Here is a 72,089-nt window from a genome sequence, read left to right as displayed (position 1 = left end):
CCTCTCGGCCAAGGAAGAATTCACCCAAGTGAATCCCTGCCGACCGAGAGTGCAATAAAAACCTCTCGACCAAGAGGGTTCAAGATAAACCTCTCGGCCAAGGAAGAATTCACCCAAGTGAATCCCTGCCGAGAGTGCAACAACATACCTCTCGGCCAAGAGAGTTCAAGATAAACCTCTCGGCCAAGGAAGAATTCACCCAAGTGAATCCCTGCCGACCGAGAGTGCAATAAAAACCTCTCGGCCAAGGAAGAATTCACCCAAGTGAATCCCTGCCGAGAGTGCAACAACATACCTCTCGGCCAAGAGAGTTCAAGATAAACCTCTCGGCCAAGGAAGAATTCACCCAAGTGAATCCCTGCCGAGAGTACAAGAAAAACCTCTCGGTCAAGGAAGAATTCACCCAAGTGAATCCCTGCCGACCGAGAGTGCAATAAAAACCTCTCGGCCAAGGAAGAATTCACCCAAGTGAATCCCTGCCGAGAGTGCAACAACATACCTCTCGGCCAAGAGAGTTCAAGATAAACCTCTCGGCCAAGGAAGAATTCACCCAAGTGAATCCCTGCCGACCGAGAGTGCAATAAAAACCTCTCGGCCAAGAGAGTTCAAAAGAAAAACCTCTCGGCCAAGGAAGAATTCACTGTGAATCCCTGCCGACCGAGAGCGCAATAAAAACCTCTCGGCCAAGGAAGAATTCACCCAAGTGAATCCCTGCCGACCGAGAGTGCAATAAAAACCTCTCGGCCAAGGAAGAATTCACCCAAGTGAATCCCTGTCGACCGAGAGTGCAATAAAAACCTCTCGGCCAAGAGAGTTCAAAAGAAAAACCTCTCGGCCAAGGAAGAATTCACTCAAGTGAATCCCTGCCGACCGAGAGCGCAATAAAAACCTCTCGACCAAGAGGGTTTAAGATAAACCTCTCGGCCAAGGAAGAATTCACCCAAGTGAATCCCTGCCGACCGAGAGTGCAATAAAAACCTCTCGGCCAAGGAAGAATTCACCCAAGTGAATCCCTGCCGAGAGTACAAGAAAAACCTCTCGGCCAAGAGAGTCTCAAAGAAACAATCAACCGTACAACAATAAACGCGTATACAAGTAAGCGAAAGACGACATTCCAATTAAAAACAACTCATTCATTATATTCAAAAGAAACCGGCTACGCCGTATCGGTTACACAAAAAGAAGGGGGCCACGACTTTACAAAAAATAACAATTAAACGCGACCCATGCATGGAGAAGCAACCTAGCTATCGGACTCTAGGTGTTCGACCTCAAGAGCTGTCGGGGGAGCTAGAACTTGAGTTGAGCTTGGAATTTGGTCTATCGGCATGAGTTGGCCTTCGTAGAAATCCTTGTCGACATCGAATTTCCCTTCATCCAAGGGAACATTATAGAAGAAGGCCGCTTGCCGAAGGGCTTTCTTAAAGCCAAGTTCATGTTCCTCCATGACGCTATCTTCGGCCACCTCTAGTTCCTTCAGCAACTTCCCTATCTTCTCTTCGGCTCGGTGGTTGGTAAGGGCCATGTCCGAGAGGCTTTCCTTTAAGCCCTTCACTTCGTTGTCAGCCTTCTCGACAACCTCTCTACCAGCCCTCTCGGCCAGTTCGAACTTCTCTTTCCACCTCACCGCCTCGGCCTCTAGGGCTTCCTTCTGAGCCACAAGTGTAGCATTTTCGGTCAGCTTTGTTTTCAAGCTGGCCGACGACTCGTTCAGCTTAGCCCGGAGTCCCTCCACCTCGGCTGCATTTTTGTCCCTCTTCATCAAATCGGATGCCATCCGTTTGCCGAGTACCAAGGTCCTAGAGCACAACTCCATGAAGGCGTCATGAACTTGAGAAGGGCGTGCCGACAAATACGCATCTTGCTGGTAAGGATTCAGCATGATGTTCACCTTCTCGGCCACATTAAGATCGTGCCCGAGAAAGTCAGGCCCGCTCGAACCCGGTCCCCCGGGCAATCGGCCCCTCTTAGGAGACTTTCCAGATGAAGAGCGCTCCCCGTGGCGCCGAGAAGACTTGCCACGATCCTTGCCATGGTCTTCTTTCCGTTTCCTTGGGTTGGTCGGACGATCGGATTCGACAGCCGGCACTATGGTAATGGGGATAGCAGCCTCGACATCCGGTGTACCCGATCCTCCCGGCGTATCCCCCCTCGCGGCCATCTGTGCTTGTCGCTTCAGGCGAAGCTCTCGGAAATAGTCTTTCTTTCCACCTGGCGGCACCAAACTTGCCATTATACCTGAAGGACGAAAGCAAAATTAGTCATGGTAAAGCGCACAATAAGACAAGTAAAGACACATACCGTCAACATCAACACATCTATCAGGGGACAAGTAGGCACGGACGAGGGACCGGGTTGGAATCTTGCGAGGAAGGTGGTCCAACACCGATAACACTTCCAAGTCGTCATCGGTCATCAGGGACCTCGGCCATAAATTGAAACGTGCCGGATCCTTCGTCCAATAAAAAGGAAATTTAGGTGTCTCACCATCAAAGAAAAATTGCCGTCCTCCCTCCTCAATGACAACCTTAAAGAAACCTGTCTTAAAGTTCTTGTAGGATGTCGTATAAGGAGCGAAAAGGCTATTTTTTGTTTGGCCGACAAGGGATAACCAACATATTCGGTCACCCGGCCTAGTGCCAAAGACATGCAAAAAAGACCTAGCTGTCGGCCTAAGACTCAACACGTCGCAAAGCAACCGAAAAGCCTGGATTGCGGCCCAGCTATTCGGATGCAGTTGCGTGGGGGCTACATTTAAAACACGCAGCACTTCCATGGTGAAACTATCAAGAGGAAGACGGATGTGCATATCCGAAAACAAACAAGAATAGAAATAGAAAAAATCCTTTCGCCCTCCCCCCCTGCCCAAACAAACAGTCTCAAACTCTCGACACTTGCGAAGAGCGAAAGCACCACTAGGCACACCATCTAACACAATATCTACGCTATCTACAAAATCCTGGAGCAACGAAACTTTGGTAAAGACAGAGAAGAACTCAAGAACACTACTATGTACCCATCTATACTCGGCCTCTCGGGTTTCCTCCCCTGCGTACCCACTCAATGACAACGACTCTGCGGGTTGTTCACTTTCCCGACTCAAAGGGCCGACAGCCCGAGAAGAGCCTTCGGCATTCTCGGCATCTATGACAGGGATATCATCAACCAATGGCCTCTCCCTATCAGACCCCCTAGACACAGAAGGACATGAGGCAGCAGTCGAAAGAAAAGACATTGTTACCTCCAGGAAACTCTTCAACCAATACACAAGGAACGCAGGAATATCACTCGGCTGTCGGACTCTCGGAGCTAGTTCATGAATCACGTGAAGAAATCGGAGCCCACTGCCACTCCTATTTATAGGTGAGAAAAACGAGAAGGCGAAGCGTCACAACGAATGCCCACCGTTGGATCCACATGCAATGAACGCGTGAGATCCCACCCAGCGGTCACATCCCACAGTACCACGCGCACGCGCCTCGAGTACAAGCCAATGTACTCAACCAAAACAAACTGAAGGCTCACGGCAATTCGACTCTACGTTACATTTTAGCCAACTCACTTGAGCCTAGGGGGCATATGTACTACCAGATGGCCGTAAGGCCGACTAGACCGGATAGACGACAAAACCGACTAGACGACAACAGGCGAAGCTAAACGCGTAATTAAGCATAAACAACCCAACTTAAATGATAAGCACGGTTAAGGCTCAATTGGGCCTTCGTTTGGACCCTAAAGCAGGCCCACAACGGCCATAGCCCACCTAGAGCAGTATAAATAGCAGAAGAGGCACATCACCCAAGGTAACTATTTACTCCCCACTCTTCTGGTACTTAGCTCTCGGTCTGACTTGATCGTCGGAGTGTCTTCGCAGGTACTCCCCCCATCGTGTCCAAGCCGAAGATCCAGCTGGAGGAAGACCAACCGGAAGACCGACAAGACGAGAAGAACAACACAAGACATCATCAGAAGAAGTGTTCTGCAGGGTCAGATCTTGTAGGAACAGTTCTTAAAACTCCTTCAAAATAAAAAATAAAGAAGGTCTTAGTGTATTTTGGTAAGGTTTTACTTACGTGAAATGCATATTCATGATAAATATATAACCAGAAGTCATTCTGAATAATTTTTATTTTTCATAATTAAAATTTTCATATGCAATTAGTTTTAATTCCTTATATCCGGGATCCACGCTTTTTTATTCTTATACTGAACCAAAACACATTATATACACTTAAAAAAATATTAGAATTTTTATACACGAATCTCTATTACCTACTAACTATTACTTACAAATATTTATTACTTATTAACTATTATCCATCTTTATTACCTACCAATTATTATCTACGAATTTCTAGTACCCACCAACTATTATAATAATAATTACATACACAATATTAAAAATATTATTATAATATAAATAATTATAAAATTATAACTAATATTCATAAATAATGATAATAAATAATTATAAAATTAATAATATGAATAATATTAAATATATGAATAATATTAATAATGTTTATATTATTAATTATATTAGTATTGATAATCATACTATGTATAATAATAATCATAACATAAGAACAAAATTTCACTGGTGTAATAGTTTCGTTGATATTTTTACAAGAAATTTGACGTTGAGTCGTATAGTACAATTTATTTCTAACTTTAATAATAATTATCAATAATAATCATAAATAATTAAGTTTTTTTAGTGATATTTTATTTTATTTTTTGAAATATTGAGATAAAAAAATACTTATTTTAATACATCTAATATAATTTCACATTAATTAAAAGTTAACGTTAAAAATAATTTATATTCTTTTTTTCTTCCTTCAATCCACAAAACACATTTCAAAGGAAAATCCTAAAAAAGATCCACCTAAAAAAAATAATCAGTAAGTATACTTCCAAAAAGAGATAGTCATGATTCCTCTAAATAGTTTAGCTGATTACATATTTATTGAAGAAAAATCTAATTAGTTTTAAACAACTCATACCAACTAATCTACACATTTCACATTGAACGACAATAAATATTTTAATAGTTCAAGAAATGGTTAAACTATTAATATTGTGTTTGAATTTCACTTCTAAATAAATGAAGTCATAACTATGAGTGAAGTTTCAAAAAAAAAAAACTTTTTGTTCAAATGATGATATATGGGTCATTATTACATAGTAACTTGTCAAATACATCAGTGGATTATTGGGCAATACATTCTGCATGCTCCTTGTACAAATAAAAGAAGGAATTGATTCATTCGAGATTCATACTAACTTTTAATAGCATTGTTGAAAATTAGTTGAGAGAATCATTAAAAGTTATAAACTCGAAACATGGCTATAACTTTTTCCTTGTTACCTTATCTGCTTCTGGGAGTTGCTTTTTTCTTTTTATTCCTGTTAGCTCTGTATAAAACCTTCCCTTCACACTTACCCTTTTTCCCTCTGCAACACAAGATTATTCAGCTAACAATAGTTTAACCTAATTTTAAATTCACAATTGTTAAATTTGTAAATGTAAAATACGAGTTTTTTTAAACATGGAATATAAGAATCTTTTTTCCTTTTTTTTTAAGAAAAAACTATATTTGAGAATTACGAGATTTATTAGAGAACATGGAAAAACGTTGTTAATTAGCTAGAGAAATAAGCTAGAAAATATTTCAATGCGCTATGATATTTTTTAATTAGCTTTTGTAATATAGGTTAAGGACACATATAACATTAGTAAAAACTACCAGATAAGGATAAAGAACTAAAAATTGAAAACATTAAAAATAAGTAAATAAAAATTATAATATAAAGGTCTTAAGATTCCATTATAACACGCATAGAGGAAAGTTCATAGCTTTTATTCTATAAATAACTAATAATACAAACAAAAAATATCATATTAGTAAAAAATATAACATAAGAAAATAGAAAGAAATATTAACAAAAATAAATAAAAATATTTTAAAATCCCATCATTGTTGAACCATTCTCATTTTATTTGCAGCGTGATCTGTTTGTTATTTTCTTTCATTTGTACATACTTTTGAAAAGAAAAGTATTCTAGCTATTCTTTCTAGTTTCTGTCTCTTCAACCACAAATAAAATAAATAAATAACCTCTCGTTTCTTCTATTTTAGGTTTTGATTTCTAAATTATTTTCGTCCGTTTAAAAAGAATAAAATTTAAAACAGAGCATCACATTTTTTAGAAATTCAGTACATTAAATTACTATAATATAAAAAAGTCACTTTCAGAATCAATTATTAATCAGCATTGAAACTGAACCGTGTTAAAATATACAAAATAATGAATACGAACAATGGGTTAAAAAGTTGGCATGAAATAATTTTAGTCGTAATTGATGATTGCATACTTTAATTTTTGAAATTGATAGCATGATGTGGATAATGTCATTTATAGTAATTTATGACCAACTTTTTCAATTCGGTCCTCTTAATTCTTTCTTCACTCACCTAATAAATAATAATAACACACTGCTCCCTTACTTTTTTTTAAATCATGCTTTTAGTGGAACCTTATATGGACTTTATCATAATTAGCAGAAATATAGTACTTTTTAGAATCAAGTTCACATATTTTTTAGAATATATATGTCATTTTATTTATTATATAAAAATAAGATAATTAAATATACTTTATTAAAATTATGTTATGACATCAAGTTTAATTATATAAAATTAAACATTTTAAGAATGAACTTTTTTGAAATTTATGAGTTATTTTTTATTATTTATTATTTTCTTTACTGTTTTCATTTCTTTACATCTATGTTTATATTGTCAGTTTTATATTATGACTTAAAAATATTATTAAACATAACATAAGAAAATCAATTATATATTAAAAATGAATTTTTTCCATTATATATTATTATGTTATAATAGTTTGATAAAGGATGAGATTATTTACTTAAAAAATAAAATAAAAATTGTTAGAAGTTGTATCCTTTTATATAATTATATTTATTTTACTAAGAAGTATTTTAATTGTTTAAAATACTGTAACTTCTTCTCATTTTTTCTTCTTCAAAAGTTCAAAATTTAGTGTTCAATTTATTGGTAGTTGGTTGCTTACTTGGTACAATAACCTATTTTAATATTCTTGTACGTTTCTTCTTAACAAGACAAAGAAAACTAACTAATTCATAATGATCAACCAAACTGTTTTTTTAAAACATTTAATTTGTTCGAATGGGGCTATTTTAGTCTTTATAAAATATTTGTTAAGTTTAAAATTATTAACATTTTCTAGAAGTTTTTTTATTCTTAATTATTAACTATTGTTAGTTTAACATTAAAAATAAATTATTAATTAATATAATTAAAACAGTAAATAATTTTCAAATTAAAATAATTAAAACTGAAAAATGTCGTAAATTTAAAGTAATAAGAATATTTACATAGATTAAAACAAAAAGATAGAAACTTAAAATACATTTATGTTAATTATTTTATATTAGTTTTAAATTGTAAAAAAAAAATAGTATTGAATATATACATATTATTTTTTATATATTAAAAATGTTAATTATTTTATAAACAGAAGAGATCAAATAATTGAAATCTCTCCCTTTTTATGGATGGAAGAAAGAACATGTTGATGAAATCGAGATTCATATCTGCTTTTAGCAGTATTTGTTGAAAATCAATTCTCCAAATCATTCACTCAAACTGGGAAACATAAACTATATGCTGCAATTCATAGTCTATTTATTACCTTTAACTGTTAACTTGTTTTATGGAAGTTACTTTTTTTTCTTTGTTATAGGGAATTTGAAATCTTCTTCGATTGACTTTTCTCATAGCCGTTTCTAGGGCCACTTCAACAATAACATTATTCATTCCATGATGTCTTCAAAATAATATTTGTTTACAAATTATTATCTCAGCCAAGAGATTCTTATCAAAACTCATAGTTGATGAGTATTTTCACAGGTGGTAAAATACGAGTTGTTTTTATACTAAACAGAATTAAAATAAAATATATAAGAATTTTCTATAATTGTAGGAATGAATTGAGTAATTAAATGTTACATGTCATAGTATATTCAAATTACACTTCACCATTGTGAAGTGATTTGCATTTGTTATTTTGGTCTCATTTGTACACATAATTCTGACAAAGACAGGTTTTGGTATCATAGCTATTCATTATAGTTTCTGCCTCTTCAACAATAAATACTAAATACCCCAAATAAAAGAATTCAATGACAGACAAACTGGTACAGAGAAGGCAGAAAATCACAGTAATATCACTGCATCATTTTTTAATTCAAGAAAAAAATACAATGTTGTTGCTTACAGATATTTTCAAAAGTATTATTAAAAATATAAATAACCATATATTTCTTAAAGTATGATTTTAGCCTATAATTTTGTGAGAACACTAAAAAGTATAATCGTTTCATACTACATATTTTGAAACCAATCTCAACTATTGACAAAAACCATGATTACTTGATTCATGATGGAAATAATTTTTTACTTATAAATTTGGGCAACACTGCATGTGATGGCCACTTAGTTTTTATCTGACAGAAACCCTACTTACTTCTTTTATTGGATGAAAAAGGTTACAAGTTGTGACTTTAGGTCCCACGTGATGTTAGGTACACTTGCCCATTTTCTGTAATAGCTTTGCTCAATTACTCACTCTACTTCACAGAAATTAGTCCCACCCCATTTAAAATATAGAAAAAGAGTATTTCAGAAGTTATATAATTTGATCAGGGAAGAAGAAAACATAGAAGTTTTTGGAGCAGTTTAAGAAAAAGGAACTTGGTTTCAAATATAAGGAAAGCTGAGAACAATGTTAAGGAATCAAACTTAGATACAGTTACTTCAGTCCTCAAAGTAAAATTAATTTAACTACCCTATTCCATGACCAGTTCCCACAACTGGATTAAAAGTCAACATTATTTAACTAGCATAATCAGAACCCCCAAAAATATATTCAAACTAATAACCAACCAGTAATTTAGCCCCTTTTCCTAGTCTCACACTTCCAAACACATTCTCATGACATTCTTTACATAAAGCAAAATCAGGAATATGCATATTCTCATGCTGGAATATGTCAGTCCTCTTCAGCTTTTTAGTATCCAGTAGGGAACTCACAGTTACCATACCCTGCACAAAAAATAACCATGCTTCATTATTTTATTCGCAAATCCATAAATTAAATTCAAAATAAAAACACCTGTAACTTACCATCATAAAAAGCCCCAAGCCAAAACATTACATTTTTCAAAGGTCTCAGTAGAATCCAATGTTGTTTGACTAATTGACCACCTTTAGAGGTACAAAATTTCATCTAGTTGGAGCCCATTACCCTTGTCCCTTCGGGAATAGGGTTCACCAAAATAGTGAGAAAAAGGTAGACCAAGTAACACAACACTGTAGCACAGTAATTATAATGCACACTCTACCCAATAAAGTTACGCCACGTCGTTATCACAAAAGATTCCCCTTGTTAACCCTATATCACGTGCCCGTTTTATGTCTACTGGCCTATCGTGTGCACCATTTCTCACCCGCTCATGTTAGTGACCCTACGGAACACTATTCTAAACTACACATAAAAATAAAAACGAGTAAAATAATGTAAAAGTAAAAAAAGGGAACTTTAGAATACTCACTAGGCTCCTGCGTGACCACGTAGGACGTACCCCCGAAATAGCAGCTACCGCCCTTGCGCGCTTGCTTCTGGTAATAACTATTGAACGCAAACGAAGCGTGGGCCACAATCGTGTTGGGATCGTAGCACGTGGCACCATGCTGAATCGGAGCGCAGTCAGCACCTCCTTCGCCGCAAGCAAAATCTAGAGCGGCCTGCAGCTTAACTTTATCCGCGTCCGGGTTCGCAACGCACCACGTGTTTCCGGTGGTGCTCTTGGACACGCCGCCGCTCACATTGGGTGCAGGCGCCTGGGTGGTCTGATTATGACTGCCACCTTTCACCGGCGAGTCGTGGTAGTCCTTGAGCTCCTCCGCCGTAAACGGAACATTGTAGACCCTTTTCTCGTCAGGGTAAAAAAGCCCGAAGTTTCTCTCGGAAGTGGGCCCGGACTTCTGATTCTCATTAAAAAGCGCGAACAGATAGACGGTGAGATCGGCTTTGGGTCGAAGAGGGGTCCCACCACCGGTTAAGATCTTACGGACGAGATTACCGTTGAACGCAGCGGCGTTCTCTACGCTCGCACCCACCTCATTATTATCCCCCTTAGAAGGCCACCCTGTTTCGGTCACTACAATCTTAACGTCGTCGTATTTCAAAGCACTTAAAGCGGAGAAAACGGCGTCGATTTGGGCGTCAAATAGGTTATAGTATCTCAACCCGTTACCCGGATCCGTCACGCCCGGGTTGTCTCGGAAAAGCGCATAATCTAAAGAGATGACGTCAGCGTTGGACTCGTACGCGAAGAACGGGTACACGTTTACCATTAAGTAGGACCCGGATTCGCGGAGGAAGTCCAGCATGGGTTTGAAAACGGGTTCAACGAGATCGGGTCGGAAAGATCCGGATGAGGATGGGTAAGAGTTCGCCAACGCAGAGAGGGCAATGGGGGAGGAAACCTTAATGTCGGAGTCGAGGTTGTGTTTCACAAGCGCTTTGTGAATGTTTTTCATGGCGGGTACAAGGAACTTGGTTGTGTTGTGTGTGTCTACGAAAACCTCGTTTCCAACCGCAATGGCTTCGATTTGAGTGTGAGGGTAGTAAGCGACGACGTTTCTTTCGACCCAGGAGGACGCAAAGGAGGGTGCTTTGGCTGCTGCAAAGAGTTGCATGTTTGGAAGATCAACCGTCACTTTGATTCCGGATCCGGATAAGGCCCGAAGCACTGCCGGGTCGGTGTCGTAGACCTTGACCCGGTTCAGCCCCTGGGACTTGAGGAGCTGAACGACCTTCACGGCGGAGGGAAGGTTGTTTGCTATGCGACCGTAGTTAACTCCAATGGAACCTCCATCTGAAACGAACAATGTAAGCTTAGTTAGTGACATTACAGAAAGAGAGTAAAGAAAAGAGAGAAAAAGGTGAGAGCATTGCCTGCGAGGGTGAGAAGTGTTAGGGAGAGGAGAACGGTGGAGACGGTGAGGCGGTGCATTCTCTGCTTCTGTGAGGAGAAACAGAGAGAGAAGGTTTGTTTTTGTGTTGTGTTTGTTTTGGGTGTCTTTGACGATGTTTGTTTGTGAAGTGGTGCAGAGAGTGTGTTTCTGCGGTGCAAGTGGGGTGACGTGAGAAAGAGTGGTGTTTGTTAGTATATCTATGAAAGAAAAATTGAGGGAAACGAGGTGGTGGTGGAAAGAGTAAGAGGTAAGTGGGTCCCGCTTGATGCTGGTGACAGTAACAAATGGACGAGTAATTATAGGACCACCATCCATCATTCATGGCCAGTTGGCCTTCATGCTGCTGACGAACTTCAAGAACTCGACCAAACAGGGCCTTAGAGATCGGGATTTCCAAGTTTTTATTATTATATTCATACATATTTTTTAATTATGTACACTGTGTGCATGAATCATTATTTTCCATTTGTTAGCTTCTTTTTAATAAAGAAACAGGCAAATTTAAGAATAAGAATGAAAATTGAGAGTGGCATTTTGTTCATTACTGTATTAAAGTTCTGGAGCTGAAAAGGGTAGTGTTTTGGAGGAGCTGCTATCATCCAAGAATGAGAAAGATGAACAAAAAACACGGTGATATTAATTTGATGCATTCTTTCAAACAGATGGTAAGCATCCAATTTTACATCATTGTCTTGCCAGATCTTCCCTTACAGTTACACCAAAATTGAGTGTGTTGCAGATGGTGTAGCCTCTGCACCTAATCTCTGAAACTAATTCATCTAAACTCACCCAATCATAATCGAATGCGTAACACACTATCCTTTCTCCAACTTCTTCATCAATTATTCTTCTTCTAAAGTATGCTTATGAGTAAAGAGTAATGACTCATTCATATCATCATTTATATCAATCCAAATACTATACTTCATTATTGTTTTAAATTTAACACTTTTAAATAAAAATAACTTGCTCGGAGACAAAAAAAAACACTGTTCACAAAGTACTTGTGACTTTTAATCATATAATGTTATTATTGTTTTAATTAATTATCCATCAAATAGGTTTTTTTTATTAGTTTTTAATTTAATAATTGAATTGGTCTTGTTAAAATTAACCATCATAAAGCATTTTTAAATTATCGTCAAATATTTCTTCACTAATTAAATTAATTATAAGATTTTCGAAATTTAAATATTTAATATTTTTATTTTTATGACTAAAACGTATTCTCTCAATTTCAAAATTGTTTATTTTAGTCCAAACAAAACTGCATAAGTCAGATAATATAACTTTTTTTAGTTGTTAAAGAATATTTCCAAATACTGTTCAAACGGTAAAGAGAGAATGTTTCCATAACTGACATGTCATTATGAATTTTATTTAAATAAATTTTAAGTAAATTTCTAACGTTCAGATAGAAAAAGTTATGTAATTAGATCACTCATCAATAATATGTTTAATTAATTTGTTTGGTTTTATTACAGTAAATATAAAACATATTTATTTTTAGTATAATAAGAAAAAAAATTACAATAACTTTATTTTATTAGTTCTGTTTTAACTTTATTAATAGTTAATATAATTAAGTATTCATTTGATATTTAATAATGGTCACATCTATTTAATTATAAAAAAATTAAAATTAAAAGATCTAATATTTATATGTTTGTGACTAAAACATATATTCTCTCAATTCCACAATTTTTAATTTTAGTCCTAAACAAAATTGCATAAATTAATTCGCAAAGTGATATAACTTTTTTTAGTTGTTAAAGAATATTCCCTATTATTGTTCATGTGGTAAAGAGAGAACGTTTCCATAACTCACATGTGATAAATTGTGAGAAATGAATTTTATTTATATAAATATTAATTAAATCTCTAACGTTTACATAGAGAAAAGATGTGTAACTAAATATCTCATCAATGGTGTTTTTTATTTTATTTTATTAATAAATATAAACATTTTTTTGTTCTTTATTACAATAAAAAGAACTATACTATTAGTGTAACAACTTTATAGTTTTTTTTCCAATTGTATTAATGAATATATAATTAAGTACTTGTTTGACTTTTAGTAACTGTCACATATATTTAATCAAAGATAAAAACATTAATATGTAATTAACATAAAATCTTTAATTTTACTGTAGTTTTTTTTTATTTTGTATTGTGTTATAAACGGTGTCAAAATTTGTTCTAGTTGTAAAATATGAGAAATTTTTTTATGACTTATTAACATATAATGTAGAAAAAAAATGTGTATGGTAAGTCATTGAAGTTTATTATGACATGAGTGGGTAATATTCTTTATTTAGTGTTGAAGAGAATGATAATCTGATAAGTGTAAAATTTTCAAAATATAAATTCAAAGAATGTGTGTCTTTCAAAATTTGTCTAATGTTTAATTTTATGAACTTAACAAGATGTAAGTATAATTGTTTGTGCACATAGATATAATAGACATTTGAGTTGATTATAAATGAATTAACATGTTATTAGTATGGATGTAATAAGTGAATATGAAGTGTGCATGTTTGAAAATGCAACTTGTTATCATTTTTAATTATTAGATTACCTTTTTCAGTGATTATAATGTGATTTGATTGTGATGATTATATTCTTATAAAGAAGCAAGACATGTGACAAGCAAGACTTTGTATGGATAAACAAGAATATTTTATGTTATATATCTTAATTTAAGTTTTGGTAATGTATGTAAGTTCCTAGGACTAGGACAATGGAATTGAATTATTAAAATTTGGAGAATATATATATATTAGATAAAGTATGCAACTTTTTAAAAATATAATTACCTCTTGAAAAAAATTTAATCTTATAAATTACATTAGTTAGTATTAAAACTTATGTGATATGTATAACATGTACTGGTATTATCTCTTTCAACTTTTCCACAAATTTGTGTGATCTCTCATTTATTATTTCCACTCCTTCATCCCCATAAACAATGTTGTCACCCTCTCCTTTCCTTACAATCTCACATTTCATATTTTCATGAATACCTCTCCTTCCATTAGTAATGTTGTTATTCTTCCCTTTACCTTCCATTCACAACGTCTCTTCTTCTACTTGACCCTCTTATCATTTTACCTTTATTTTCAAAATACGAGTTTTGAAAGAGTTGTTGTTATTGATTCCATTATTCTCCAACCATAGTGTTTGAACAAATAATTTTATCATTTGAGTTTGTGTGAGCGGGTTGATGAGAAAATTCATTGTATTTGACATTTCCTAATACGAAGATAATTTTTTTTTAAACTTTGTACTTCACTTTTGCACCTCACTCGTTCTATTTTGTTTTGTAACTTTCAAAAAAATGGAATAAAATAAGCGAACAAAAACACAGTAACTACGGGCAAAAATACCACAAAACATACCTCAATCACCAATGTTCACCACTAACTACCACAAGCAACCACCACCACTTGAAAATGGAGAAGAAAACATCACACTTTTCACCATACTCATAAGAGTATTGTTGATTTTTTTTTAAAAATGATATGAAAATGCAGGAAGAAGGTATGGAGGTACAAAAAGAATTTGCCTATTTGAAAACATATCAAAAACCCACCCAAACAGGCCTTTCTTTATGTATTTCGAACAACTGCTTAATAGTTTTTACTTCCTGCACCTCCATAAGGAGTAAAAGTTCTGTTTAATTTAGGTAAATTCTCCTTATACCCAACCTTTTTAACCTGCACCATACGTATTTTTAAATTTCCAAAAATTCACTTTATTCCGAAAATGAAAATTCATAATTGAAAATAATACTTTATAGAAAAGCAGATCTAGAAAAGATTATTGTGTTATGGAAATAAAAATTCAGAATAAATTCAAAAATAAAATTCTCACTTCGAGAAAACAATTATGGAACACAAAAAATACGATTCAGAAAAAAATAATCTAAAAACATATTCCAGAAAAGGAATCAAAATGTATTTTTATGTGTACTCCATTTATTTAAATTTGATATGCTGCAGTGAGTAATTGCCTTAATTTAGACAGAAGTTATAAAAAAGTTGTATTGGCCCAAAATTACTCGAAGCCACTTAATTAGAATTTGGGCTATTGCATTATGCACCCCATTGGAATGCTGAAATATCTAATCTACCCTTACCCCTTCTCTTCGACTTCTCTCATCTCACACTACAAAAAAATCATGAAATAGAAACCAATTTTTAGAGACCAAAATAATTAGTTATAATAGAAACTAAAATAGAGACCATTTTAAAAACTAAAAAAAAAACTGGTTTCTAAATTAGTTTCTATTATTTTTTATTATTGTTAAATAGCTTCTAAATTGGTATTTAATTAGCAACTAAGGTTTTAACTACCAATTATTTAGTTTTTAAATTTGGTAGCAAAAATCTTGGTTGCTAATTAGATACTAATTTAAAAACTATTTAACAATAATATAAAATAATAGAAACTAATTTAGAAACCAAATTTCTTTTTAGTTTTTAAAATGGTTTCTAATTTAGTTACTATTGTAGCTAATTATTTTAGTTTCTACAGATCTATCGATTCAAGTAGGGTTTTTTTTATTCAGTTCCGTGAGAGTATTGGAAAAAATTAAAATATTAATATTTTAAATTTTTTGGATTATAAAATTTTAGAAACATCGTTGTTGGAGGGTTGCCTTGCAATAAAAATACCTTTATAGTGTTTTCATTGGTTCTGCCTTTATATTTAAGAAAATGGATCTTACAAAGTTTGTCACCAATGTCAAAGAGTACCCACATTCCTATCTATAATGAAAGAGAGACTGCACATTTGTATTTTGAATTGTTTAATTTAAAATATATTTTATTTTATATTTCAAATTATAAAATTTATATTTTAATGATGCAATCCTAAATATATTTATTTATTATTTTAGATTACACAATCTAAAATATAAAAATATAAATAATCCAAAACAAAATTGGATTACACAACTAAAAATGAACATCCTAAATTAGAAAATAAATTTAATGATTTAAAATCTATAGGGTACATTTTGAAATAACAGGAGTGTAGATCCATTAACCTAGAATTGGAAGTTGTAAGTTGGATCCGTTGTAAGTAATCGATCATGGGCCTATCTAATCAACCCATTACTTTTTTGGTTCAACTAACAATATAAAGTGAAAGTATTTTTTACAAATTTTCTTTTATTCTTACAGCATTTTGGTGTTGTTTATGAAAATTGGTGAATAAATTGTTACTTTTATTTCAATAAATGTAAATAAAAGATCATATATTTGAACTAGTAATGATAATAGGAATATAGTAAAATGACTTCAAATATAATTGATGGACTTCTAGATGAAGAGCTGAATGCGTTAGTAGTATCTCTCTTATTAATTTAATATTTATGCAAAATCTTAAATGGCTATGTAGAAGTGATGCAAGTTGCATGATCTGTGGTGAAGAGAAGACAATATGTGGTTAACTTGTCTTCCTTCTCCTCACCATAAGGCTTCTGTTGGAGTTTGATGTCGTCATTGAGTTAGTCACTATCATTGTCTATTTACTCCTTGTTACTATCAAGGTTATCATTTTCATTTAAAGTTACACCCTAAATTCCTATGCTTATTATCTCAACACCTCCTAAGATCCAAAACTAAACCAAAATAAACAAACTTATTTCGGACAAATTCTCCCTCCACCATATCATTTATAACCTCCAACCTCCTACAAATAAAGTGTGTAGGGATATCGTGTGCGGAAACATAATAATTTCAACTAAAGATTATGAGAAATTAAAGTAACAAGTAAAGTGAGAATGATACCAGAATTTTTAGGTGGAAAATCCCTTTAACTAGAGGTAAAAAACTACCGGCAAGAGAGCAAAAAACTTCCACTATAATGGTACTGGGAGTACAATGAATTCCTCTCAGGCTAATAGATAAATAGACCCAAAACAAAATTCTCTCTATATGGGTTAAACACTTACACCCAAGAGCAGAATTAGAGAGTATGTGAAAAGAGAGAGGAAGCAAGTGTGTGTTGTTGTTTGTTGTGTCTTACATTGCTGGAAGGAAGCCACTATATATAGTGGTTCTAGGAGACAACAATAATAAATACAATTAATGATAATTAACCTCCCTTTGATGACAATTAATTGTAGTAAGAAACCTCCATTTGATTGCAATTAATGTGGCAAGTAACCTCTCAATTATGTCAAGAAAACAGAAAGGTGAGTCATAACCCACAAATCTCCACCTTGACTTGCCTTTGACTGGAACACTCTCTCGCCACGAAGCCTTGATTAAGTATGGATAATACCAGCTAAGTTCAGGCAGTGATCGAACTTAGCCAATGGAAGTGGCTTGGTCAACATGTCTGCAGGATTTTCGGCCGTATGAATTTTTTCAACAATTATATCTCCTGTATCAACAATGTCTCGGATAAAATGGTGTTTAATTTCAATGTGCTTGGTCATTGAGTGATACTTACTGTTCCTGGTTAAGTGGACAACACTCTGACTATCACAAAATATAACAAGAACATCTTGTTGAAGACCAAGTTCACTTACCAAGCCTCGAAGCCATATAGCCTCTTTCACACCTTCTGTAACAACAATATATTCTGCTTCAGTGGTGGACAAAACCGCAATGGCTTGAAGTGAATAATGCCAACTGATAGCAGACCCACATAGGGTAAAAATGTAGGCTGAAAGTGACCTTCTCCGATCTAAATCACCACCATAGTCAGCATAAACATAGCCAACTACTCCTCCGGGATCGGCTCTATGTTGATCAAATACCAAACCAAGATCTGGAGACCCTTTCAGATAACAAAGTATCCATTTAATGGCTTCCTAGTGTGCCTTGCCTGGATTATGCATGAACCTGCTAACAACATAAGCTAAATCAGGTCTAGTACATACCATAACATACATGCGACTTCCAATTGCATTTGAATACGGGACATGTGACATGCGCCTTTTGTCCTCGTCTGATTTTGGACACTGATCTGATGACAACTTGAAGTGGGCGGCAATTGGAGTATTAACAGGTTTGCAATCTCGCATTCCAAATTTGTCAAGCATCTTAAGAACATACTTTTTTTGTGATAGAAAAAGTTTTCCAGCTTGACGATCTCTGTTGATCTCCATTCCTAAAATTTTCTTGGCAGGACCTAAGTCCTTCATATCAAATTCACTGCTAAGCTGAGCCTTTAACTTGTTAACTAAAAATTTATCTCTTGCAGCAATCAACATGTCATCAACATATAACAACAAGTATATAAATGACCCATTAGATGTCTTTTGAAAATAAACACAATTATCATAGCTACTTCTGGAGTATCCATGTCCAACCATGAAAGAATCAAACCTCTTATACCATTGTCTTGGTGATTGCTTCAAGCCGTAGAGAGATTTCTTCAGATGACATACATGGTCCTCATTTCCAGGAACAACGAAGCTCTCAGGCTGCTGGATGTAAATCTCTTCCTCTAGATTACCATGAAGAAAAGCAGTTTTCACATCTAACTGTTCCAGCTCCAAATCATATAAGGCAACTAAAACAAGTAATATACGTATTGAAGTATGACGAACAACAGGAGAAAATACTTCATTAAAGTCAATACCTTTCTCTTGATCAAAACCTCTTACAACAAATCTTGCTTTATTCCTTGTACTCTAAACACCAGAGATCCCTTCTTTTCTCTTAAAGATCCACTTGTAACTAATGACTCGTTTTCCTTCTGGTAACTTCACCAATTCCCATGTTTTGTTTTTGAGAAGACTCTCAACTTCTTCTTGCATAACAGCAATCCACTTTGTTGAGTCATCACCAGAGATAGCTTCAGAGTAATTCTTGGGTTCACCTTCTTCACCCATCTCTTGTGCAATAGTTAAAGCATAAGCAATGTTGGCAGACTCTGCAATTAATCTTTGAGTCGGTTTTCTTGGTCTCTGTTGTGGAAGTTCTTGAGCCATAGACCACGGCTGTGGTAACCCTCGTCGTTTAGGTGGACATTGCTCATGTGGACTCAAATGTTCATTTGTACCATCAATAACAGTGACTTGATCATCTTGAGTACTAGAGGAATTGGGAACGTTTTCCTCATGAGCGGGTGTTTTAATCTCAAACTCCACTTTCTCTCGAGCATCTTCCTGGTCACCTGTATCAATTGAGGAAATGACAGTATCTTTTACAGAAAAGAGCATAGCATTTTCATTAAAGGTCACATTCTGACTGTGAATTACTTTGTGAGATTCCGGGTCATATAAACGATAACCTTTAACCCTTAAGCCATAACCCAAGAAAATGCACTTCTTAGTACGAGGTTCTAATTTTCCCTCGTTTACATGAGAATAAGCAGGGCAACCAAATATTTTAAGATTAGAATAATCAACAGGGTTACCTGACCAAACTTCTTCTGGAATGTTGCAATCAATTGATCTATTAGGAGAACGATTTATCAGATAACATGTCGTTGAAGCCGCTTTAGCCCAAAAAGATTTGCTCAAACCAGAATGGGAGAACATGCAATGAACTCTCTCCAGGATAGTTCTATTCATTCTTTCTGCAACCCCGTTCTGTTGTGGAGTCCTTGGGATGGTGAGGTTTCTGGAAATGCCTTCCTTCTTGCAGAAATCATTGAATTCATTCGAACATAACTCAAGGCCATTGTTTGTCCTTAGCCTCTTTATCTTCTTGCCAGTCTGATTCTCAATCAATAATTTCCACTCTTTAAAAGTGGAAAATGCTTCATTCTTATGTTTAAGGAAATACACCCACAGTTTTCGTGAGAAATCATCAATAATTGTCATCATATAACGACATTTACCTCTGGAGGGAACTTTTGACAGACCCCAAAGATCCGAATGAATATAATCCAAAGTACCTTTGGTTCTGTGTATGGCTTTAGAAAAACTAACATTTTTCTGCTTACCAAAAATGCAATGTTCACATAAATCAACCTTTCCAGTACAGTGGTTACCAAGGTGACCCTTCTTCTTGAGGATTAGAATTCCCTTCTCACTCAAGTGGCCTAATCTCATATGCCACAACTTGGTGTTATCTTTGTTGGGTGAGGCAACAGCTGCAGAACCTGTAACTGTTGAACCCTACAGTACATACAAACTATCACATCGAATTGCCTTTACTAACACAAGAGCTCCTTTAGACACTTTTAAAACTCCACCTTCAACTGAGTATCTACACCCATGAGATTCAAGGGTGCCTAAGGAAATGAGATTCCGTTTCAACTCAGGGACATATCTAACACCTGTTAAAGTTCTAACAATTCCATCATGTGTCTTGATTTTGATTGTTCCGTCACCAACAACTTTGCATTGAGCATCGTTTCCCATCAAAACAAGACCATTATAAACTGGTTCATATGTGGTAAACCAATCTCTATTGTGAGACATGTGAAAAGTACAACCAGAATCAAGAATCCATTCATTTTTAGACCTTTGTTCAGTGTTGGAAGCTACAAAACAATCCCCATCAGATTCAGTTTCAACAATACTAGCTTCGGCAAATTTTTCTGGTTGTTTACCATTTCCCTTATCTTCTCTATCTTGCTTATTTTTCAATTTATAACATTCAGAGATCTCGTGTCCCTTTTTCTTGCAATAACGACAATATTTGGAGTTCTTGTCTCTAGATTTTGACCTAGATTTATACTTATTGTTCCTACCTTTCTCTTGGTTTCTCCCTCTAACTACTAATCCTTCACCAGAACTTTCAGAATGACTTTGAGCATCAAATTTTTCTTTGTCTAGTAAATTAGTCTTGACATCATCAAAACTTAAGGTAAGATAATTACCGTATAACATAATTTCTTTGAATTGTCGATGCGAGGGTGGTAGAGAAACAATAAGTAGAACGACTTTATCCTCATCATCAATTTTAACATCCAAATTTTCCAAATCAATTATGATGAAATTAAATTCATCAAGGTGAGATTGGATGGGAGTACCTTCGGACATTCGGAGTGTAAAGAGTCGCTCCTTTAACCAGAGTTTGTTTGCAAGACTTTTGGTCATGTATAGAGACTCCAATTTACTCCATATGTCTGCTGTAGTTTTCTCGTTGATGACCTCACGCAACACCTCACGGGATAAGCATAACTGGATTGCAGACAATGCCTTTTCATCCATCTCATCCCACTGCTCCTTCGTCATAGTGGTTGGTCTCATCATTTTACCTGTCAAAACTTTCTTTAAACCATTTTGGGTGAGAACAACTAGCATCTGGACTCGCCAAATAGCAAAGGTGATTTTACCATCAAATTTCTCAATATCCAATTTTGACATTATTGAACAACAAATCCTGGTTGAATTATCGAAAAGCTCTGATACCAATTTGTAGGGATATCGTGTGCGGAAGCGTAATAATTTCAACCAAAGATTATGAGAAATTAAAGTAACAAGTAAAGTGAGAATGATACTTGAATTTTTAGGTGGAAAACCCCTTTAACTAGAGGTAAAAAACCACCGGCAAGAGAGCCAAAAACTTCCACTATAATGGTACTGGGAGTACAATGAATTCCTCTCAGGCTAATAGATAAATAGTCCCCAAACAAAATTTTCTCTATATGGGTTAAACACTTACACCCAAGAGCAAAAATAGAGAGTATGTGAAAAGAGAGAGGAAGCAAGTGTGTGTTGCTGTTTGTTGTGTCTTACATTGCTGGAAGGAAGCCACTATATATAGTGGTTCTAGGAGACAACAATAATAAATACAATTAATGGTAATTAACCTCTCTTTGATGACAATTAATTATAGTAAGAAACCTCCATTTGATTGCAATTAAATGTGACAAGTAACCTCCCATTATGTCAAGAAAACCGAAAGGTGAGTCATAACCCACAAAGTGTTTTTACAAAATTGCTCTTAATGAATTTGAAATAGAATTTAGGGTTGGCAGCTTGTATGTGTGAGGAGAGTGTGCAACGGCTAATGTGAAACAATTGTGATTGTGGGAGGTGGTGGGCCCGTGGTAATGGGGTTTGTAGGCAGTGTTTTTTGGGATATGTTGCGACGGTTTTGCGACGATGGAGTTTGTTGGCAATGGTTCTTTGGATGTGCATTTATTGGAGAAGAAAAGTGAGTTTGATGTTCTTTTGCTTATGGATTTCTTATGGTGAAATAGTTGTTGATAGTGTTGTCCGATTTGGTAACACTAAGGTGAGAAATGATGCCTTTCGATTCCTGTAATCCAGAATGGTGTTAACTTTTTGATACTATGGTTTCTTACATCTTATCTATTTGGTGATAAAAAAAAATCTCTATCATTTATTTTGTACTTGTGTATGTTGAGTTGGTGTTATATATGGAAATTTGTTGTTGTTGTTGAATATAGTGGTTGATGGTTACGTGCAATGATGATAATTATGTGAATGCAGAGGAAGATGGTGAGAACTAGAGTGATCTTCACTAGTCTGGACAAGGAAATCTAGCTCCAGAGAAGCACCACCAAAGGCCTTGAATGAAAAATCATTCCAAATTGAACATAAAGGACTTTCTATTCAGCATTGTGTTATCTACACATAAAAGCCACTGTTATGGATAGTGTATAAACTGGAAATTCAAATCTGGATTTTGAATTATCAAACCGGATATTAAAATCCATAATAACATTGAACAAAATTGTTATTTGGATGTACAAATACGAAAGCAATTAAACACAAAACAATATGTGTTCTGGATAACCCAGTCCGGATGAAATTTCTGGGTTGAACAATGTGATCCAAATGTAAAACTGCAAAAGGAAATACAACATATCCAAATATGTGGTCCAGATAAGCATATCCAAAAAGTGATTCATAACATAAACAATGTGTTTCGGACGAGCATATCCAGAGGTAATACTATAAAATCAAATAAGTGTTCCATATGAGCATATATGATAGTCATCATTCCATAACATAAGGTATTTGTTCCTCATGAAGGCATCCGGAAGCAATGCATTTACAGAACATTTTTTATTCATTCTGCATTTCCTTATACAGAACTCATAAAAAAATTAACTTATATGCTTTTGGATATCCTAAACCATAACATATTTCTGGATCCCGATATCCAGAAATCTATTTTCTGCCATTTTCTCTCCATACTCTATTTAAGCACACCTACTTACCTCAAACACCACACCCAAGCCTGTACACATGAAAACGACCTCCTCCACATCTAACCGCATCGGAATGTCATCTCCACCACTACTGAAAACTACCAACAAAAAGAAAACTTCATTGTTGGAGTTTTGTCATGTCGTCATGTCAAATAAAATGGTGGAAGAAAACTATGACAATTTTAAATTTTGTAAGGTGTTGAAAATGATATGGTAATAGGAGAATCAACCCTTATTTCACTCTCTCCATTTACATTCTTATCGTAAACCCAAATTTATTCTATATTATAATCAATTATATGTGACCCATGTAAATAAATTGTTTATTATATCAAATCTTTACAACTAGTTAGATATATGATAATTATTAAATATGTATGATAGTTACTAAATATAGACAATATTATTGGGATGTAGTTGAAGGACAAATCATATAGATATATTACACATTAATCCTTCAGTTTATAACTTAATATTATGTTTTAAAATTTGTAGTATCAATTATATATATACTAATAAAATTCTTGTGTTATTTTCAGCATTATCATAGGGTGCAAGAATGACTTGTGAATCAAACATTGAGATTTCAGAAGAAGTTTGTTTCCGTATAGACTAAAACATCAATGAAGATCATGACATAAAACAAAATTTGAAATCAGACCAGTCAGTCCGAATGAGTAAAAGAATAAAAATACCACTTAAGTATCCAAAGGATTATCATTGTAATCTCAATGTTTTCAATATATCTTCAAGAGTTAAATATCATTTGAATTATGTTTTGCCTTATAACAATTTATCACCTTTTTACACATCTTTTGTTATATCTCTTTCTTCACATGTTGAGCTAAACACTTCTTCTGAAGTTGTGAAACGTGACTGTTGGAGAAAAGTTATACAATGTGAGATATCTTATTTATAGTCAAATCAAACTCGGGAGACTATTCTTCTACTTAAGGACAAAGCTGCCATAAGTTACAAATGGGTATTCAAAATAAAATATAAGGCTAATGGGACAATTGAAAGGTAAACAAGGCTAATGGCAAAGGGATACACACAGAAGACATTGACTACCTTGATACCTTCTCTAGTAGCAAAGATGACCACCATAAGGTTGTTTCTTTCTCTACCTTCTATCTATAAATAGAAATTGAAATAGTTAGACACAAACAATGTCTTTTTAGATGGAGAGTTGAAAGAAGATGTATACATGGTTTCTCTTCCAGGATTGACTTCTATTCAACCAGATCAAGTTTGTAAATTAAAAAAAAAACTTTATATGGCCTTAAGCAAGCCAACAGAGAGTGGTTTTCCAAGCTGTCATCCTTTTTATTTTTTGTGGGATATACTCAACCTATGAATGATTATTCCTTATTCATTAATTCTTTTGAATGATCTTTTACAACATTATTGGTGTATGTGGATATATTGGTAAGAAATGATAAAGAAGAGATTGTTTGAATCAAACAAGCCTTGAATCAGACATTTAAGATTAAGGATCTAGGGGATTTGAGATATTTTTTTGGTCTATAAGTAGCAAGAAGTAAGAAATGAATAATGGTGAATCAAAAGAAATATGCATTGGAATTGTTAACAAATGCATGTGTTTTAGCCTGCAAAACTGCACTCATTCCTATTGATAATCATGAAAAATTATCTACTGGAAGTGTTATTCAAGCTTACAAAAAATTGAAAATTGATTGAAAGACTTATGTATCTCACTAATACTCGACCTGACATAATATTTTCTATGTAACAACTTTCTCAGTTTCTTGTTAAGCTTACAATTTCTCACTATACTGCACCTATTAGAATTTTAAGATATATTAAAGGAACTCTAAGTCTTGGTTTATTTTTCTCTTCCAACACTTATTCTCATCTAAAAGCCTTTTGTGATAGTGATTGTGGCACTTGTAGTGATTCAAGACAATCAGTGACTGATTTTAGTGTGTATCTTGGGAATTCTCTCATATCCTAAAAATCAAAGAAGTAAGGAACAATATCAAAGAGTTATTATGAAGTTGAATACAGGGCAATAACCACTGTTACATGTGAAATTCAATGGCTAACCCATTCTCTTCTTGATTTCAAAGTTCCTTTTGAGCAGTCATCTCTTTTATACTGTGATAATGACTCAACAAGATACATTGCAGCAAATCCAATGTTTCACAAGCGCACGTCGAAACACATAGAAATAGAGTGTCATGTTGTTAGGGAAAAATTGAAGAAGGATCTCATTCATTTGCTTTCCATTTCCACCATAGAACAACTGACTGACATTTATACCAAAGTTATTTGTTCCAAGCTGATCGCATCAATATTTGCTCCCCAGCTTGTGAGGATATTAAAATATATGAATACAAGACTTCTATTAAGGAAGCTAATATCAATTGTGTTGTTTCTAATTCTTAGTTATTTCTCTTTATAGAGGTGTATAACTTTATTTTGTCTTTTATGATTCTAGTTTTTATTGATTGACTTTTTGTTTTTCATTCTATCTCTTTAGTTAGACCTATAATCACTTGCTTTGATTTCAATAGAAAATAAAAATATATTTCTTTACATAATTTGTCTTCCTTCTTTTATTCATCTCTGTTCTATTCTATAATATAAACATATAAGAGGAAATGTATTATTTAAATATTTACCTGAGATAATGAAATATTTTAAATGGTTTGCTTATTTTATGTAACATATATATATATATAAATAATTTTCTTGAAACGTATAATTAAAAAAATTATATAAATATGTTTATATTTTATACTTTATACTTAGTTTTTAATAGATATCAGTAATTACATATTAATATATTTAGAAATTATGTTTTATTTTATTTTAGTAAAAATAACGAGATTGTTACACTTTATATAATAACTTATATGTATAAATATACACAGGTAATAAAGAGAGGTAACAATTTTGAGCTAAAAGGGAGAAAAACAAATCACTATTATCTATAGGAGGACACACTAAAGAGTATAATCCTTTCTTTATTTTAGCATATTTTTTAGCTTAATAAAGAAAAAAGTGTGGCTTGAGAGAATGGAGAAAAGTATCAATGTTCTCCTTTTGTCTCATTTTCAAAAATAAAAATAAAAATAAATATATATATATATATATTATTTTTTTTCTCTTTATTCTTTTAAGTTTCCTTTATTCGTAGAAGCAATTTTATTTAGAGTGATACATCATAGTGATATTTCTTTGCATAATGCACTTTTCATAAAGTGAAGAAAGATAATGTTGGATACATTATCATAATAAACATATATAAAAGTTAATATTAAAAATGATTAAATATACTTTTTTTTTAACTTTACTATAACATTTATAATATGAAATTTTCATTTCTAAATTAAACGTTAGACTATCCAAATCTTTCTAGTATAAAAATATTAAAATATATTATTTTGTATATAAAATTGACTCAATTTTACTTCATCAATCTACAATAATTATATTAAAATAACAATTAAAATAATAATAAATTTTAAAATAATTAATTAACTTTTAAAAAAACTAACAATTATTTTACATATAAAATAATTTATTATAATTATTTTCATATTACATTACTAAAGGTTAAATCAAAACAAAAATCAATTAGTATCATAATACATTAGCGAAAATTATATTTAATCTAAAAATATTTTAATAGCAGTTAGAATAATTGCACAATCCTACCAAACATTATGATTAACTGTCGATAAAAGTCTTCTTAATTTATTAACCCGTATGATTAGCATATCACAACGCCTTTAAACTATGACACAGATCCTATATGCTTTTCAAGGTGCACAAGTCTTTACCTTTATAAAATAAAATAAAATAAAATGTATGCAATTAATTGCACCCAGAGTTAATTCTAAACTCTAGAGGATTCATATCCTTTAAATTATAATGACTCAAGGTACCTAAACAAAGTGGGTTAAAGAAAGTAGCTTTTTCTTTATTGCAGGAGAGAATGTGGATGGAGAAGTTTCTTAGAAAATATGGCTAATGACTTACCTTTGGAATAAAATTATCTTTTTTTCTCTCCTGAAAAACAGAGACAGACATAAATTAATGTTTATTTTTTTCTTTCTTCTTCCTCCTAACAACCAGGGGGTCCTGAACCTGATGCAACTTGTCTGAGTTTTTTTATTAACATATAAAAGCAACATTTTAACTATAACTTCACAAACATCACTTATTTAAAATAGAAAATAGTTACTCATAAAAACTTCTCTTTAAAGAATTTATGTTAGTGAAACTCCCATTAAAATACTACTTTTATTTTGTTAATAAAAATAATATTTTTCATTGAAAATGTTATAAGAAAAACACATAAAAGCTTAACAAAAAAATTAAATTTGAGACAAAATAAAATGTAAATCGACATTTATTACAAATAACTATTTATAGTAATTACATATAATATATATTTTATGGCTATATGCATTTGAATATAGAAGCACGTATGTAAACTTGTTTATCATTATGTTTACCTATAGACTGTTACATACTATTTAGGAAGGGTGGTCATGAAGTGGATTTTCAAAAATCTAATCTATATAAATCCAAATATTTGGATCAGTTTTAAAATTTAAATTCATATTTTTTGTAAAAACAATTTGAAATTCAAATATTTGGATTGATCTAAAATTCAAATCTATATTTTTTATAAATTTATATAATATAAAAAATTATTAATGTAATGTAATTTAATTTTTTTATGATAAAGATTAATTATTAATTTTTTTTAACGTTAAGCTTATGTTTTCAATTAGTTATTAATTTTAATATTTTATAGTAGCTTAACTTTTTACATTTACGCATTTATTATTTATTTAATATATATTTAAATAAGTAAGTTTGCTTTTAGGAGAAATTTTTTATCCTGATTTTATTTTCAGTTATATCTATTCAGATAAAATATAAATTAAATAATTTTAATAATTTTAATTTAAAATTTTCGTATTATGCATATTTTAATTTTGATAAAAAAAACTTAATATAAAATTACTCCGTTATTTTTATTAAGATAAAACATTCTCTATTTTTTATTTTTTTTTGTTATAAAAATTATTTAATTTTTAAAATATTAAAATAAATTGTATAAAAGGGATTATTTTTCACTGATGTCAATTCAGTAGAAAAAATTTATTTTTCAAAATTCTAAAATGAATACCCTCTTGATGAAAAAAATTATTTTTCAAACTAAATTTATATTTTCTAAAAAAACTAACAATATTAATATAAAAATATGTAAAAAAATTAATATCATATAAATATTAAAAATATATAATAAAATAATAATTTAATAATACTAAAAATTAAAATTACAGATAATCAATATTCAGTGATACAGAAAAAGTAATTATATACAATTACAAACTATACATAAAATTGGTGATTTTTTTTTATGTTATTGTTAAAGTAATGAGTGTAAAAAATCAACCATTGAATTTATATTTTACTTAGAATATTCTTTAAATGTAAATATATTTTTAGATAAATTTTTTGGTATATTACTGTTTGCATATGGTCCCTCTCAAGTGTATATACAGGAAGACAACTGAAAATTTATACAGTATTTAAGTGAAGAAAAAAAAAAATTTGTGAAAAAAAAAGTAAAAAATCTGATTTATAATTCAAATCCATATTTTTTATAAAAATAATTTAAAAATTCAAATCCAAATTAGATTTTATATCAAATCCATATTTTTATAAAAAAATAAGGTAAATTGTATTTTAAATCAAAATCCATGTACTTTTTTAAAATTAACATAATATTAATATATTAATATAATAACATGTAAAAGAGTTGAATATTATAAATATTAAGAAAATATAATAAAATTATAATTTAATAATACTAAAAAACTTAAACATAACATAATATATATATTCTTAACATTAAAATACACCTACCTATAATACTTGAAATTTGAAAATATTATATTAATTTATTATGTATAAAATATTGGAGCAAATAAAATTATAAAAAAAATGTATAAGACTTGATTGTTTCGTTGTGTGTGAGAGAGCAAATAAAATTACAAAAAATTAATAAGAGACTGGAGAGAGAGGTGCAGAGAGAGAGGGAACCAAAAATGAGAAAAAGTATAAAAAAGTAGTTTGGGTAGAGGTAGTGGAGTGAGAAGGTAGTGGAGTGAGAGTCTCCTTTCAAAAATTTGGATTTTCCAATTTCTAAAATCCATATAAACAAAATGAATATCTGATTTAAAAATATAATAAAAATGTGGATCAAATTAAAAACTGAATTTAGATAAACGGATTTTTAATGGATTAGAACAATGTAAAAGTGGAGCAGTTTGACAAAACCAGATTTTTTTCCCAGCCCTAATATATAGTTATCAAAATTTGTTTCATATAGTTTATAAAGTCTTTCTTTTCTTTAATTGTCTTTATAATCTTGGAGTGCGTGCCCCCTTTTTTTTTTTCTTATCTTGGCTGATTGTAAAAACAGGGATTTTCTAGAATTATTTTATTTAAAGGAGACTTTTACTGATTTATTTTAATTATAAGGTATTTTTTTGCTGAGTGCTAAAACTATTAAGCAGATTAATTATATGCATGCATGTGATATGTCTGGTGTAAGGTTTAACATATCCATTACTAAAGTCATAAAGTTGTGAGTTGAAGAATCTTACATCACATTACACGGCACTTTATGTAAAAAGCAAAACTTGACTACAAAATTTGAAATATGTTTTATTAAACACCGTCTTCCATTAAAAGAGACTTTTGAGACCGCTGGTGTGATATTAATTGACGTTGCAACATGATATTTGGTGAGAATGTGATACTGACTCTATATTATAATATATGACCCGTAGCACACGCAAAACTGGTTACCCGTGTGTGTAAGTGGTTACTTATGTGACGTTTATGGTCACCCACTCTTCATGAAAAAAAAATCAATTTTTTTTTAATAAGAACCATATATTACATCGGTTAGATGGCTTAATCGGTATAAAAATTATATATTACATCGGTTAGATGGCTTAATCGATGTAATAACCCTACCAACCACAGATTCTTTCACATATACTGGCACACACAAAACTGGTTACCCGTGTGTCTGTAAGTGGTTACCTATATGACGTTTATGACCCGTCCACTCTTTATGAAAAAAAATCAATTTTTTTAATATGGGTCATATATTACATCGGTTCAATGACTTAACCGATGTAAAAATCATATATTACATTGGTTAGATGACTTAACCGATGTAATAACCCTACCAGCCACATGTTCCTCCACATATACTGACACACACAAAATTGGTTACCTGTGTGTCTGTAAGTGGTTACCTATGTGATGTTTATGACCAACACACTCTTTATGAAAAAAAAATCATTTTTTAATATGCACTATATATTACATTGGTTAGATGACTTAACCGGTGTAATATGGGTCATTATGAGTAAAAAAAATATTTTACACCGGTTATTACTAAGAACCGATGTTATATATTATTTTTTACCCTATTTTAAAGCTCGCGCTGTTCATTTGCGCACAATCTCAATTAATCACGTTATTACCACATCTACAACGTCAAATGTGTGTTACTATCAAAGGGTGTCAATATATCAACAATCCCCATAACAATCAATGGTGTACGTAATGAACTGGATGCATGCATAACAACGGTGATTGGTGTAGGCAAAGTTGGAATGTGGAAAAGGGTTTCATTTGCTTGGAAATTCCAACTCAACAAAAATGATAAATAATCACAGGCTTATCATTATTTGTGGTTAATCATCGTTCTTCCTACATTTCTTTTTGTTTTACTTTCTTTCTCCTGCAAATGTATACATTGGTTTTTCATAATAATAAATAATTGTTTAAATTTATTTTATTTTGTTTCATATTACAATAAACGTTTCAACGTAAATTAATTAATATTATATTAAATTCAAGAACATGAATGATAAAAAATGTCCAGTAACAGATGAAGTTAAAAACAGGAAAAAGCAAAATAAAAGTAATATGAAAAAAAAAATTGATACCTCTTTTCCCACTATAAGAAGAGTAGAGGCACAGGAGTGGAATAGAGGCACCCAAAACAAGAGTTGAAAGTAGATGAGAGTGATGGCATTCTCCATCTTCCAACTTCTTCTATCATCATTTCTTCTCTGCACTTTCTTCCAGGAACCCACCCACGCCCTTAGAAAGGCAAGTAAGCTCTGTATCGCATTTTACTGTTAATCTATACAACAAATGTAACATAAAAGCATTTCGTCATGTATATATGCTCTGTTTTCAGACCTACATTGTGTATTTGGGAGGGCACTCTCATGGACCAGACCCTTCTCCCACTGATCTCGAGACAGCCACAAATTCCCATCATGAATTACTTGCTTCTGTCTTAGGAAGGTAACACGACAGACACATTTGTTGTGTTAAATTAATGTTATTGGAACATTGTCATTAGTTAAAGTTTGTTAATTTAACAGTGATGAGAAGGCGAAGGAAGCAATCATGTACTCTTACAATAAACATATCAATGGGTTCGCAGCCCTACTTGAAGAGGAAGAAGCATCAGACATTGCAGGTAAGCGAATATCGTTTAAGTAATTATTTGCATGGCCCTCATTTTGTACACATCTTGAAGTCACTTCATTTTCACTGGAACAGAGAAACCAAACGTAGTTTCTGTTTTCCTGAGTAAAGAGCACAAATTGCACACTACCAGGTCATGGAATTTTCTGGGACTGGAAAAAAATGGAAGAGTTACTGCAAACTCTGCTTGGACTAAAGCAAAATTTGGAGAAGGCACAATCATAGCTAATATCGATACTGGTATGCTTGATGTTTATTTAAACCTTGTTAATAAAAGTTCATGAAATTATCTCTTTCTTTATTATTTTGTAGCTTTTCTTATACCATATTATTTTCAAGATATTATTACAACTTCTCCTCTACTTCATATATATCTCATTAAATTTATATTTTAATAATTATATGAGTCCTTTTCAAGATAAAAGAAATCTTAAATTTATATTATATTTACATGTTATGACTTCTGAATAATGTTCTATGATATTATAGAAAGATTGTGTTAAATTAATTAAAAATAATTTTAAAAAATTGTGTTTTGTTTCTCGGTTAAACTATAAATAGGAAATATAGTTTTAAAGTTGATTGTCGTAGTGTCACATTAGTAAGCTTTAACTTCGACTATTTCTCGTGCATTTCCATTTTCCATTCTTTCTGTTCAAAAGATTTCATTAAAAGTATAACTTAATATGGTTAAAACATTTCCATAATAAAATTATACACTAGGTTATAACATTAAAATATACGTAATATAAGTTATAAGATATCAGATATCTCCATTAAAATATGCTGATATAATATACAAAATAAATCTCAAATAAATTGAAAGTCTTAATAATAAGGTATTATTTTTTTTATCCTTAAAATAAACAATCAAATAAAACACGATTAACAGTGTAAGTCTTATAAAATCTTTATATAAAATTAAAATTACAAGATCTAAAAGATATGTAACATAGCAGAAATTACAAAAACATTTAACTAAAACATAGGAGAATAACTCCTATAATAAATACGTTATTGTTAACAAAGTAGAGGATGATGAAGAAAAGGTACATAAATTTCAAGGCTTAAATTTTTTTGGATAATTAGAACATACTTAAAATGGTTATTTCACACTCCTCTTTGATTGATAAATTATTTTAATATTTCTAATGTCTGTATGTGCTTGGTGTTTCCAGAAAATATATGTTGGAGAGATTCAAAACTTATAAGACATCAACAAACTCATAATAAATTGTTATACAGTTCAAAATTTTAATACAATTAATTTTAGTTTTCTTCATTATATTTTTAAACTTTTTATTTATTTGTTTTGTATGAACATGTTCAAAAAGATTTATAGGACCTGTTATTTTATACATTTTTACACTAGATCACTTACTGTTAAGCAGGAGTTTGGCCGGAACACCCTAGTTTTAGCGACAAAGGATATGGGCCAGTGCCTTCAAAGTGGCGCGGGAAAGGTGTTTGTCAAATTGACAGTTTTAATACTACACAGAAATATTTCTGTAACAGGTCATTTTTTTCTTTCTTATTTCAATCATCATAAAGTGAAAGATTACTTTATCCGCGTATTGGCACATTAGCTGCAATGTTTATCATTGAAAATGTTGTTGTGGAATGGGTAACATAGTAAAAGCTAACATAGTAGAAGTTTCAGGAAGCTGATTGGAGCAAGAATATTTCTGAAAAATCACGAGGCGGAAGAAGGGACGATTGATAGAACGTTCCGTAGCGCACGTGACTTCGTAGGACATGGGAGCCACACTCTATCAACAGCAGGTGGTAATTTTGTTCCTGGTGCGAATGTAGAAGGAAATGGCAGAGGCACTGCTAAGGGAGGGTCCCCAAAAGCTCGTCTTGTGGCCTACAAAGCATGCTGGAATAAACTGGACACAGGAGGGTGCAACGAAGCAGATTTCCTAGCAGCATTTGATCATGCAATATATGATGGCGTTGATGTCATCTCCGCCTCTATTGGGTGGTCCACTCCCTACAAGGAAGCTATGTTAACAGATGGTATTTCCATAGGATCATTCCATGCAGTCACCAAAAATATAGTCGTTGTTTGCTCTGCTGGAAATGATGGTCCATCACCTTCATCTGTCACAAACGTCGCACCCTGGTCCTTCACCGTTGCTGCCAGCACCATGGACAGGAGTTTCCTCAGCGAAATTTCTCTTGGCAACAAAACACACTTTCAGGTATCATCTTTCTATCCTATCACAACATGCATATACTTTTATTTTGTTAACTTAATTTGACTGCGCTTGTATCAGGGTGCTAGTCTTAATCGAGGCTTGCCACAAACCAAGCGAAAGTTCTATCCCATTGTATTTTCTGTCGACGCAAAACTTCGTAATGCCTCCGCTAGTGACGCGTAAGCTCTATTTTTATTTTTACTTTTATTTCCCAGTCTTGCTTCAAACACTTCATACTCGTTTCCTCACACGTGTATGTTGGTGTAGGCGTGTTTGCAAACCGGGAACACTTGATCCTGCAAAAGTAAGGGGGAGAATACTTGTCTGCCTTCGAAGTGATAAACTAGAATCTGTTAGAGAGGTCGAACAGGGTAAGCTTGCTGGCGCTGTGATAGTTTTTGTGCAGAATGATGAGCAAAGTGGAAATTTACTTCTGGCTGAAAATCAAGTTTTACCTGCTGCAAGTATAAGTGGAACAGCTGCTAGTTACATGAATACTTCCAATGCCAATACCACGGCCAACACCACGGCCATGTCCAGGTAAAGTCATATATCATTAACCACTTAGAAACCTCATATTAATTCTATTTGTGTGTGTGTATATATATATTTTATAATGAAGTACTTCACGAATTTATAAATATGTTGTTGCAGCATGTTTGGTTACTTGAATTCTGCAAAAACATATCTAGGAGTAAAGCCAGCCCCAATCATGGCTGGATTCTCATCTAGGGGTCCTAGTCTGTTGCAACCGTTGATACTAAAGGTCTATAATATGTATTTACATTTTGTTCTACCAAGATGGCAAGATGCATGATTTTTCATTTTGAAGGTACTTTGTTTTTCAGCCTGACATAACTGCTCCGGGTGTGAATATAATTGCTGCGTTTTCACAAGCTGCGGGTCCTTCGAATCTTGCATCAGATACACGTAGGACTCTTTTCAACGTGGAGCAGGGAACCTCTATGGCTTGTCCTCATGTTGCTGGCATTGCGGGTCTTCTCAAAGCATACCATCCTACCTGGAGTCCAGCAGCTATTAAGTCTGCTATTATGACTACAGGTACACCATGCTTAACAAAATGTTTTCTCGTATCCACAAAATACAAAATGTTCATGTGCAACATGTTATCTGTATAAGCATTGGTGCCTCATTAACAACTATGTTCTTGATTAATTCCAGCTACAACACTGGATAACACGAAGAAACCAATTCGGAATGCGTTTGACAAGGTAGCAACTCCATTTGAGTACGGAGCGGGACATGTTCAGCCTAACCTTGCAATTGACCCTGGACTCGTTTATGATCTAAACACAAATGATTACTTGAACTTCTTATGTGCTTCTGGTTACAATCAAGCTCTACTCAAGCTCTTTGGCCAATTAAAAAACTCTTACAAATGTCCCAAGTCTAACAGAATCGAGGATCTCAACTATCCTTCGATTACGGTGCATCATCCTGCGTCAAAGCCTATAAATGTTACTCGCATCGTTACAAACGTTGGACCTCCCGGCACGTATGGTATGAATGCTCATGGGCCTAGAGGTATAAAGGTTCGTGTTATACCAACATCCTTGACTTTTAAGAAAACTGGAGAAAAGAAGAGGTTTCAGGTTATTTTGCAGGCAACTGCAGTGCCCCGTGGGTTACCTTTATTTGGGACTTTGACTTGGACAGATGGCAAACACAACGTAACCAGTCCTATCACAGTGTTGTAACCTTAGAAATAACTCTTATCATTGTTACGTTGTGATTGTCATTTCATTGCGATTGCAGTTGTTTGGTTCTTAAAATAATCGTGTATCCTACTCCTGTTGTATTGAACTCTGTCATAAAAACATGTTTAGAATTTGAACCTTGTTGCATTGAGCTACGTTTGTTTGTAAAAAGCATAATCACGTACGGAACGTGTGCCTTTGAAATTTCAGGTTTGAGACCCTTGTCTAAATAATATTCAATAATTTCGTACTAAATCTATCATTTTCGTCATCCATTTCTCTTTTTAGTCTTCACATATTTTTCTTTCTTTTCAGTCACTTTACTTTCTTGTTGTTTTGTACCGAAAATTTTACAACATTTTATTATATATAAATATTAATATTATAATTAAAAAAATATTATTCTTTTACATATGAAAATTATAAAATTAAGCAAATGAAATTAAAATATTAAAAAATTTAACTTAACTTGTTATAAATTTGTAATATATATTAGTAGCTCTGAAGATCAGACACTCCTTTTAAATGGCGTGTCGGTGTCCGATATTCATATGCTCCTTTTAAATTTGTAATATTCGTATCGGACACACTCGTATGACACCTGTAAGCCACATATCCATGAAGTGTCCAATTCAAAAAGTATTTGTTAGATTTCTCACAGTTTTAGTACGATTTTAACACAATTTTAAAAAGGAAGAATACATAAATTTTCTAAAAATACAAATTTTATTGTATAAATTGTTATTATGATTATAAAAATAAGAAACAAATCCTTGTGAACCAGTCATGAAAAACATCTTTTTGCTCCAAAAAAAAAATCTGGAACATACTTGTGCACATGAATCTTTATTGTCAATTTATATAATTTATAATTATATAATATATAGATCTGTGTCCCCGTATCAGTGTCTATGCTACATAGATTAGTAGTCCACAAATTAATTATAAATAAAAAGGAATGAATAAATTTTTGTCATAACAAATAGATTACAATAGAAAAAAATATTTTGAACAAATTTACATTATATAAATAATTATCTAATATTATGTTCCCATAAGATATTTACGAAGAGAGAATGAAGTACTGTTCACCAACTTCATGCTAAGTTAATATGCAAAAATCTCTCAGAATAATTATTGCAATTAAAAATTAATTCATTATATTATACCAAGTACAATTATAGTAAAAGTAATAAAAAATGTGTGTTTCTTCCAGAAACATATTGTAGACGAAAATCGGATAAATTCCCTATTTAACACCATTTACATTTTTATTTCCCTAACTAGCACCCTTTTGCTTTTATTTCCCTATCTAGCACCCTTTTGTTTTTATTTTCCTATCTAGCACCCTTTTGTTTTTATTTCCCTATCTATCACTCTTTTGTTTTTATTTCCCTATCTAGCACCTTTTTATTTTTTATTTCCCTATCTAGCACCATTTCAAAAATAAAAAAATAAAAAATAAATTATTTTTTTTTTTTATAATTTTAATTTTGAATGCATTAAAAAATAAGTATTTTTAATGTTTAAAATAGTTAGAAATATAATTAATGAATAAAGAAATGAGTTTTTACAAAATAAAAATAAAAAAAATAATAAATTAAAAATGTTTAGTTTAAAATTATTTTTTTAAGAATGAAAAAATAAGAAATTAAACCCTACAACAACATAAAAGTTGAATCTATAAACATAAATTAATATTTATTTTTATTATTATTGATAATGTAATCATGTATATTTCAAGTAAAAAATACAGGACATAATTATAAAAAAATCAAAGTCAATTCGTATTAATTAATCGTGGACACACAAATAATATTGAAGTGTTTACCCTAAATGCAAAATCCTAAAAAAAAATAATGCAAATACTACACTTAATGCTTAAAAATGAGAAGAAAAAAATGCAAAAATAAATAAGTATAGAAAATAAAAACAACAATAATAAAATAAAAACAAAAAACAAAAATAAATAAACAATGGCAGAAAAAAATAATAACTAAAAACATATAAGATATAAAATAAAGGCAAAACAAAATAAGATAAATATACAAGATATAAAAAAAATAAATCCAAACAAGATAAAGATAAGAGATATAAGACGATACTAAATAAGTGTATGTTGATCATAAAAAAAATGAAAGATGATCATTCATTTAATATTTTCTTCAATGGTACATTAAATAGTTTGTGCGAAATGAAACATAATTAATGACAAGAAGTGCACAATCCAATAATGTTGGGACATGTTCTTTTTGTGTGTCCTGGTGTTTGACAATATGAACACTTTTTTGTTCGATCATGTTGTTTTTTTATGTTCATATCAGTCCTTATTCGACTTGACTTAGGTCTCCCCTTTGAGATTATTTTCATGTCGGGACTTAGGCATAGTATTTGACAAGTGTATGCAGGCCAATACTCTTCATTTTTTAGTTTCGTCAAATAGTTTTTCGTAACATGAAAGATCTGTGGCAATGTTGTTGTTTTTATTTTCTATATTTATTTATTATTACATTTTTCTTCTTTTCATTTTCAAGCATTAAGGGTGGCAAATCTTTATTGTCAATTTATATAATTACAATAGAAAAAAAAAAATTTGAACAAATTTACATTACATAAATTATTATCTAATATTATGTTCCCATAAGATATTTACGAAGAGAATGAAGTACTGTTCACCAACTTCATGCTAAGTTAATATGCAAAAATCTCTCAGAATAATTATTGCAATTAAAAATTTAATTCATTATATTATACCTAGTACAAATATAGTAAAAGTAATAAAAAATGTGTGTGTCTTCCAGAAACATATTGTAGACGAAAATAATATTAAATTATGAAGTCACATTTTGTCATATAAGTTAATATTATTTGTGATAATTATATAATATATAGATCTGTGTCCCGTGTCAGTGTTTATGCAAATTAATTATAAATAAAAAGGAATGAATACTAATTAAGCAAAATTGCATTTATGTATTGCAGAGTTTCAAAATGCATTTAACAATGATACTTTTCAGATTCAACTTTTCATGTCTATTGAACTATACAAAATTTACAGAGATACAACCTTTGCATGGTGGAAATTGATCACATTATACAAAATGTGTATTTACACAATTACATGTTTGATTCATCCAGTATCAATCATACAAATATAAAATTTAATATCAATCTTACAAATATAAAATTTAATATAATCCTACAAATATAAAATTTAATATCAATTATATATATATGTAAATAAGAAAGTAAAAATAAAATTACAATTAAAATATTAATATATAAGAAATAAACATGAATAAGTAATTTTAGAAATTTTATTTATTTAAGAATATTATTTAAATAGGAAATAAAATAATTTAGGATTTTTTTATTTAAAATTTTAAAAAACGTAGAAATTTATTAATTTTAGAATTTTATCTAAGATGACATTAAAGAATTTAGAATATGAATTTATTTAGAATTTTGATTAATTTAAAATTTTTATTGATTTTTTAGTTTTATCTAAGAAAGACATTACAAATTTTTGGATTTTTATTTATTTAAGATTTTGGTTATTGTGAATGTACGTTTCTTTTATTGCGAAACAAGATCATATTGTTTAATACCACTCATTGCGGTAACACATGCATAATAACAGCGACTGAATGAAAAATAAAATATAATTACAAATAATAACACATTTAAAATAATATATTGCTAATATGCTTAAATTAAATATACTTGAAAAAATTAAATTAAGTAGAAAATTTTATTTAGAAATTTTTTTTTAAAATTATTATTTAAGTAGAAAATAAAATAATTTAGATTCGTATTTGTTTAGAATTTTGAAAAACTTAGAAATCTTATTAATTTTAGATTTTTATCCAAGAGAAATTAAATAATTTAGAATATGAATATATTTAGAATTTTGAAATTTAATTAATTTATATTTTTATTTAAAAATGACATTAAATAATTATTTTTTTTTAATTTTTAATTTTTATTTAAGAATGATATTAAATTTTTGGAACTTATATTTATTTAGGATTTTAAAAACTTATAATTTTTTTGAACTTCGATTTTTATTTAAGTAGGAAATAAAATAATTTAAAATTTTATATTTATTTCATATTTTTTAACTTTAATTACCATTAATATTTTATTTTATTGATCAATTTGCTAATATTATAATTTTTAATGTGTTCATAAAATCATATGGAAAGAAAATCAAAGACATTAACTTTGTTATGATTGGAAAGTCTTTACTCTATTCCATGATATTTGTTTATACATTCATATAAAATCAAATTAACTTTCCGATGGTTTAAAAATCTTGATTTATGATTTAAATTTAAATTATGGTTTAAGTGAATATTTGTTTTACTATATTAACAAAAACATATTATCGGGTAATTACTAAAAATTGTATGAAGAAAACCAACACTGTATACATGGTAAAAATCAATATAATTCACTATAATTCAGTACAAATTATGTGGAGCTGGACACAACAAATTAGGTCAACTACAATTTAAAATTTAAAATAAAAAATATAATTATATTACATATTACATTGAAATTACATCAGATTTATCTAATACAACATATCAATTATACATGAATAAATAAAAAAATAAAAAAATTCCTAAAAAACACTTAATCCTATTCCTACATCAGCTTACCTGCTTACTTGCAAATTGAAATAATATGTGTATCTCTATGAAAACAAGATTATGGAATTAGGTACCAACTGAATTAAAATAATAAAATATAACTACATAAAAAATAATAAATTATTGAATGTTAAATATGTGATTATAATGGTAAAGAGCTCAAAAAAATGATATTATACATATTACTATTCAAATTAAAACCTGAACTCAACAAAAATAATATAATATTAATTACAATTCAAATCCAATTGAACTCAATAGAAAAATATAATAATACATTTACGATTCAAATTCTCAACAGGAAACATGTATTAAAATTTAAAATATTAATACATTAAATTAAAATGGAGTGATATCACATAAAAGAGTAAGGATCAGAAATCATCATTACACATAATTATAGATTATATTGGAATTGGAAATGAACCATTGAAAATATAAAACAATAATAACATGTTATAATGACATTCAGAATATATAATGCAAAAAAGGTAACTACACTGCTCAGATTAAATAATAATAATAATAGTTAAATAATATAAATGGGTGGAAACAAAAATATCTTTTTAAAGTTGGATTAAATGGACAAATTAGGTGAAGAAAAAAAAAATGACAAAGTCACCAATAAACCCTAAATGAGATTAATAGAACGCATCAAGAAAAATTTGAATAGACAGAAAATTTTGAACAAAAAACACTACAAAACTCCATCAGAAACTTCGATTAAATAAATCTAGAAAAGTCAGAAGCTTTGAACAGAAAACGAAGAATGTCAAAAAAAATGGAGAAAAGAAAACAGCATCCGCCAGAAAGATAAAAGACAATACAAAACTCTATCAGAAACTTTGATCGAAAAAACCTAGAAAAACCAGAAACTTTGAACAGAAAAGCCTGAAACTTTTAACAGAAAAGCCTGAAACTTTTAACAGAAAAGCCTGAAACTTTTAACAGAAAACGAATAATGTCAAAAATAGTGGAGAAAACAAACCATAAAACAGATAAAGAGTATCGTTCGAAAAGATAATAGACAAAAAATATCAAGATAGAACATAAATGTGAGAAGGAGAAAACAAACCAATAAACAACATCCACCAAAAAGATAAAAGAGAATACAAAACTCCATCAGATCGGAAAAACCTAGAAAAGCCAGAAACTTTTAACAGAAAAGTTTAAAACTTTTAACAGGAAACGAAGAATGTAAAAAATAGTGGAGAAAACAAACCATAAAACAGATAAAGAGTATCGTTCGAAAAGATAATAAACAAAAAATATCAAAACACAACAGAAATGTGAGAAGGAGATGAACAAAGGATATAATAGATTACCTGAATCATGGACAATGAAAAGAAGAAAAACAAAGAAATAAAAAATGGCTCGAACATAGCTCGAACTGAAATAAAAAAATGGAGATTAAGAATGAGCTAAAATGTTGAACAATGAACAAAACTCCATCAAAAACTTCAATCAGAAAAACCTAGAAAAGCCAGAAACTTTAAAACCTGAAACTTTGAACAGAAAACAAAAAATGTTAAAAAGATTGGAGAAACACAAACCATAAAATCTTGAAAACACTACAAAACTTCATCAGAAACTTCAATTAAAAAAAACTAGAAAAGTCAAAAACTTTCAACAGAAAATGAAGAATGTCAAAAAGAATGGAGAAAAGAAACTGGGAAAAACAAACCAATAAACAGCATCCGCCAAAAAGATAAAAGACAATAAAAAACTCCATCAAACACTTTGATTGGAAAAACCTAGAAAAGCCTGAAACTTTGAACAGAAAAGCCTGAAACTTTTAAGAGAAAACTAAGAATGACAAAAATAGTGGAGAAAACAAACCATAAAACAGATAAAGAGTATCGTTCGAAAAGATAATAGACAAAAAAATATCAAAACAGAACATAAATGTGAGAAGGAGAAAACAAACCAATAAACAGCATCCGCCAAAAAGATAAAAGACAATACAAAACTCCATTAGATCGAAAAAACCTAGAAAAGCCAGAAACTTTGAACAGAAAAGCCTGAAACTTTTAACAAATAGTGTGGAAAACAAACCATAAAACAGATAAAGAGTATCGTTCGAAAAGATAATAGACAAAAAATATCAAAACACAACAGAAACTTTAAAACAAAAAAACCTGAAAAGCCAAAAACTTTAAAACCTGAAACTTTGAACAGAAAACAAAGAATGTTAAAAAGATTGGAGAAAACAAACCATAAAACAGATCAAGAGTATCGGTCGAAAAGATAAAAGCAAGCAACTAAAATCCCAAAAAATGCAAAAACGTAACAAACAGAGTACAAAGAATATAAAAAACGCACCAGAAATGTGAGATTGAGATGAACAAAGATATAAAAGATTACATGCTCCATGGAGAATGAAAAGAAGAAAACCGAACAAAAATGAAAAATTGATCTATACAACACCGTGTATATATATATATATATATATATATATATATATATATTAAAAAACAATCGTCATTACCATTTCAAATTTCAAAAGAAGGCGCCATTTCTACAAATGTCTAATGGTGATTTTAGGGAAAAATGCTTTCCAATACAGCAGCTCTACAGTTGCCAAAATGGTGAAAAAGAGTACAGAAAAAATGAGAGAAGGAGGCAAAAGATTGAGATGCAACTAGGGTTTGAGAGAAAAACGGGATGAGAGAAAAAAAAAGTTTTAAAGAAAGAGAACCGAAAAAGAAAAAAAATGAGAGAGAATGAGGAAAACAAACGGGATGAGAGAGAAAAAAAGTGAGTTTAAAAAGTGCTACGTTTTAGTTGGTACAGGTGTGTTATGATGATTGGTGGAAGTTTTTCTACTTTTGGTATTAAATGTTTTTGATTTTTTTTCAAAATTTTGTGAAGAGTACACGTGTTTAAACTTAGTCTAAGAGCCTCTCCATTTATATTATTTATATTATGTATAGATAGTTATCATGTATTTGCATATTAAAAAAACAATCAAACTGATATTTTACTTTGCAAAAGTTGATAAGGATGGATCCTCATCAATTAATTCGTTAAAGACTAAGTATTTTTTTTAGAAAAGTGATGATAAAATCCACCGTACTTGCTTTATCCCTGTATGGACGTTTTTGGTGTCATCTTTTTTCCTCACGTCTCTCCATTGACAAAAGCGATTATTGAAAAAAAAATGAGATTTTACAAAAAAAAAAAAAAAATTAAAAATGTTTAGTTTATTTTTTTAAAATGAAAAAAATAAAAAATAAAATCCTAAAACTACATAAACACTTATTTTTATGAATTTAAAGGTTTTTTTCCACCCTTATTTTTTTTCATAAAATTCTTCGTTTATCACTTGTTTCAAACATCAACATTATACTTTCTCAACTCTCAAATTCGATTAACACATTCAACTTTATTACTAATAAATTTGTTTCACTTATCATTCACTTGTGAATAATATATATGCAAAACATCATTACACCAAAGTCATTTTCATGATAAATGACTTCTTTAATAATTTTTTTCTATAAAAAGTCGGGTAGTTGATGCACAATTTTTATTATTTTATTTCATGTACCAAAAATAGGACTTATTAATTATGGAAATAATTTTTTTATATCAAGAATTTACAAACCAAATTACACCATTTTGAAAAGAATCGAAAAAAATCATCAATCTATCCTATAACTCTAGTGCCTTATGAGAAGTCATTCAAATTTCAACTCCCAACTCAAATTTTCTTCACTCCTATTTCTTTTAGAATTTTAGCAATAACAAAAATTTCATGGTTAACCTTTGCACTATTTATTAAGGAAATAATAATTATCTAATTATATGTAATTATTGTATGCAATATTTGACGATATTGTACCCAATTATATGCAATTAATTTAATAATTATAGAATCTCATGATTAGTATTCTACCTAATTAGATTGTAATTTGGGGTGAGAAACTGCCTATATATTTCCTATATATGAAGTAATGTAATATACACATAATAAGAAACATATTTTCTTCTTACCATTTATCATTTTCTTATGGTATTAGAGCACCGATCTTTGTGCCGAACAGCCTCTCCATTTTTATCTCCTAAATAAAAAAATCATGTCTGACAAAGAAGGCACCAGTAACGAGTCCGATAGAAACATCGTACAACGCTTCAGTGCCGAGCAAATTCAGTAATTGGCAAGGGCTATTTACTCACTCAACAATAACGGTAAAAGTGACACGTTTGTTAGCTCTGCAGGTCTGCTTGCCCATAACTCCTCTTTTAATTCTGCTTTTACGATGGATTTTGGATAGCGGAGCAACCGATCAGATTGCATCTTATTCACAATTTTTCACACACACTTCATCATCATTTATTTCAAATGTTAATTTGCCCACAGGCTCAACTGTGCCCATCTCATCTACAGGCACAATTAAATTCAATGACAAAATCACTCTCAAAGATGTTCTTTGTGTTCCTTCTTTTAATTTAAATATCTCATGTCCCTTAGTAAGATAACCAGTTCACTAAATTGTTGTGTCGTTTTTACCACATGGTTGCGTTTTACAGGACTTGGCTACGGGGAGAACGATTGGCTCGGTAAACAACACGCAGGCTTATACTACATGTCCCCTCTTCCAAACCAAGCCCACGCATCTCAAATATCAACCGATCCTGATTTATGGCACAAGCGCCTTGGACATCCTTCTCTGGCGTGTCTACAACTTGTATCTTCCTTACTACCTATCCCTATCAGTAAAAATCTTATTCCCATTCATAATAATTGTAGTATTTGTCCCAAAGCTAAACAGACCAGGCTACCATTTCCTTTAAGCACAATAAAATCTCATTCTCCATTTAATCTATTGCATTGTGACATTTGGGGTCCTCATAAAACCCCAACTCATTTTGGAAAACGTTTTTCTCTCACTATAGTCGATGACTATACTAGATGTACTTGGCTATTTCTTATGAATCACAAATCTGAAACCCAACATCTCTTAGAGTCATTCATTACATTTGCACAAAATCAATTTCAGGCATCTATTAAAACCATCTCAATGTATGCTTTTTTTCTCAAAAAAGTATTGAATGTCAACGCACTTGCGTCTACACTCCTCAACAAAATGGAGTAGTAGAACGCAAACATAGACATGTTTTAAACACAGCACGAGCCCTCCTATTTCAGTCCAATTTACCATTAGAATTTTGGGGAGAATGCGTTTTAACCGCCACATATATCATTAATCGCTTGCCATCACCTTTACTAAAAAATGAATCACCTTTTGAGCTACTATATAATCAACCACCTTCACTTTCTCACCTAAAAACTTTTGGTTGCCTATGTTACGCAACTGTTGTTTCACCTAAGCAAAAATTTGATTCGCACGCCCGATAATGCATCTTCATTGGTTATCCTCACAGTAAAAAAACATACAAATTATTTGATATAGATGCAGACACTTTTTTACAAGTCGGGATGTCATCTTTCATGGAAGTGTTTTCCCATTCTGCCAACAGTCACAGACACAATCCTCACCTCCATTACAATGTATTTTTCCCACTATTGACATTGACTTACCCACTCCTGTCCAACATTCACTCGATCGACCTTCTTCTCTTACTCATCACAATGCACCTGAACCTCCATCAAACCAACCTTCTTCTCCTACTCGTCACAATACACCTGAACCTCCATCAAACCAACTATCTTCTCCTACTCGTCACAATGCACCTGAACCTCCATCAAACCAACCTTCTTCTCCTACTCGTCATAATACACCTGAACCTCCAGTAGACCAACCTTCTTCTCCCATGCCAAGAAGTTTAGCACTCATTACCAAACCTTCTCCAACCGACCTTCTTGTTCGACGATCCAATCGCACATCAACCCAACCTTCCTGGCTTCAAGACTACATAATGGGATCCCAAGCCAATCATTCGACATGTTAAGAAATGGGCTTTAAGCCTAACTCAACCTCATAAAACCGGCTCTCTTCTCCTACTCGTCACAATGCACCTGAACCTCCATCAAACCAACCTTCTTCTCCTACTCGTCATAATACACCTGAACCTCCAGTAGACCGACCTTCTTCTCCCATGCCAAGAAGTTTAGCACTCATTACCAAACCTTCTCCAACCGACCTTCCTGTTCGACGATCCAGTCGCACATCAACCCAACCTTCCTGACTTCAAGACTACGTAACGGGATCCCAAGCCAATCATTCGACCACTGCCCAAGACCGACCGAATGGAACCAGGTATCCTATGCATCATTTTCTTTCTAATTCACAATTTTTTTCTACACATAGTGCATATCTTACTAACGTCACAACCACCAAAGAACCTCACACTTATGGTCAAGCTATCCTTGATCCAAATTGGCAAAAAGCAATAGACGAAGAGCTTTCCGCCTTGCAGCTAAATCAAACGTGGACCTTGACACCGTTACCCACTGGGCAGAAACCCCCTTCGGATGCAAATGGGTTTATAAAATAAAGTACAACTCAAATGGTAGCGTCGACATATATAAGGCGCGCCTTGTCGCAAAGGGGTACACTCAGATTAAAGGTGTCGACTATTCTGAAACTTTTTCACCAACAACAAAATTAACAACTTTGAGGTGTCTTCTCACCATTGCAGCAGTTAGAAATTGGTTTACTTACCATGCAAAATGCCTTCTTACATGGCACATTGCATGAAATTATTTACATGGATTTGCCACCCGGGCATCATCGACAGGGGAGAACATTGTATATCGACTCAACAAATCCTTTATGGTCTCAAACAAGCATCTCGAACATGATTTTCAACATTTTCTCATGTGATTAAATTTGTAGGATTTCAACGGTCCAAGACAGATTACTCTTTATTCACAAGACAGAATAACTATCATTTACTGCCCTTTTGATTTATGTGGGTTTTGACGGAAATTCAGCGTGTTAAAGATGGTTTATTACAACAATTTCGCATTAAAGATTTTGGAGACCTAAAATATTTTCTAGGGATTGAATTTTCCCGTTCCAAAGCTGGTATTTACATGTCCCAAAGAAAATATGCGCTTGATATTTTGCAGGATACGGGATTCGCAGGTGCTCATTCAGACAAATTTCCAATGGAACAATACCTAAAACTCACACCAGACGATGGAGAGTTATTAAAGGATCCAGTCAAATACAGGCGACTCGTGGGACGATTGATATACCTCACGTTACTCGGCCTGACATAGAATTTTCGGTTTGGACCCTAAGTCAATATATACAGGATCCACGGAAACCTCATTGGGATGCCGCAATTCGAGTCCTAAAGTACATCAAAGGATCACCAGGACAAGGATTGCTATTGCCATCCGAAAACAATCTGACATTGACAGCTTATTGCGACTCAGGCTGGAGAGGTTGTCAGACAACTCGGAGATCAGTATCTGGGTATTGCATTTTTCTTGGTTCCTCTATTATCTCATGGAAGTAAAAAAAAACAGACAAACGTATCAATATCATCAGCAGAAGCAGAATACCGCGCAATGACTAATACTTGTTTGGAGATAGTTTGGTTGTGATATCTGTTGCAGGATTTAAAGGTGCCATGTAACTTGTCAGCTCAACTTTTATGTGACAATCAAGCGACATTACATATTACATATAGCAGCAAACCCAGTATTTCATGAACGCACAAAACACATTGAGATAGACTGCCACATTGTGCGATAAAAATTACAAGATGGGATAATTAGTCCTTCATATGTACCAACACAGTATCAGCTCGCATATATTTTTACGAAAGCATTGGGCAAGGAACGATTTTTGACGCTACGACACAAAGTTGGGGGTTCTTGATCTTCACCTACCAACTTGAAGGGGAGTATTAAGAAAATAATAATTATCAAATTATATGCAATATTTGACGATATTGTACCAATTATATGCCATTAATTTAATCATTATAGAATTTCATGATTAGTATCTACTTAATTAGATTGTAATTTGGGAGAGAAACTTCCTATATATTTCTCATACATGATATACATATAAGAGAATAAGAAACATATTTTTTTCTTACATTTTTATCATTTTCTTATACTATTATGTTATAGATTATGAATTTTAATTTTGATGTTATTGGTGTGAATAAGTTGTTCTTCATATAAAACTAATAAAAATAAGTAGGAAAATTCTTTAATGATGAAAAAAATACCATATTAACGAGGAAGAAGTATTTGAAGTGAGAGAATGTAAGGAATAAAAACTCTTTAAAATAAAATATATAATTTATAATCTCATATTTATGATAATATTATGTGTAATAAAAAATAACCTTATATTTAAATAGAGAAAAGTTTCTTTCACACTATTAATTTTAGATAGAGAAAAGTTTCACCATAAACGTAAAAAAAAAAACATAACATATCCTTTTCTAACTATTATTAAGGAGGACACTTTACACACGTAATGGTCATCTCTAACAACCTTATCACTACTTTGTGCAAAAAATTGATGGCAGAAAAGTTTCACTGTTTTTACTTATTCATATATATAAAGTATTCCCTTATTTTTGCTTTATTTACATTTTTAAAAATTTAAATAAAAATAAAATTGTTTCTATTAATTTAAATTAAAATTTTATATATTAAATTTAGCAAACCAATAAAAAGTAAAAAAATATCCTCAAATCAAATATACCATAATAATATCATTAAAATGTAACATGCTTTCTGTAAATAATTTTTCTCCAATCTGTTAGGTAGGAACATTCACATTGAAGCTGAGAAGCTTTTATGCTATGTATGGTACTTCATTATATAACTCCTTCTCAATGTCCAACATCTTTGTACTAACTATACTATATCATTATCACCAAGTACTTCAAACATGGTCTTCACTAAGCTTTCATTAGTTATAAGTTCACTCTTAGTTCTTCATTTCTCCCCACTTTTCACCATTTTTTCTTTTGCTGCAACCACTGAAGAAAACCAAGTGAGGGAAGCAGGTGCTTTACTTGAGTGGAAAGCTAGCCTTGAAAACCAAAGCCAAGCTTCTCTGTCTTCATGGAGAAGAGGTGTGAGTCATTGCAACTGGAAAGAAATCATTTGTGACAAATCCAACTTTGTCACCACTATAAATGTAGCAAATCATGGCTTAAAAGGTACTCTTCACACTCTCAACTTCTCATCCTTTCCCAACCTGCTAACTCTGGATGTTAGTAACAATAGTTTCAGTGATACTATTCCTCACCAAATTGGTAACTTGTCCAAAGTTTCTCAGTTGATAATGAATAATAACAATTTTAGTGGTCCAATCCCCATTTCCTTGACGAAGTTGGCTACCTTGAAGATTCTAAACTTCAACTACAATAGCCTTTCTGGCCCTCTTCCTGAGGAGATTGCAGAATTGAGGAACTTAGAGCGTCTGTTATTTGAATCAAATCACCTTTCTGGTACCATTCCTCCAACAATTGGAAGGATGTCCAACCTTGTTGAACTTGATTTTCAACTTAACTCTATCAATGGTACAATCCACCCTTCAATTGGGAACTTGACAAATTTAAAATTCCTCAGGCTTCAACAAAATTATCTCTCTGGCTCCATTCCTTACTTCTTAGGAGACATGACCAATTTGATTGTTCTTGAAATCGATCAAAATAGATTAACAGGACCAATTCCTCCCCATATTGGAAACTTGACAAAGATGGTTAATCTGACCTTGGCCGCTAACATGCTTTCTGGACCAATTCCTCCTTCCCTTGGAAACTTGGTCAATCTAATGGCCTTAGAAATTTCCAGGAACAATCTTTCCGGAGTTATTCCTTCCACCTTGGGAAATTTGACAAACCCCATCTTTTTCGTTGTGCAAGAAAACAAACTTGAAGGCAGATTACCACCAGGAATGAATAACTTCACCAATTTAAAGAACTTACAACTAAGTGACAATAGTTTCACTGGCCCTCTGCCACAACAAATTTGCCTTGGAGGGTCGCTAGTCTTTTTCACTGCTAAAGAAAATCATTTCACGGGTCCAGTTCCAAAAAGCCTGAAAAATTGCTCCACTCTTGTTAGACTCAGACTAGATGGAAACCAGTTGAGTGGAAACATATCAGATGAATTTGGTGTTTATCCATTGTTGAACTACATTAGTCTGAGTAGGAATAATTTTTATGGCAGCATTTCCCCAAATTGGGCAAAGTGTCCTAATCTTTCAAGCCTTATAATGCCCAACAACAACTTATCTGGTAGTATACCACCAGAACTCAGCCAGGCACCCGTTTTAGAAGAACTTATCCTGTCTAAAAATCATTTAACAGGGAAGATTCCAAAAGAACTCGGGAAGTTGACCTCTTTGTTGAAGTTATCAGTAAGCAACAACGAACTTTCCGGCACCATTCCTACTGAAATAGGTGCTATGTCCAGCCTTGACACTTTGGAGCTTTCATCTAATAATTTAGTTGGTGCAATTCCAAAACAGTTGGGAGAGTTATTCAAGTTGCTTCACTTGAACTTGAGCAACAACAGATTGACAGAAAGCATTCCCTTGGAATTTGGCCGTTTGCAATCTCTTCAAAGTCTTGATCTCAGTGTCAATTTGTTAAATGGAGAAATACCATCTGCACTTGCAAGTATGCAAAGATTGGAAACGCTAAATCTCTCTCACAACAATCTCTCTGGAGTCATTCCGTCTAATTTCAAGGATGACTTGACAAAGGTTGACATATCTAGTAACCAATTGGAGGGTCCAATTCCTAACACTCGAGCCTTTCTCAATGCATCATTTGATGCATTGAAAGATAATAAAGGCTTGTGTGGAAATGTCTCCGGTTTGGTGCCTTGTAGCAGCAGTCGTAATGGTAAAGTGAAGATAAATGTCACCATGTTGGCATTAGTCCTTACTTTTGGTGCTCTGCTTCTAGTAGCACTCGTGGTTGGAGTTTTGTTATGTATTCGGTACAGAAGAGCAACAGAAAGCAAAAAGGAGGATGCTAAAGAAGAAAAAACTCAGGAGCATTATGCCATATGGAGTTATGATGGAAAATTAGTGTATGAAAATATCATTGAAGCCACAGAGGAGTTTGATGACAAATATCTCATTGGAGAAGGAGGGACTTCATCTGTTTATAAGGCTAAATTACCCACAGGACAGATTGTTGCTGTGAAGAAGCTTAAAGATGCACCCAATGAAGAAACACAGGATTTAAGAGCTTTTATGACTGAGGTTAAAGCCTTGGGAGAAATCAAGCATCGTAACATTGTGAAGTCACTAGGATATTGTTTACATCCACGTTACTCCTTTTTGGTTTATGAGTTCCTAGAGGGGGGTAGTTTGGATAAAGTACTCATCGATGATACACGTGCAACAATGTTTGATTGGAACACGAGGGTAAAGGTTGTTAAAGGTGTGGCAAATGCTTTGTACCATATGCATCATGGTTGCTTTCCTCCTATTATTCATCGAGACATATCAAGCAAGAATATTCTTATAGATTCAGAATACGTAGCTCGTATTTCTGACTTCGGAACAGCCAAAATTCTGAATCCTGATTCACGCAATTTAACCGCGTTTGCAGGCACATGTGGATATTCTGCACCAGGTTAGGCCCTTTTTGTTCTTAAGCATAAAATCCTATACACGTTTCAGTAACAAGTTCTTCTGCTACTTATTGTGTTGTATTATTTTCATATATTTGGTCAATTGCAGAGCTTGCTTATACTATGGAAGTGAATGAAAAATGTGATGTGTTCAGTTTTGGAGTGCTTTGTTTGGAAATAATGATGGGAAATCATCCAGGAGATCTCATTTCATCGTTATTTTCACCCTCTGAAGCATCATCAGTGTACAATTTGTTGTTGAAGGATGTGTTGGACCAAAGACTACCTCTTCCAGTGAAGCCAGTTGTTGAGGAGGTGATCTTGATCGCCAAAATAACATTTGCTTGCTTAAGTGAAACTCCACGTTTTCGTCCAAGCATGGAGCAAGTGCATAACCATTTTCTGATGCCCGAATCATCTTCACTCAATTCACTCTCCATCATCACACTTGCTCAACTTGTCGATAATTGAACCTTCTTTTCTGTTGTGTTTTAAGGTTTTCTTACATTCATGTTTTCAGTGTATTATAAGGTTTTCTTACCTTCATGTTTTCAGTAAGCCTGTTTGATGCATTTTCTGGAATTGTTATGTTTGATTCATCAAATAAATGGTGTGATTTTAAGCGAGAAAGTAATTTTTTGGTTTACATAAAAAAAACAACTTTATAACAAAAAGGAAAAAAATAAGTGATATGTTAATAACTTATTTATATAATATCTTAACTATAAGATATAATTCAAGAATCCGATAGGTAAGTAATTATATCATCTTTTTAATTATAAAGTTTTAAATGGTTAAAGGTTTGAAGGTCTGAGATTAATGACAAAACAAATAAGTTTAAAGTTATTTTCACTAATTTATGAATTAATTAAAAAAAAGTTTATATGCAAATTTATTTAAGTAATTTTTTATTTCTATAAACTACTTAAATCAGACTTTCATTTTTTGTAATACAGTGTAAAATGAATAAATATAGCATTATATATTACAATAGGGTTTACCGCAGAAAGAGTGATAGGGTTTACTTGGCTGACTATATAAACAGTGTCTTCCTTCATCTCATCTCCTATCCTATCTGGCGTTGCAATGCTACCAAAGGAGGCCGTCTTCGTTACGGCGTCGTTTGGTTTGTCGTTTTCTACATCTCAAGCCTTATTAATTTCTGCCATTGCAGATCGTTCAAAACTTATCATAGCTTTTGCCTTTTCGGTTTCTTTTCTATGTATGAATTGTGATTCATCGAAGCCAATGATGATTTTTGCTTGTAGCAAGTGCCGTCTTAAAACCGTACACTTTGTACGGTGTGTGATGCACATTTTCACATTTTCTGAGGCTTCTTTCTTTTTGTTCTGGATCTAATTTCAATTTCTTTTTTTCAAACCAAAGGCTAGGGTTTTCTTTGAAACCAAACGTAATTTATCTTCCTCCTAATCAAGATCAGGTTGCTATCTTAGAGGGAAAATCTTATTAAACTGCAAGTTTCTCAAATTTCCTTTCCTATTATTTACCCTAAACATTTGATTTGTCTGTACGAATCTGGATTAGATAAGAGTATCATAAAATCCCCAGAATAGTGGATCATTGAAATATACAACGACTATATATATATATATATATATATATATATATATATATATATATCAGAAGCAACTTGCTAAGAAGAAACAGTGCAAACTGTGGTGCTGCAGATAAACAATATCAGTCCAAGGTGGCATCAACTTAGCCTGTAAGAAACATAATTATTAAATTTATGGGGTTGGTTAAAGCTATAGCCAGATTCATTACAAATAACTGATTGTAGACAAGTAAGGTTTTAAATTTCGTTCTTGGTCGTGATTGCGATTCTATGCTGCAATTATTTAAAAAACCTTGCTGCTAAAAGAAGTGCATGATAACGGAAAGTGGGCCTAATAGGTGATGTAGTTGATAAGCATTATTGAGGGAGGAAGGAACTAGCCATGTTGAAGTTGTTGAATTTCTTGGATGAGCCAGAAATGGTAGATGGGGTCAAGGAGGGGACGATTGCTTTTTAAAGGATTGATCCGTAGGATAGTGGAGACACTGTGGGGAGTTTCACTTGTGGATTTGCATTATTGAAATTGTGGTAGATACCTTTTTGTTTTTCATAAAAACTTTCATTGCAGAGCTTGTTTGAAAATTTGAGGTTTCCATGGCCTTGTCCTCTTCTGATATAATAACTTACATAAAAGCTTTTCTGATGTAACAGCCCTTGTAAATAAAGGTAAATAAAGGTCTGAAAGGAACTAAAGGCGTGAAAGGAAAGAGTATTGATATACTTTTTGCTTTCACTCTGCAAAGAACCCATAGTTAATGCAATTCAGAGAGTGTTGTTTTTGTTTCTAGGGACATGTCACACCATACCTTTTAGACTTTTGAAATAATTGTATTCATATTAACTTTTAGTTATCTTGTTTTTAAAAGAAGTATTTGAAAGGATAGGCAGATGTTATGGAATCACATCACATTTTTTTTCTTTTTTTATTTGAAATTTTAAATAATTATTATAATTTAAATGATTAAGATAAATATATGTTCGGATTGAGTTAATCAATTAAAGAATCAAATCTTATAAAAAATTGATTTTATATAATTCAATAATTAATATAATAACTTTTATGAAACATTTTCTTATAATTACATCAATGAGTTGCTGGGTGATCAACTTTTCTGTTAATAGTTTGCAAAAATGCATTTTTTTAAAGTAATTGATAATACAAAATGCATTTTTTTATTCAAATTTATATCAAGTTCAAATCAAACTTTTTTTCACGATTCAAGTTTCATGAATAAAAAGAACTCATATACATTTCTCTTTCCTTTCTTTGCAAACATTTTATATTTTTATCATTTTCATTTTTATTTGTCTGATAAATAAACATTTTTAATTTTTTTTAATATATTATTCTCTAATAAATGATATATAAAGTTTATTTGCTAACTTTTTTTCTCACAACTCATGCATTTTATGTGATGTAAAAAGGTTAGAAAAAGGAAGTTAAACAAAGAACTTTAAATCTATCATATTTGGGAAAAAACTTAATTTCTACATTCCAAACCAAGCATTGTCATTATATAGATTGATCTGTATTGTACTAAATAAAAGATTTACTATTAGCCTAGTATAACATGCAAACACTTAATTTATTTATTTTCATTTCTAAACCATTCTTTTACTAATCAAAGCAAATATTAAATTAATTATTTCCAAATTTTTAGTTATGTTATTAATAATTATTTGTGTGGCTTAATTAAATTTCAAATTTATTGTATATTTGAGTATTTTGAATTGAATTTCCATTAAATTTTTACGGTTGTATTCACATTTTTTATATTTTTAACCCTAAATCTTTACGGTTTGATTTTTTTTAACTAAATTATATGAGTGTTATTTTAAATGGTAAGAAATTGAGATTTGTGATTAATATATTAGTCGTACTTAATATAAAATAATATTATAATTAACATTGAGTACAACATCTTAAATCTCTTAACACATAAAAACAAATAAATAAATAAGATGATTAAGATAACAAACATAATAAATTTAATAAAGACTCAATTTAAAATACATAAATTTAGAAGAGATTTGAAACTTAATTAAGCTTATAATGTTATTAATAATTAATTTAGATTAAAAAAACCATGAAACAAAGTTAGATGCTAATAAACAATTTACATGTTACTTCCACCATCATAGACTTAAATGTAACTTTGGCAGTTTCTTCCTGCACCCCCCACAATTTTGTAAATTCTGAAATTGACCTCCACAATTTCGGGATCTTGGAGTGTGTTACGGATTCATCAATCTGGAAGTGAATCATGTTGCATTCCGGATGAGGGGGTGTTCTGGAAGCAAAGTTTGCATAAATTATTGATTTCCAGATTGCTGAATCTGGAAGCCTAATTTCTATTACGGATTGGTGGATCCAGAATGGTTTTTTTCAATTATGGATTTCTGAATCCGGAATGCATATTTTGAATTACGGATTGGCAGATCCAGAATGGTTTTTTCAATTATGGATGTTTTGCATTTTTTATTTTAGATTAACATTATCATTCATGTACTACCGGAAGCATCAATCCGTGAGATTACCGGATGCACCAATTCGAAAATTTACCGGATTCCATAATCTGGAATACAAAAAAAAAATATACAATTTATATAGGGACACTTTTGTCTTTGCGCAACCTTGTTTTTAGTAATATTCTCAAATATTACTAAAAAATATAGGGGTGCAGGAAGAAACTGCCTGTAACTTTTTATATGTTTTTAGTAATATTCTCAAATATTAATCATGTCTGATTAGAAACACCTTCAAGCAACAAGCTCTAACCATTTCCAAGGACAAGTTCCACGCGTTCAATTCAGATGTATGTGAACCCTTCAAAATGAATCCCTTGGAGGAAACAAGTATCCTTCATTGATGATCTAAAACGGAGGGTCTGGATTCCCTTTATCCGAGCAAGAGTAATGTGCTTGAAGCATTAAAAAAAATTCAAGTTGAGAAATTAAGTAACAAACAGACAAAAGTGTTAAGCGCAGACGGAGGTGGTAACTATGTTTCAGATTTTTTGTGAGGAAGAAGGGATATTGCATGAAATGACAGACCCTACACTCCTTAACATCATAGGAATGCTGAAAGGAAAAACATGAACCATCATGAATATGATGAGGAATATGCTAAATTGTGCTGTAAAATTTATTAAATTAATCAGAAAGAAGGTTTCATTGTTCAGTTCCACAAAAGTACATTGCTACTTAATGATTAGTGTTAATAAGGAAGGATATTAACAGAGTAAATGCAGAATCAATTAACAGAGTAAATACTGATAAGACAAAATTGAAGAAAATATTTGACAATCACAGCAAATTCACATAAAAACTTCTCAAATTCTAATAGTTAGAGTAAATCTAGCATATAAGCTTCATACATGATTTGAAGGAGCCTAATACAAGCATAGCTCCTATGAAACGAAGTTCAATACAACATTCCAATAATAAAAAGTACTCAAGACTTGCATCCTAATAACATCAAACACAAACACAAAAACATACTCAAATGGTAATGATATTATTCCTGAGAGTAATTTCTGAGGTTAAAGAACTACAATAGGACTGGTTACTGTGTGATTTCCGTCTGTCCAAGACAAGTTTCCAAATACTGGAAAACCGTGAGTAGGCCAACTTATGGCCTGAAGAATGACCCGAAATCTCTTCTTTTCTCCAATAGTCTTAAAAGTCAGTGAACTTGGTTGAACAAGAACCTTAAATCCTTCAGTTATGTTAGCTTTCACAACATATGTGCTTGTTGGAGTCCCCACATTGGTAACCGTACGAGTAACATTTATAGGGTTCATCCCTCGATTTGCTACTGTGATGGAAGGATAGTTGAGATTTTCAATGTTGTAGGACTCTGGGCAATTGTAGGAGATGCGTCTAAAGTATCTGAGAAAATTTTGGTTATGTTCATGAGCGCATATGAAGTTCAAGTAATCCCTTGTTCTCATATCATAAACAAGTCCAGGGTCCATTGCAAGGTTAGGCTGAATATGTCCTGAGCCATAATCAAACGGAGTTGCCATCTGATCAAATGCGTCCCGAATCGGTTGGTTGCTGTTATCTAGTGTGGTAGCTACAGAAAGAGAATTATTTCTATTGAGAAAAGCTCTTCCAAAAGTTGAAGTGCAAAGTTTTTTGTTTTGCACCATCTATAACAAGATTTCCATAAACTAAGAAGTGTAGTGTGTTTGTTATGGCAACTTACCAGTAGTCATAATGGCTGATTTAATAGCTGCTGGACTCCAATGAGGATGAAGTGTTTTGAGAAGACCTACGATACCAGCAACATGAGGGCATGACATAGAAGTTCCCTGTTGCACATTGAAAGGGACACGGCGTCTATCTGATGGTAGATTTGATGGACTTGTGGCCAGTGAATAAGCCGCCAATATGTTCACGCCAGGAGCAGTTATGTCAGGCTGAAACAGAACTAAGTATTCAACTTAAGAGAACGAAAGAAATAAATGATGATGATAAGATAAGATATAGACCTTCAGTATCAATGGCTGCACTGCATTGGGACCCCTGGATGAGAATCCAGCCATAATTGGAGCAGGCTTTATTCCTAAATATGTTCTTGCTACAGTCATGTAAGCAGCAAGTTTCCTGCAAATGAGGTTTGTGAGTTTAGATTCATCTGATATAATCTAAAATGACTATAAAATGGCAATTAAGATGGTTGTAGAAAAATATACATATATTTTATCTTAGTTTGAGAAATTGAGTGTGAATCCAAAATTGAACCATGGAGTGAAACCTGCTATTGTTCTTGTCGAAACCTCCTTTTTCAAACCATTCACTTTCCTCATTCTCATAGCCATTCAAATTTGCACCTGGTATAGTATAAGGCTCAGCTAGAAGTGTATTGCCACTTTTGTCGTTATTGACCACAAACACTCCCACTGCGCCGGCATTAGCAGCTTCATAACCCTGAGCTACTGATGTTGTTTTATCACGTCGAATGCAGATCAATATGTTTCCCTTTATTTTGGTAATATCAAGTGTTCCCGGTTTGCAAAGTCGACTACGGCAGTAACACACTCATATCAGTAACAATAATCTAATCAATAAAGTAAATATTAGAAGCACGTTTGGTGAATTCGAGCTTACGCGTCATTAACTGTGGCATTAGGAAGTCCAGCATTGGCAGCATGAACCAATCGATAAAATTTCCGTGATGGTAAGCCTCTGTTAAGACTGGCTCCCTGATATTCGTAAATTAACACATGCATGCAATCCAATTAAAACAGATTATATGCAACATGGTTTTTCCATTACACTGATCATATCCCAAAAGAATAATATCATCGAATCACAAATTGTTGTTGACTTTTTGATAAACAATTACTGGTTGATTCACGTAAGAAGTTTTGCATAGACGATGCATGTTTATTAAGTTTGTGGTAACTTTCTCTTACCTCAAAGTGGTGTTTTTTACCAAGAGAAATGTTGGTGAGAAAATTCCTGTCTATTGTACTAGCAGCAACTGTGAAGGTCCAGGGAGCCACATTTGTGACAGTTCTGGGTGCTGGTCCATCATTCCCAGCAGAGCAAACTACAACTATATTTCTAGCAACAGCATGAAATGCTCCTATGGAAACCCCATCTGTGAAGAAGGCTTCAATATAAGGATTAGTGGCAGCGATAGAGGCAGAGATGACATCAACACCATCATTTATGGCATGATCAAATGCTTGTAGAATGTCTGCTTCATGGCAGCCACCAGCATCAGTTGTAGACCAACACACTTTGTATGCAGCCACACGAGCCTTAGGGCATCCACCCTTTGCAGTGCCGTTGCCATTGCCAAAGATAGTTGCACCAGGAGCAAAGTTACCTGCAGCAATTGACAGGGTATGGGTACCGTGGCCAACAAAATCACGTGCCGTGCGTTTTGAAGGATCAAGTTTCCCTTTCTCTGCCTCGTAACCATTGCTAAAGATTTTTGCTCCGATCAACTTCCTGATTTATAGGGTAACATAGATCATAGAATTCTTAAAACACTAGTTACAAATATCAGCACTCAAAAATAGAAACTTTGGTGCAAGTTGTTGTGACCATATCAGCACAGAAACATAATATTTTAAAATTTCATGTAAATTATGAAAGGGTTGTGTTTGGTGAAATGATTAGAGAGAAAATGACCTGTTACAGAATGTTTTGTTTGAAGGAGCAAAATGGTCAATCTGACAGACCCCGTTCCCACGCCACGTTGATGGCAGGGGACCATATCCATTGTCGCCGAAACTTGGGTGTTCGGGCCAAATGCCTGTTCAACAAAAAAACAACTAAGTACAATATTCTACAAACTGTTTGAGTTAAGGATATGAGTTACACAAAGTTTCATTATACAATTTACACCACAGTTTACATAAATTACATCAACTTTGTTTAAGCTTAAGCCTCTTGCTGAAAAATTAGTTGAGAAGAGTGGAGGAAAATAATAAAGTTACTTATCTATTATCCATATGCTATATTAAAACATAAACTTTAAATTTAAATCAATATATAAAATTTGTATCTACTCTAATCACTTTTAACCCTTTTATAGTTAAAACTTTAATGGAAAGAGTGGATGGAAATAATAAAGTTTTTGGTAAAGGAAAAATGTTTTACGAAATTCTTTTTATTCACCTACTTCTATTTATTTATTATCTCATTCTTTTTAATTGAACAATTTTTAGCTTTTAATTTATTTTTAGAAATATTTATTCACTTTTTTTTTCAGTTATCTTTGTGTCATTCCAATAATGAAACCTTAATGTCTTGTTCAAGAGAAAAGTAAGGGAAATGAAAAAAAAAATAGTTATTTAATAAAAAATTAATAAGAAAAAGGTTTTGAGAGTTTTTTGTTGGATTTATTTAATAAGAAAAAATATGCTTAAAGAAATAAGTGAAAATATGTGAAAAATAATATAGTGATCCATTATTTTTAAAAGGAGAAAACTTAAATAAAGATCTAACTAAAATTTAGTGTAGGATTAACCTGAATCAAGATTAGCAATTACTGTATTTTCTCCAAAATTTGCTTTCCACCAAGCCGATTCTGCAGGAATTCCTCCATATTTTTCCAGCCCAAGAAAGTCCCAGGATCTGGTAGTGTGCAATTTATACTCTTTGCTCAAGAATACAGAAATTACATTTGGATTTTCTGCACCAATACATTCAAACATATATGCGTACTGCATCAATTTGTGTCTTCAAAAAGGGTAGTTATCCCTTCAACTCCAAGTATACCAAAAAGATCTACAAAATATGACTACAAACTACAAAACCATGGTAATCATTTTTCTCACTTGCAATCTCTGATGCCTCTTCCTCTTCAAGCTGTGCAGCAAAGCCATTGATGTGCTTATTGTACGAGTACATCACTACTTCCTTTGCTTTCTCGTGGCTGTTGGAAAAAGAAACTATTCAAGTAATCAACTAGCTAACAACATCACAGGATAAACACAAGTTCTTATGCACTCTGTATTGGTCTGGTCACCAAAAACCATCTAGAGATCACTCCTGACTAAAGCATTCACAAGAGTGTTTCTGATCATGAGTTAAAGCACATAACTGTAAATGGTATTTTTAGATGCTTATTGAAACTAATTTTGTTCAAGAGATATGAAAGTACTCAAAGTGAGTTATCCTTCAACAAAGTTTTTTATGCATAGGACTTGAACCAATGCTGAAAGATTATATACATTACCTTCCCAAGACTGAAGCCAGTAAATCATGGTGAGAATTTGTGGCTGAATTAAGATCACGAAGTGAAGGATTTGGACCATGAGAGTGTTCTCCCAAGTATACAATGTAGGTCTGATACAAAAAATCAAATTTAAGCAGAAAATCTGTGAAATGTTGTTGTATGCATATCTAACAACAAAATGTGAAACACTGCTACAGATAGATACTTGAATAGAGAGTCTTAAACTGTAATCAGACAAGGAGTTGAAGATTAACATGCTTGCCTTTCTAAGAGCTTTAGTGTAAGGCTGCAACATAGTATAAAGAATGATTGATGATAGGAAAAGTTTTAAGATGGAAGATGCCATCTTCAACTGGTTTAGTTTTCAGGAAAAAAATTGAAGATGGAAAATGCCATCTTCAACTGGCTCCCTTATATAAATCTTTTCACCATGCTTTATGATTCTTTATGCCATTTCGTTTTTCAGTGTTTATTGTTAAAGAAGAGAGAAAGAAAAGGTCAAGTTAATTTCTTATGCATATGATGTCTGGTTTGGAGACAAAGTACGGATTCAAAAATACTAACACGTAATTTTTTTCTTCAGAAATCTGTAATATAGTATTTTAGAGAAGGAAGAAGAAGAAGAAGAATTGATCAAAAATTTATTGTAATTAATTTCATTAAAAATTTATCATTAAAATTATAATTAATTTCATTGTAATTTACAATCATTAATTAAAATATAACGATTGTGACCACACTTTTTCCTGTAAATTAAATGTGTTCAGTTTGTCGCACATGGAACTAAAGTACTTTCATCACTACAATAAAAATTATTAAGTAGCAAAATCAAATTTAAAAATAAATAATAATTAATCACTATATTAATTAAATTAAATATTAATTTAAAAATTATATCTAAAGTGATTTTTATTATTGATAAAAATTTATAAAATAATTTTTAAATTAATGTTTAAATTATTTAGATTTTAAATTGAACTTTAAAAAGACTAATTTAATTATAAAGTGGTAATAGCTAAAAATTATATACTAATTTAAAAATTGTTTTATAAAATTTTATTGAGAATAGAAATTACTTTAGATACCAATAATTTTTTTAATTTATAAAATATTAAATAATAATTAATTATTTTAATATTTAAAATTAATTTTTATTTAATAATTTTATTTTAATATATTCCTTCCGAGATTATGATTTGTATGGTAGAGTTTAACTCAGAGGAAAGAAACTGAGATAATAAAAAAAAAGGAAGATAACATAAAGAAAAAAAGGATAAATTGATAAAAAAAAACTATTTGATTAAAAAAAGTAAATATTATTTTATTTATTATTACTATTTTTTAACTATCAATACTATAATTTTTAATTACCTGTCATTACTATAATTATTAAAATGAAGCTTTAGACGAATTTTTCACTAGATAAGTTAAATCTTTAATTACCGAAATAGCCTTAGAAACTTCAATCTTTTCCTGAAATCTAGCATAATTCCTCATACGCCATATCATCCATATAGAAAAGGTTGTCACAGCAAGCTTAATCAATTTAACCAAAGGACTACCATCACTCTTAATAAAAGAAAGAAGATCATCCTTATTAGAGAAATGAGAAGTAAGAAAAATCTTTCGAACCCAACTCCAAATATGTAATGCAGTAGAACATTCAAAAAATAGATGTTGAATAGATTCTTCATGCTTTTCACAAAGCGTACACATAGAACATATAAAATTAACACGGATGGGGCTGCTAGGGGGTATCCTGGTCTTGCTTCTTGTGGAGGTATTTTTCGTGGGAGTATGGGAGAATTTATTGGTGCTTTTTCAGGGTTTCTTGAAGTTCAGACTGCTTTGGCTGCTGAGTTTTATGGAGTTATACATGCTATGGAGGAAGCTCAAAAGATTGGACTTACTAATGTTTGGCTTGAATGTGATTCGGTCTTGGTTTGTGCTGCGTTTACTGCTAGGACTAATGTTCCGTGGATGCTTCGTAATCGATGGAATTCTTGTCTTAATTACTGTGGGATAATCAAGTTTAGGGTTACTCATATTTTTCGGGAGGGGAATGCATGTGCTGATAAGTTGGCTAATTTAGGGTTCATTCATAGAGAATCATTTCATTGGTATAATAGACTTCCATCTAGTATGTTCTTAGAATTCTTTATGAATAGGTATAGTCTACCTATGTATCGTTTTTGTTGACATGTGGGTTTTGGTCTAGTCCCCCCATATTTTTGTATTTTCTTTTTTTTTCTTTTTTTTTAATAATACTTTTTTCATGTGATGGCAGATGATTGTTGTTACTTGAGGTGTCAGCCTTGCTGAGATGTCAAGTTGCATTGTGATGCCTAACATGAGAACTTTTATAAAAAAAAAAAAATTATTAAAATGAGAATAAAAGTCAATATTAAAATATAGTCCTGTTATTGATTATGGAAAAATATTTTGTAGCTATAAAAATATTTTAGAAAGATAATAAAATTGATTATGTCAGTAAAAAATTTAAATATATTTGTTTTAAAATTAATAAAAACAAAAATACTAATAAATTTAATTATTTAAAAAGTAATTCCATTATGCTTCTTTTCTAATAAACATGCTATATTTATTTTATTTTTCATCCAACCTTATTTCTCGCTGAATAAGCATTTATAAGAAAAAAAAACACTAAAAAAAATAATATTTGTCGTATAGTTTTTAAAAAAATATTTTAAACTTAAGTATTAGTTATTTTTTTACTGTAAAGAAGTTCTTTTTTTTAATAAATATTTATAGATAAATTTGTTTAAAATATATTCAAATAAATGGTTGCATTGATTAGAATCACCTTCTATACAATGTATTTAGCGGAACAAAAGAAAAAAAAATAAAATAATTAAAGGTCTTTGATTAAAGGAAACTAAATAAGAAATGAAAAAATATAAAGAAAATAGAATGAAAAACTTACTTTTGTCTGTATATTTTAATAGTTAAAATTATAATATCAATAGTTAAAATACTTTTTAACAAATTATGTTATTTATACCTCTATACCTATATATAAAGGGGATTCCCCTCTTAACTGCTCTTAATTTTTTTTCCTATTTTATTCTTATATTAATATTTAATTTTATTATTGTATTATGGTCATTGTGTCATTTCTTATTCCCCTCTTAACTGCTCTTAATTTTTTTTTCCATTTTATCCTTACTTAATAATTTATTGTATTAATTTATTTTGGTTATTTGGACATTTTATAATTTCAAAAATTAATAAAATAATTTTTTAATTTTAAAATTTATTTTATTTGTTATTATTTAACTGGAGAGTGGAGAGAATGGAGAGGATGGAGAGATTGATTAGTTATTTTTCTGTTTTAAAGATTTTCTTCTCTATTAAATAAAAAAAATTAAAGATATTTGTATAATATTTTGTGGACCACTTTAGTAGGAGAGTGGAGATTTGGTACGTTACTTTTCTGATTTACACTGATATTTTTTTTTATTAAAATTAATTTAAGAAACAGATTTTATGATTCTCCACTACACATAACCCACATATCCTACTTTTCACTTTCTCTCTCCCACTTTCTCTCTCCACTACTCTTTAACTTCTAATTTTAATGTTATTAAGATAAATTGTTTTTGAAAAATAAAAAAAATACTAAAGAAAAAAAAAATGCGGATACACAGGCACGCCTATTCCCGCTTTTTTAGATTTAATTAGAAAATAAAATATAATTCATTGTCAATTAGAGTGAGGTTTGGTTATTGATTATGACAGATTTTAAAAATGGAAGTTGTCTATAATAATGTTCACTCAAACCAGATTTTGTAACACATTTAAAGTGGTACCATCTCAACTCACTAAAAAGTGATTTTTTTTATGTCTATAATTTGCTTACTCATTCTACTGTTGGTACCACGTTTGGGCTGCAAGCAGAGTCCTCCACCCTACCACCCAACAACATTATCATGCTATTAGTAAATGAAACAAATTAAAATATAAATAATGATATATTATTTAAGTTTATGTACAATTTTTTTTCCTTCTATTTTCTTGACATTAAAATAGGATATTTGCTTATTCTATTATTTCTGATAAAAAAAATTACATTTTAATGTATATTTCATTTAAGATATCATAAAAGTATGGTTTAAGCAATTAAATATAAAATAAATAATTTATAAAAGATTAAAAATTGGATCAAAAGTTTTTTTTTATCGACAATAAAAAAATAATTAAATATGAATTACTTGAAGAGTGGTTCAACCTTTATTCATAAACATAACATTTAACTACATCATAAGATCAACCTCATCCAAACTAAAGGGTCAAGATACCAATTAGAAAAGAAAAAAAAATGCAGAATATAACTTAGATGTAACCCAAATCCAAACATTTAATTGAACCAATGCAAAAAATTTCTAATACATCCACTACACCCCTTTAAACATTACTTTGTTTCTATGCTTTAAAACCTCGTTGATTACTATGATCTAAATCACTTTCCAAATCTCATTTACCGAAACATGCAGATTAAACAACATAAACTCTGACTGAAGTATATATTTTTTATTGGTATAAACTAAGATTGGATAAAAAGTATATATTTTTTAAAATCGGAAGACCATATGTATGTGTTTAAAAATAAAAAAGACTAAATTTAGGATGGAGTAAAATATAGATATTAAAAATATATTTAAACCTATTTTTATTAAAAGCAAAAGAAAATCTGTTTTTAAAGTATAAAATATAAAAAAATGATTTGATAGAATAGTTTTAAAAAATTATTTTTGAAGTTTATAAAAAGTTAAAGATGTTTTATTTTTCTATTCTCACTTTTTAGCAATGTGTTTCATTTCGGTTTCATACCTTTTTTCTAAGTTTTTTTTCATCATATTATTTATTGTTGAAAATATAATTTTGATGACTTTAAATGAATACTAGGTTTATTTCATATCTAAAGAAGCATTATTAGGATTCATACACTTGGCCAACTTTCTTTCTTAATTTTAATCTTTAAAAAATTAAAAATTCATTTATAAAGTAATAATTAAAAAAACAACAAAAAAAATTAATATATTATCAAACTACCCGAATGCTTGTTTGAATAAGGTAAATGTGAGGTAAAATTTGTTGAAAGATGTTTATTTTAATTGGCAAAAGTACACTCATAATTGAAAATGTTGGTCCAGATGAGTTGTTTGTCTGTTAACATTATTTAACGAATAATAACAAAAGAAAAAGTATATAACCAATAATACAGTATTTTTCTTTATCCTTTTGTAATAGTCAATTGGGTAATGATAATTCATCATTTCTAAACTTAATGAAATGAATTATTTGTTATCTTATAAAATGTCCTACATAAAATAAAAAATATCAAAATAATTAATTATAATAATAACTAAATTAGAGACAATTTTAAAAATTTAAAAAAATAAATAAATTAATTTCTATTATTATTAAATAATTTTTAAATTAGTATTTAATTAATAACTAAATTTTTTTTATAAAATTTAAAAACTAAAATAATCTCTAATTTAGGCATTATAACAATTAATTATTTTTTATTTTTAAAATTAATTTATATTTTATAATTTTTTTTAGTTTTATCAGTTGTTTGAAGAACCTTTAGGTAAAATATAATTTGATTTTCAAATCTTTAATTCCACTCAAGTTATAAAATAGCTCATTTTATTATTTGATATAAAGTTATGATTTATAAACTTTTAAAAAATTATATAAAATTTAAAGAAAAAAAAAAACTCATGAATTTGGTCACAGGGTAGATGGTTTTCTAAAGTACAAAGATTTTCTTGTTTCTGTCTGCCTATTCTAACACATTGAAAATATTGGTAGCTCAAAAATTAATGAACCAACAGAGAAACCATCATTACTCTTTTAACAACAGAGAAAACATCATTACTCTTTTAACACCAAAGAGTAAATAACACTATTCCATAACCCTTTACAATAATATTATAATATTTTATATTAAAATTAAAATTAAAATAATTAAAAATTAAAATTATTTATTTATTTATTTATTAAAAATATAATTTATTTATTCCATAACCCTTTGCATCCTAACTAAAAAGCTGAATTCAACTAGAAAGAACTAATGCACTAGCTACAATCCTTGGGCAAACTGGTGTTGTTTGGGTCTCTTGGCAGATGCTTTTAAGTTAGGCAGCTAAGAAACCACAACACTTTTCTTTTCAATTTGTTGTTGGTAACTCATAAATTTTTAGTACTTCTCTTCTATTGCTACCTTATAGTTCTTTGCTAATGGTATACATGTAATTGTAGCATGTGAATAATATATATGATGATTGCTTAGTGAGCTTTTGTCTGTGCACAGTGCAGCCTTTTGCATGTGCTGTGTGAAGGATAAACTTTTATTTTCTTAGCACTCCAATTCATTTGCATGTACATCTGTCTTGTTGGCTGACTTGCTGTGTTTAATTGTAGACTGATTCAGTGAGTCACTGGAGTTACCTACACACTGCACACACTCTCATTGCAGCTTTGTACGGAAGCAGCAGTGTCCAACAGTGGCCAATCTGCACATGAGATTTCTTACTTTGGTTTAGGAATTTCTTTAACCAAGTTCAATGCCAATTGAATGCATTATTGAGTTTGTGAGAGAATAGTTGTATTATGATTGTGATGCACCAGTATATAAGAGGATTGTGCGAACCTAAGCAAGCACACAACATTTTCAAATCTTTCTACACAGTTTTAAATTGGTTTAGGGTGCTTGGAGAGGGTTGTCAATAAGCATAAAGATAGGAGAGTGAGTTTGGTTGTTCATCTCTGACCTCAGGTTTAGGTTTCTTTGATTTTAGTTTTATGCATAACCGATTATCATTGAAAAATAGTGCACTACATAATCGATTATGTAGTTAAAATACAATGGATAATCGATTATGGTTGTGACATAATTGATGATTTGATTTTTTTGCTTAGCATAATCGATTATGGAGACTGTGTAATTATGAACTTAATCGATTATCTTGGAGCATAATAGATTATGTTGGATTTTTAATTGCAAAAAAAGTCGATAATGCATCTTAAATCTTTGGATAATTGATTATGTGTTTTTTTTAAGACAACTAATAATCGGTTATGTACATGATTTTTTCAATTTTTTATTTTTTGATTTTATTTTTTATTCATTTTTTTTCAAGCACAGTTTAACCTTGCAGTTGCATTGTTTTATGTGTGATTTTTTTTTAAATGTATGTTTTATTTATGTTTAAATTGTGTTTAGATGTATATTGTTTTTGGAATTGAATTGTTTAAATTACTATAAAAAAATTACAATACCCAAATGACTATATAATTATAAATAAGTTAAATAAATAAATAAATATTACATAATAAATAACAAATAACTAATAAATAATGAACAACTAATAAAAATAAATAATAATTAATGATAACTAGAGAATAATACATAAATAATTGTTGTTTATAAATACATTAATAAATAAATTAGACCGTACAAAGTTTTGAATTACATACTCTACCAATTTCTATTTACATCAATAGTAAATAAATGAAACATGACAAATAACGAAAGTAAATAAAACCGCGTTCTGGTCATACACACAAAACAACATAACCAAGTTAAAACTATAAATAATGGAAGGTGACATGACAAATTGAATTTAGAGAAAAAAAAATTATGCTTTTATATTAAATTATTTATAATTATTTTAAATTTATTATATCTATCAAGTTACTCACAAACTTTCACTCCATTATTACATCACTTATAAATTTCAATAAAAAAAATTTTACAAATCTAAACTAATATACTCAAATCTCAAATCACTTTAAATCCACCCTCTTAAATCTCCTATTGAATCCAAACACAAATTTTTCACTTAATGTGTGTCAAGATAGTCCTTTCTCTTCTAAGAAATCGTATTCCGTGTTGGTGATCTACTCATTTCAGGAAAAAAAATTTACCCATTTTAAGAAATTTGAAAGTAAATTACACTATTCTAAGAAAAAAACCAGAATTATTTATGTAGAATGAATATAGGTGTATGTTTACGTACTATCAAACATTCAAGTCTCTTAATAGGGATGATATGTTGCCAACATGATCCATGATGCACTGTTTCTGCGTTGGATTAAAATCTGTAATATTTGGTCACCAATAACTACGTTGATTAAATCTTATTTAACATTATAATAACAAGATTAACAGAGATAATAGGTAAAATTTTCTAAGTTTAATTAATTCATCCTTATAAAGAGGTTTAGGTTGATCAACATTATCTTACCTTACAGTACAAATGTATTCATCATTTATTATAATCAACTAACTAAGATTGAGAACTAACTTTTACATACAATTCTTCAACATTCCTATCAAGAACTGAAACCCATAACAAAAGACAAGAGCACGAAAACTTTTCACCCTGAGCAGGAACGGAACAGAATCAATATTCAAACTAAGATATATTTGCTTTATTTCATATTTTTGGATGTGAATTTGTCAGAACTTCTGGATCTAAAATGCAAACATGCTGATAATATGATAAGCTTGTAAATTTGGTTTTCTTACACGAAAAAAATATTTTAAATGTGCAGGAATGGAAATCATGTTAAAAAGAAAGTGGACAAACTTAGATAAGATGAAGGAGCGTTGAACTTTTCATTTCTCGCTGCTTGCTCTTTTTAATGCAAATAGTATTTGTACTGTCACGGGTACGCTGGAATCTCACCCGATGGCCCAACATCATGATTTCTAGAATTAATATCATAAAATCTCACACACAATTAACATGAATTCAATAGACAAGTAATTTGGTGGTATACTTATACAATGTCTCTCGTTATATTACATAAATGATCTCATATACTTCGCAATATTCATTATTATGTTATATAAATGTTTTGATCATATGACATAATACTCCGACCTACATAAAGTATATTTATATTTTATATTATATGACAGTGTCAAGATGACCACTTATAGGGAGTCGATTCATCTTTATATTTGACACAATACTTACTATATACATAGAATTTGATGACTTTACTGACTTGAGCGTCGGAATACTGTCTACAACAGGTGAAATGCCTCATTCTTTTGGAGCCAACTCATTAAAGCTTGAAAAATGACCACTCGAAGTCCATTCAAATTCCGACCGACTTCATCTCGACAATAAGAGTATTGAAGTAATGGACCCTATTTGAAGTGAGGAATACAACAATTGACTACAATTGTGCAGAAAGCAAAACATATTCTGTGAGGATTCATCTCTTGCCTCAAAGTGCAACATGAGGTGCACAAAGCTTGTAACATTTCAGTTTATTCTCATCACGTTTTTCTTTTCACTTTTAAGATTCTCTTCCTTGGAAGTTTCTGGTGTTTCTTTAGCCAACGGTACTGTTATGGTTGGCTATGAAGCTGCTGAAGATGAAGACATTGAAGCAAGTGCTCTATTGAGGTGGAAAGCCAGCCTTGATAACCAAAGCCAGGTTTCCTTGTCTTCTTGGTCTACTTTTACTAGCCCTTGCAAATGGAAGGGAATAGTTTGTGATGAATCCAACTCTGTCAGCACTATAAATCTTGCAAAATTTGGACTAAAAGGTACACTTCTCAATCTCAGTTTCTCATCATTTCCAAAGCTTATGAGGTTGTGTTTAAGTTACAACAACCTCAATGGACCTATTCCCCGCGAAATTGGTAACATGTCCAAAATTTCTGAGTTGAAAATGGATCGTAATCATTTTAGTGATTCCATCCCCCAAGAAATAGGGGCACTGCATAACTTGGAGTATCTGTTCTTGAGAGAAAATCAACTTTCTGGCTCCATCCCCTCAACAATTGGAGTGTTGAAAAATCTTGTTACACTTGATTTATCATCCAACCATCTCTCTGGTACAATCCCTTCTGTTGGAAACTTAACAAATTTAGAACAACTTATCCTCCATAATAACCTTCTCTCTGGTCCTATTCCTGAGGAGTTGCGAGGACTTCATCTTCTCACAACAATCATTTTGTCAACAAATCAACTTTCAGGGCCAATCCCGTCTTCCATAGGAGACCTGGCTAATTTGAGGACACTTCAGCTCACTCGTAATAAACTACATGGATCAATTCCTTCCTCTCTTGGAAACTTGACAAAACTCATTAAATTGTCCATGTCTGACAACAAGCTTTCTGGATCAATTCCTGCTTCCATAGGAAACTTGGTCAATCTAGAAAAGTTTAACCTTGCAGTAAACAATCTTTCTGGACCTATTCCCTCTACCTTCAGATATTTGACCAAGCTTACCTTCCTATTACTTCATGTGAACAAACTTACTGGAAGTTTTTCAACAGCAACAAGTAACCTTACCAATTTAGTAAACTTGCAACTAAGCTCTAATCATTTTACTGGCCCTTTGCCACAATATATTTGCCTTGGAGGGTCACTTTTATTTTTTGCAGCCAATGAGAATCATTTGACTGGTCCAATTCCAACAAGTTTGAAGAACTGCTCCAGTCTTAAAAGGCTCAACCTTGCAGAAAATATGTTGATCGGAAATATTTCAAATGATTTTGGTGTATATCCAAATCTGGAGTACATTGATCTGAGTAGAAATGCCTTAAACGGTCAACTTTCATCAAATTGGGTCAAATGTCATAATCTCATAGGCCTAATGATCTCATACAATAATTTATTCGGTGGTATACCCCCAGAGCTAGGCCAGGCACCTAAATTACAAAAGCTTGAACTGTCTTCAAATCGTCTAACAGGAAAGATTCCAAAAGAACTTGGGAACTTGACCTACTTGTCTGAACTCTTCATAAGTAAGAACCAACTTTCGGGCAACATTCCCACTGAAATTGGTTCCTTAGAGCAACTTCAGTACCTTGATCTTGCAGCAAATGGTTTAAGTGGTCCAATCCCAAAACGGTTTGGAAGGTTGCACAAGTTATAT

General features: G+C 31.4%; 5 protein-coding genes across 8 annotated transcripts in view; 3 read left to right on the top strand and 2 right to left on the bottom strand.

The window, feature by feature from the left end:
* Window positions 1-8,788: 8,788 nt before the first annotated feature.
* LOC137823730 (O-Glycosyl hydrolases family 17 protein) lies at window positions 8,789-11,472 on the bottom strand. 2 transcript variants are annotated; one of them, XR_016514873.1, is made up of 3 exons: window positions 11,074-11,314; window positions 9,237-10,993; window positions 8,789-9,155 (listed from the first exon to the last, which is right to left on the bottom strand). XR_016514873.1 is itself a non-coding variant. In XM_068628973.2 (3 exons), the coding sequence occupies exons 1-3, from the start codon at window positions 11,129-11,131 to the stop codon at window positions 9,121-9,123; spliced, it is 1,422 nt and encodes a 473-aa protein (XP_068485074.1). In that variant the 5' UTR covers window positions 11,132-11,472; the 3' UTR covers window positions 8,789-9,120. The 2 variants fall into 2 exon arrangements, 1 of the variants encoding a protein (XP_068485074.1); XM_068628973.2 differs by having other exon boundaries at window positions 9,665-10,993; window positions 11,074-11,472.
* Window positions 11,473-31,217: 19,745 nt separating this feature from the next.
* On the top strand, window positions 31,218-35,937 carry LOC137825379 (subtilisin-like protease Glyma18g48580). Its single transcript, XM_068631051.2, has 11 exons — window positions 31,218-31,376; window positions 31,468-31,577; window positions 31,658-31,755; window positions 31,839-32,003; window positions 33,155-33,278; window positions 33,424-33,967; window positions 34,043-34,143; window positions 34,232-34,504; window positions 34,619-34,730; window positions 34,813-35,026; window positions 35,147-35,937. The coding sequence occupies exons 1-11, from the start codon at window positions 31,284-31,286 to the stop codon at window positions 35,680-35,682; spliced, it is 2,370 nt and encodes a 789-aa protein (XP_068487152.2). The 5' UTR covers window positions 31,218-31,283; the 3' UTR covers window positions 35,683-35,937.
* A 13,103-nt stretch (window positions 35,938-49,040) lies between these two features.
* LOC137823682 (uncharacterized) lies at window positions 49,041-52,416 on the top strand. Its single transcript, XM_068628907.2, has 2 exons — window positions 49,041-51,878; window positions 51,986-52,416. Exons 1-2 carry the CDS (start codon window positions 49,169-49,171, stop codon window positions 52,345-52,347), a joined length of 3,072 nt encoding a protein of 1,023 aa, XP_068485008.1. The 5' UTR covers window positions 49,041-49,168; the 3' UTR covers window positions 52,348-52,416.
* A 4,352-nt stretch (window positions 52,417-56,768) lies between these two features.
* Window positions 56,769-61,722, bottom strand: LOC137823683 (subtilisin-like protease Glyma18g48580). Its single transcript, XM_068628909.1, has 11 exons — window positions 61,417-61,722; window positions 61,155-61,264; window positions 60,754-60,851; window positions 60,444-60,608; window positions 59,603-59,726; window positions 58,876-59,419; window positions 58,568-58,662; window positions 58,215-58,481; window positions 57,949-58,063; window positions 57,663-57,876; window positions 56,769-57,530 (listed from the first exon to the last, which is right to left on the bottom strand). Exons 1-11 carry the CDS (start codon window positions 61,498-61,500, stop codon window positions 56,995-56,997), a joined length of 2,352 nt encoding a protein of 783 aa, XP_068485010.1. The 5' UTR covers window positions 61,501-61,722; the 3' UTR covers window positions 56,769-56,994.
* An 8,549-nt stretch (window positions 61,723-70,271) lies between these two features.
* The window catches only part of LOC137823681 (uncharacterized), a 3,534-nt gene continuing 1,716 nt past the window's right edge, over window positions 70,272-72,089 (top strand). The window contains exons 1-2 of one of the 3 annotated variants that reach the window (XM_068628906.2): window positions 70,272-70,407; window positions 70,505-72,089. The exon at window positions 70,505-72,089 is cut by the window's right edge and continues 1,090 nt beyond it. In XM_068628906.2, the coding sequence (XP_068485007.1) occupies window positions 70,554-72,089 (1,536 nt within the window). In that variant the 5' untranslated portion in view covers window positions 70,272-70,407; window positions 70,505-70,553. The other 2 variants (XM_090294197.1, XM_068628905.2) reach the window with 2 other exon arrangements.

This window comes from Phaseolus vulgaris, chromosome 8, assembly GCF_051622355.1.
Source record: "Phaseolus vulgaris cultivar YP4 chromosome 8, ASM5162235v1, whole genome shotgun sequence".
Lineage (NCBI taxonomy): Eukaryota > Viridiplantae > Streptophyta > Magnoliopsida > Fabales > Fabaceae > Phaseolus > Phaseolus vulgaris.
The sequence above is the reverse complement of the archived record's forward strand: the minus strand, read 5'-3'. Positions and strand labels throughout refer to the sequence as shown.

Coding starts and splice junctions, on each gene's coding strand:
- LOC137823730 (XM_068628973.2), bottom strand. CDS start 11,131: ATGCACCGCCTCACCGTCTCCACCGTTCTCCTCTCCCTAACACTTCTC. Junction 10,994..11,073: donor AACACTTCTCACCCTCGCAG/GCAATGCTCTCA, acceptor TGTTCGTTTCAG/ATGGAGGTTCCATTGGAGTT. Junction 9,156..9,664: donor CGTGGTCACGCAGGAGCCTA/GTGAGTATTCTA, acceptor TTTTTTGTGCAG/GGTATGGTAACTGTGAGTTC.
- LOC137825379 (XM_068631051.2), top strand. CDS start 31,284: ATGAGAGTGATGGCATTCTCCATCTTCCAACTTCTTCTATCATCATTT. Junction 31,377..31,467: donor CCACCCACGCCCTTAGAAAG/GCAAGTAAGCTC, acceptor CTCTGTTTTCAG/ACCTACATTGTGTATTTGGG. Junction 34,144..34,231: donor AATGCCTCCGCTAGTGACGC/GTAAGCTCTATT, acceptor ATGTTGGTGTAG/GCGTGTTTGCAAACCGGGAA.
- LOC137823682 (XM_068628907.2), top strand. CDS start 49,169: ATGGTCTTCACTAAGCTTTCATTAGTTATAAGTTCACTCTTAGTTCTT. Junction 51,879..51,985: donor ATGTGGATATTCTGCACCAG/GTTAGGCCCTTT, acceptor GGTCAATTGCAG/AGCTTGCTTATACTATGGAA.
- LOC137823683 (XM_068628909.1), bottom strand. CDS start 61,500: ATGGCATCTTCCATCTTAAAACTTTTCCTATCATCAATCATTCTTTAT. Junction 60,609..60,753: donor AGAGGCATCAGAGATTGCAA/GTGAGAAAAATG, acceptor GTATTGGTGCAG/AAAATCCAAATGTAATTTCT. Junction 58,064..58,214: donor TTCGACAAGAACAATAGCAG/GTTTCACTCCAT, acceptor CCTCATTTGCAG/GAAACTTGCTGCTTACATGA.